This window comes from Sycon ciliatum, chromosome 2 (assembly GCF_964019385.1).
Source record: "Sycon ciliatum chromosome 2, ocSycCili1.1, whole genome shotgun sequence".
Classification (NCBI taxonomy): domain Eukaryota; kingdom Metazoa; phylum Porifera; class Calcarea; order Leucosolenida; family Sycettidae; genus Sycon; species Sycon ciliatum.
In genome coordinates, this window is record NC_088644.1 from 39,520,475 (window position 1) to 39,590,529 (window position 70,055).

At 47.6% G+C, this 70,055-nt stretch overlaps 6 protein-coding genes and 2 non-coding genes across 9 annotated transcripts; 2 read left to right on the forward strand and 6 right to left on the reverse strand.

Annotated features, from left to right (window-relative positions):
• Positions 1-565: 565 nt before the first annotated feature.
• Positions 566-22,332, reverse strand: LOC135810045 (putative uncharacterized protein MYH16). Its single transcript, XM_065323510.1, has 16 exons — positions 22,135-22,332; positions 18,757-19,419; positions 17,935-18,123; positions 17,308-17,391; positions 16,657-16,748; positions 16,071-16,224; positions 15,762-15,856; positions 14,905-15,070; positions 14,171-14,422; positions 12,621-13,448; positions 11,703-12,005; positions 10,625-10,716; positions 6,341-8,042; positions 5,067-5,212; positions 1,856-1,976; positions 566-1,125 (listed from the first exon to the last, which is right to left on the reverse strand). The coding sequence occupies exons 1-16, from the start codon at positions 22,210-22,212 to the stop codon at positions 700-702; spliced, it is 5,391 nt and encodes a 1,796-aa protein (XP_065179582.1). The 5' UTR covers positions 22,213-22,332; the 3' UTR covers positions 566-699.
• Positions 22,333-22,582: 250 nt separating this feature from the next.
• Positions 22,583-25,188, forward strand: LOC135810879 (uncharacterized). The gene has a single exon (XM_065324288.1). It carries the CDS (start codon positions 22,776-22,778, stop codon positions 23,682-23,684), a length of 909 nt encoding a protein of 302 aa, XP_065180360.1. The 5' UTR covers positions 22,583-22,775; the 3' UTR covers positions 23,685-25,188.
• Positions 25,189-26,248: 1,060 nt separating this feature from the next.
• LOC135810046 (acyl-protein thioesterase 1-like) lies at positions 26,249-27,853 on the forward strand. Its single transcript, XM_065323511.1, has one exon. It carries the CDS (start codon positions 26,498-26,500, stop codon positions 27,350-27,352), a length of 855 nt encoding a protein of 284 aa, XP_065179583.1. The 5' UTR covers positions 26,249-26,497; the 3' UTR covers positions 27,353-27,853.
• Positions 27,854-28,572: 719 nt separating this feature from the next.
• LOC135810047 (transmembrane protein 192-like) lies at positions 28,573-31,312 on the reverse strand. Its single transcript, XM_065323512.1, has 2 exons — positions 30,369-31,312; positions 28,573-29,580 (listed from the first exon to the last, which is right to left on the reverse strand). The coding sequence occupies exons 1-2, from the start codon at positions 30,888-30,890 to the stop codon at positions 29,290-29,292; spliced, it is 813 nt and encodes a 270-aa protein (XP_065179584.1). The 5' UTR covers positions 30,891-31,312; the 3' UTR covers positions 28,573-29,289.
• Positions 31,313-32,774: 1,462 nt separating this feature from the next.
• Positions 32,775-55,919, reverse strand: LOC135810048 (protein maelstrom-like). 2 transcript variants are annotated; one of them, XM_065323514.1, is made up of 10 exons: positions 55,515-55,919; positions 53,803-53,943; positions 51,113-51,197; positions 50,628-50,771; positions 44,220-44,261; positions 41,107-41,252; positions 39,496-39,550; positions 39,113-39,281; positions 36,720-36,785; positions 32,775-34,717 (listed from the first exon to the last, which is right to left on the reverse strand). In XM_065323514.1, the coding sequence occupies exons 1-10, from the start codon at positions 55,683-55,685 to the stop codon at positions 33,724-33,726; spliced, it is 2,013 nt and encodes a 670-aa protein (XP_065179586.1). In that variant the 5' UTR covers positions 55,686-55,919; the 3' UTR covers positions 32,775-33,723. The 2 variants fall into 2 exon arrangements, with proteins under 2 accessions (XP_065179586.1, XP_065179587.1); XM_065323515.1 differs by lacking the exons at positions 53,803-53,943; positions 55,515-55,919 and adding an exon at positions 51,314-51,582.
• Trnak-cuu (transfer RNA lysine (anticodon CUU)) lies at positions 46,480-46,552 on the reverse strand. Its single transcript has one exon. It is a non-coding gene; the product is annotated as a tRNA-Lys (tRNA).
• Positions 47,034-47,106, reverse strand: Trnak-cuu (transfer RNA lysine (anticodon CUU)). Its single transcript has one exon. It is a non-coding gene; the product is annotated as a tRNA-Lys (tRNA).
• A 7,783-nt stretch (positions 55,920-63,702) lies between the features above and the next one.
• LOC135810049 (14-3-3 protein zeta/delta-like) lies at positions 63,703-65,125 on the reverse strand. Its single transcript, XM_065323516.1, has 2 exons — positions 64,757-65,125; positions 63,703-64,560 (listed from the first exon to the last, which is right to left on the reverse strand). The coding sequence occupies exons 1-2, from the start codon at positions 65,051-65,053 to the stop codon at positions 64,126-64,128; spliced, it is 732 nt and encodes a 243-aa protein (XP_065179588.1). The 5' UTR covers positions 65,054-65,125; the 3' UTR covers positions 63,703-64,125.
• Positions 65,126-70,055: the final 4,930 nt, after the last annotated feature.

The window sequence follows — 70,055 nt, forward strand, 5'->3', positions numbered from 1 at the left end:
CCACTAGATTCAATGCTCAGAAGACTACAGGTTCTGACATGCTGATCACGGCGGTGACTGTACTTCACAAATAAGTACAGTACTGGCCAGAGTAAATCAACCTCATAAAATTAAATAGTGCCGCATGCGGGAGCTGCAGGAGACGAGGGCGCTACGAACACAGTGCACTCGCACACGGCATGTAGTTCATTGATCTATACCACTGCGGCACCGCAATCTAGTATAGTGAGGCCAAGCTAAAACATGGCTAAGACAGATAGACAGTAGGTAACGATACTGAGCCAAATACTTATCATAATAGAGCTGCAGTTCCATGGTGGACCTGAACATCCAGAAGTGCTGCAGTCCGACTGACATCTATACTGATGTCTAAACTGGCTCTGTACATACTGGAGTGGTTGACTGCAATCAACTCTCTCTCTCTTCTCTCTCTCTCTCTCTCTCTCTCTCTCTCTCTCTCTCTCTCTCTCTCTTCTCTCTCTCTCTCTCTCTCTCTCTCTCTCTCTCTCTCTCTCTCTCTCTCTCTCTCTCTCTCTCTCTCTCTCTCTCTCTCTCTCTCTCTCTTCACTGCAGTTCACTACCATACCATACTAGCTTCACTGCAAGTTGGCAGGAGCGCCACCAGCTCAAACCAAATCGGCACACCGTTGCCAACCAAGACAACCACAGCCTCGCTCGAGGCTTCCTTCCTGAAGGTGATCAAACTGGCGAATGGCCACGTCGTTGATTAGCTGCACTCCGCAGCAACAGATCACTGCTTGCCGTGCGTGGAGTACTGGCACTCCGAGGCATGAAGCCACCACTTCTGTTGGACGCGCGGAGTGTTGAGACATTTCCAGCGGAATTGGCCGGGGCGTTTCTAAGTGAAGAGTATGCCGGTCGTCTTGACCGTGGCAGGGACAATGCCGAAGCAGTGCGGTTCAGGTCATCGGACTCGCTAACCAAAAGGTCAGATGGTGAGACAATACTGCCGCGGCTGTCCATGTCCGAGGACGTCACCTGTTGCAGAGACTGGCGGAGTGCCAAGTGGATCTGCCTCGTCTCGCCGGTGTTGCGTGACAGGCCGTCAGCAGTCTGGCGCATCTTCTGCCGCTGAGATGCCACTTTCGCTGTGAGTGTCTGATTCTGCAATGCAGCCGGCACAGCAGACACAGTGCATACAGCAAAAACGCACGGCAGTCAGGACAAGGAAACTGGACAGAACAGCTTCTTTTCTTAATGGATGCCGCAAGCTCTGGCAAATATAGTTGTATTGCCTTGGTGATGAGTCATGCCTGGAATTTGGCAAAATTGCAGAAAATCATTATTCAGAGCAAACACACCTGTGACCATGCATGCTGGCGTATGAGAGAAAATCAAACTGTCGGAACCTGTAGTCTTCTGAGCATTGAATCGAATGGCCTCGGTCCAAGGAGGTTGAGATACAGCGCTTGCGAGATAGACACAATTGTGTGTTCCCCATGTTCGGACTTCATTCTTTTGAGCCTGTTCTATCATCATTCGTGAACTTTTGAAGTCTTTTATGTATTTTCAATTGCATGTTGGTGCATACAGGGTCAGGTAATACTGGCACCGAGTACCCGATTCCAGTTCCTATAAATAACTGGTTTGACAGGCTAAGAGATACAGCACCGCAAACCCTCACCAGTACAGAGGAGACGATACGATAGTGCACTTCAACCTTCTACACTAAAAAATTCACGGTTCGCGCGAGACTGGGTACTAGGCCAAGTTTTCTGCATCTGTAGGACCTCCACAACCCTCTATGGTTCAGCACTAACATTGCAGTCAAGTACAGTGATAGGGCCAGTAGAACAGCTGTGGATGATTAGTTAGCATTCGTGCATGTGCTTACATCATTCTCCAGCTGAAAGACCCTGGCCTGCAACTCGGCCGCTTTTAGCTCTGTCCTGGAGAGCTTCAGCTCAGCTGAGGATCCTGGATAGTCAGAAACAGTGTCGCTATCGCTTGATGTCCTGCATGGGGCACACATCGCAATACAGACAGCAGGGGATGGTTTGTTATGTCTTGCATTACATCATGTACAATGTCATGCACATAGTAATATTATGACTCCATGGCTTGCAGCCCTTTCTCTCTGTCGCGCTTTTCATATTCTTCTTCTTAGTCTTCTTCTTTCAACGCCCATCGCCGGAGGCGGTGATAGCAATGCTACAGCAGAAGCCATAGCAACATGTGCTGGGATGGCACCTTCCAACAGCTTGAAATGCTGAAAAATTGACCTCCACTATTCAGCCCTGGTCTACCGGCACCACACAGCTATGAAGTGGGTTTTTTCTGGCCAGTGAACATAATTACAGTAAGTTGCACACGGCCAGTGCAGGGCAGGGAAAAGACCATAGTCATCTCTCAAACTTGTGCATATGTGAAAAGCATACTCCACACAGCTGTTCCGATCATACAGTCATAGGTCTAGTAGTATTTGTGTAACCATAACAGTTGGTAAGAAGAGATAAATCTGCTGGTTAAAGGGGAAGTTAAGCCTAAAATCAAATTTTCACCAGTTGTAGTCTTCGGGATGTTGAGTCGAATGGTCTTGGTCCGAGGAAGCTGAGACGCTCCCTTCCTCCTTTATTCCCAATCGAACTCGCGCACTTCCACCGAAACTGGGTGACTGCGCCCTACTAGACAGGGATTTGTATGTAAAATGTCACTAAAAGCGCCATTTCGTTCTTATAAAAGCCAGGATGACCGCAATTGGCACATATGTTGTAGTCTTTTGGACGCTGAGTCCACTGGTTTTGGTCCAAAAAGGCTGCGATGCAGCGTTCGGCCCATATTCCCAATCGAACATGGTTAAACAAGCGGTCACGTGCTCATGCGTACACCAGTCACCTAGTCACCGCGCCAGCACAGGCCCAGCAGGCGACAACTTTCACATCAAGTTTCAACTCAAAGGTTCAACGGTTTGACTCAAGTGACAGAAACTCGCCCAAGCATGCTGTAAGTTGTAGCCTGCACTGGCCCTGCAGGCACGGTGACCAGGTGACTGGTGTACGCACGAGCACGTGACCGCTTGTTCAGCCATGTTCGATTGGGAATAAGGGCCGAACGCTACATCGCAGCCTTTTCGGACCAAAACCAGTGGACTCAGCGTCCAAAAGACTACAACATATGGGCAAATTGCGGTCATCCGGGCTTTTATAAGAACGAAATGGCGCTTTTGGTGACATTTTGCATACAAATCCCCATCTAGTAGGGCGCAGTCACCCAGTTTCGGTGGAAGTGCGTGAGTTCGATTGGGAATAAAGGAGGAAGGGAGCGTCTCAGCTTCCTCGGACCAAGACCATTCGACTCAGCATCCCGAAGACTACAACTGGTGAAGATTTGATTTTAGGCTTAACTTCCCCTTTAAGTACTAGGCGATGTATCATTCACCAGCAACCGAATGCACTCCATGTGATGCAGTCAGCGATTAAAGTTCTGTACATGTATGTTCTGCAACGATGATCTGGTCTCATTCACTGGTCTCATTCACTGGTCTCATTCACTGGTCTCATTCACTGGTCTCATTCACTGGTCTCATTCACTGGTCTCATTCACTGGTCTCATTCACTGGTCTCATTCACTGGTCTCATTCACTGGTCTCATTCACTGGTCTCATTCACTGGTCTCATTCACTGGTCTCATTCACTGGTCTCATTCACTGGTCTCATTCACTGGTCTCATTCACTGGTCTCATTCACTGGTCTCATTCACTGGTCTCATTCACTGGTCTCATTCACTGGTCTCATTCACTGGTCTCATTCACTGTTCAGACAGACATAGGTACAGTAAGTTGCACTCGGCCACACTGATCGCAATGCAGACAACAGGCGGACGGTTTGTTATGTCGTGCATTACGTCATGCATATCCCTTTCCATCTAAAAGACCAGAGAGGATAGAGTGTACCTCGGAAAACAAAGAACAGCCACATATGTCCCCTGGAGGTGTGTTCCACTGAGGGTTAACTGTACATGTACTACTGGTGTGGACATGGAAATCCGGCCGCACGTCTAGCGGCCCCAGGGCGCTGGCCATGCAGCCGTGAGTACGCACATTGATCATAATCATGTAAGTTATGCGCTGCAGCGCGCTGGTCGCATCGGATCAGCATGTGCACTGCCTGCAACGACATTCTGTACGCACTGAGGGCGCCGGCCCCGGTCAATCGACTGGATTTCCATGTCCACGACAGCAAATCCACGTACAACAGTGCTGCTCAATGAAATCCAGTAGCGAGAGTCAAGTTTGCGCCTTGCACCATTTCGCAGCCCAGCGTTCGCAAGTCTAGGGCTGCGCAGGCACCCTACTTGAGAAGTTGAGCAGTGATGTGACTGGATTTCATTGAGCGGCACTGTGCTTCTAAATGAATTGGCGTATTGTAGTGCATACTGTCTACTGCGGGCATATACTCAGTACTGGAGTCTCCATATACTGTAAATCATGAATATGTAACGAACAAGTAAATCTAACGAGTTAACGAGCAAAGATTTGTCGTTATTTTAAAATTCGTTAGCAAAAGTCGTATGATTTGGGCCTCGCACGCTTGAAATCGATCATTTCACATTATGGCATGCAGCGCGTGTTCAACGGATCGTAACTCGGTCAATTCTCAACGGAATTCAACAATTGAAAGATCTAGATGATAGCAGAGACGCTCAGCAGTCGGCTCGAACAAGTTCGAAGTCTCTCAGATGAATTTTGCCGAAGCGGCGGGAGATCGAAAAATTTGAATTTTTGCGCTCTTACACTGGATAAATTTCATTTTCTTTATTCTCCTGACATCGAGGTATACTGTGCATGTGATGGACAACAATCATGAATGAATGTCCTTGACGAGCAGTCCTAGTATTATTGAATCTGTCTGAGAAAATCGTTAACTTTTCAAACCGTTAACCTTTAAAAATCAGAAAATCGTTAACTTTGCGGGTCGTTAAAATAATATGATTTACAGTACTCAGTACTAAGTACTGGACTCTCCATGTAACTCAGTTCTGGACTCTCCAGATGCATGCATGTATCCCTTGGAAAAGGTTAAATGAAGATAAAAAGAGCACCTGACCTTGCGCCGTGTCTTCGGCGTGACGCTGAGGCTTCTCCGCGGCCATCCGTGAATGCTTGGCTAGCCCACTGCTCCGGGCCGTCGCTGAGACCAGAGCCGGCAAGCAAGTCTGATGACGACTCAATGAGACTGGTATTGTGCGGAGACTGTATGCGGTGGCACCAGAGGGTTGCGCGTGCAGGCAAAGAGGAGCAATAACACGCATAGCGGCATTATCATGAGTCGGCCACAAACCACACAGCACAGTCATGCATATCCCTTTCTACATGAAAATTAATAGTCTCCTTATGAAATACCAAAGGTACAGTCCTGCTCAATAAAATCCAGTCGCGGCACTCAAGTTTGCGCCTTGCACCTTTTCACAGCCCAGCGTTTGTAGGTCTAGGGCTGCGCAACGCCTGGCGCGTTCTTGAGTGACGCGACTGGATTTCTTTGAGCAGGACTGTACATGTGTGGCAACAAGAAATAATTAATTTTCTTTCTACGAGCCACAAATTTACAATCCACCCAATGATCACATGACCTCGCTGTCAGGTAGGTACCTGGATATCTGGTGGACAGTAACCATGGTGATGCATAACTCTTAGCTAGCTTTGTTTCCTCCTCTGTTTGATCCATGGAATACTTTTCATCAAACCAGGGAAAACTTCACCTGCAGCGAAGAGGCCACTCCTTTACCACACACTGTCCAAAATTGGAGAAAGCAAAATAGCAGCACCCCGCAACTTGTGACGGACACTCCTCCCATTCATTGCCGCGGGAGTGTCAACAACATTGCTAGTTCTTTTCGACTCTCTCGTACACACCACAACAACAACAATAGAACTGCAGGGTCGCAGCACCAGCTGCTCCAAGAACAAAAAGAACACTGTCTTCAGACCAGCATGCACCTTCATGTGCATGCTGCAACTCCGCACTGTGCAGCCAGTGCGTACCGCACTCCCAGCACAGTCCGTGAACTCTGGACTGTGCACTCGCGTTTCGAAAAGAACAGCATTTCTTGTTTAATATTTAACTCGGATGGTGAGCCAATTAAATTATTGTGAAAAGAAGAAAGACAAAATGTTGCGAGTTATGGCTAACTGTCCACCAACGTCCACTCGCTGACTCTTTAAGATCTGGTTACGTTGGTGGACAGTTAGTCATAACTCGTAACATTTTGTCTTTCTTCTTTTCACAATAATTTCTTGTTTACTTCGTTGCTCTCATCCAACAAGAAATGAGGCATTTCTCTTTAAAAGATACAAAAGACACCAGTGTAAGAGGGACCATACCTTTTTTCTGTCTGGCCGACCGTCATCTCTTCTCCGATCAGTAACATTGCGATGCAGGTGATCACGGTTGCTACCAGCACCAGCACCAGCACCAGCAGATGTTGTGTTAGCTGATAGATGTAGACAATGGCGTTCCTGTACATACTCGGCAACTTGCTCTCGCAGCATATCCAGAGTGTGTTCCTTGCTGTCGGCAGCCTTCAGCCTTGCCGCAAGGCTCCTCTCCCGACCCATTAGCTCTTCTATAGCCAGAGATAGGCCGTCCTTGTCACTGTCTGTCTTGCGAAGTTTTGCTTCCACCTCGTTACATTGTTCCGTTTTACTGTTGAGCTGCACTTCGATACTATCCAGTTGCACACGGAGCTCCTTGTGCTTCTCTTTCAGGTTATTGTGCCTCTCGTGTACGTGGCTGAACTCTTGTCTCATATTAGCCAGCGCATCTTCACTTGTCTGAAGCTGAGCCCGCAGGTCAAATATCTGATTAGTAAGTGCTGCAACATGCCGGGCACTGTCCACGTTCTCCAAGTCAGCCTCTTGTCGCTGCGACAGGGCCGCGTGCAGCTCTCGCCTGTGGGATTCGGACATTTGCTCCAAGGCATGATGCGCTCTTGCCAGTTGTGCCTCTGCTTCGCTGCGACGTGTCTCCGCTTCATCCCTGGCCGTCTTCTGGTCACTGCAATCTAGACGTACTGTCAACAGCTCCTCGGTTTTCAGTTGCAGTTGTCTTGTCACTTCTGCAAGCGTGGCGTCTTTCTCATTCTGAACAGTCTCGATGGCGTTGGCATTGTCCCTGGCGTCCGACTCTTGACTGTTCCTGAGCCGAGTGACTTCGGTCTGGTACTGCTTCAGCTCACTGGACAAACCACTCACCTGTACCTGCAGTTCCAGCTTTCTGGCGTTGACCTCCTTCAGCTGCTGCTCTGAGGTGCTCAGGGCCTGCTCAAGAGACTCCTTCACGGCTTGTATCGAGCTAAGCTTCTGCTTGGTACCGGAGAGCTCGGAGCGTAAGTTCCCAACCTCCTGTGATATGTGAGCTGACGTTGCCTCGTGTCGATCGTAGAAGCCGGTGAGGTCTCTGATGGATCGGTTCTTCTTGTCCACTTCTGATCGGAGGTGAGTGATCTCAGCTGCAAGCTCTCGCTCCGCATCTCTCCGCCTGGTGGCCTCCAGCCGTAGCTGCTGCTGTGAGTACTCCGTGGCACTGAGCTGAGTAGACAGCCTTTCTACAGCAGCTGCTTGACTTTCCACATGCTTGACCAGCCTAGCGACGGCAGCATCCACTGGCATGCCACCTCCGCTCGCCGCCTCACTGGGTATATGCAGCTGAGTTGATCCGTCTGACATGATGCGCTGCAGTCCAGCTTCAAATTGTCTCAACGAGGACACAAGCAGAGCGCGATCTTCGACTAAACTGTTATTCGTAGACACTCTGTCCTCCATTTCCTCCTCCATTTGGTCCAGCCTACTTGTAGCCTCCGCCAGACTGTTATTCAACAGCTTGACCTCCGCTTCACGCTTCATTAGAGCTGAGTTGAATTCATCCGAAGCCTTGGAGACCTGGCTGGCCAGGTGGGCGTTTGCTGCCCGGAGACTGGAAACCTCCTGGTCGAGCAGGCTGTGCTCCTGCTGTTGCTGCTTGAGATCTAGCTGATGTCTGCGCTGCGCTTCCTCCATGTTGCTCTCCATTTCCTTCAGAAGGAGTCTGGAAGTACAGAAAAAGAGGAACATTAAAAATAAAATCGGTTGCTCTCCACACTGGAGCTCGCGCTTTTCGAGCCAACCAACTTCCTTAATTTAACCCTTTAGAGCCTAAATTATTTCAGCTGAAGCATGATATTCACAAACTCACATTCTCATCTGGCTGTAATTTTGATAGCCTTCGGAGGATTCTAACAATCTTGGACTCCATGGAAAGCTCTCAGCAAGACGAACGCAGCCATACCCAGTTTGCCATTGACAGAGCCGAAGGCGTAAAGCCGCAGCGCGATGCGAGTGTTCAAATGCCAGACCTACATAGTACATGTACGAGCGTGGCACTAAATTCTCAGGCATTTCAACTATTTCGATCCCAGAACGGTCAAAGCTTTCGCAGGAGAGAGCTGAGAAATGCAGCTACAAGTGTGAATACGTGGGCAGCGAGTCAGGGAAAACCCCTTGCACGTGTTTAAATTTACGCTGGCGCGAGCTGACTTGTGCCAGCAAATTTTGTTCGAGTGTCATAACTCTACTCCAGGACCTCAGATCGTCTTCGGGTTTTTTCCAGCCGACAGCTGAGGCATTCCTGATACGAATAGACCGTTTGATCGTTGAATTCAGACAAGGATTGACTGAATGCCGAGGTTTGCTACCACTTCTTTTGTAATAGCAGCATTTAAATACAGTAAAAATATGACTCAATGCAATGGGGGGGGATTAGTAATACATAATTTTACTGGTTTGAGTCGACCTTAGGTTGAACCCGGAAAGATCGTTTACATAGCGTTCCTATCTTTCATATCTTTCATTGCACACAAGTACTCACAACGGCAACATTGAATCTACCACAGAATCGTATGCAGGTACTCACGACGGCCGATTCTCGTACGCAAACAAATCACAAGGTTTGCAAAATGTCCGTATCTAAGCTGACTGTATGAGGCTATGGAGATAGACGTAGCACAAGGAACATTGCAATCAGTGCAGTCATGGTTCACTATTTTAAACAAGAGGCCAACTCAAAACTAGCCCTACTGGCCCTACTAGCCCTACTAGCCCTACTAGCCCTACTGGCCCTACTGGCCCTACTGGCCCTACTGGCGCTACTAGCCCTACTGGCGCTACTGGCGCTACTGGCCCTACTAGCCCTACTGGCCCTACTGGCCCTACTGGCCCTACTGGCGCTACTGGCCCTACTGGCGCTACTAGCCCTACTGGCGCTACTGACTGATGGGCTGCAGGTGAATTGGCTGAGGATGGAATTGGCCATTGTCGTCGATATTGGGAAGATCTTCGTCGAGAAGACCTATCTGCTGGAAAGCGATGGGGAAGTGTGCGTCGATGTGTATGCCCATTAGCAGGAGATTGCCACAGCCATACATGTTCACCACTGTCCTAATGCCAGGGCTGCCGCAGCTGACATTGCCAACGGTGATGAGAATGAGGTGCGAAGATTGATGGATGAAGCAAAGGCAAGCATTCAGCCGGCTGTGACCTACTTCCAGCGCCGTTTCAACCATGTCAACAGCACTGTGCACCAACCCGTGTCACTCTTCAAGGCCGTCAGAATATTCTGTCCGCTGAATGTGAACACTGCCTTGGTCAATGACCTGCGCCGGTTACTCATCTTGGATGACGACGAGATCATCGCCGGACTGTGCGAGGAATTGCCTGCTTACCTGGTAGCAGCCCAGGACCACCAGAGAGGATCGTCACGGCTGGTGTGGTGGCAAACACAGGATGGTCTACCAACGTGTCAGTTTGAGGCGAAGCTCGTATTCACAGTAGCACCATCATCTGCTGTTGCAGAGCGAGTATTCTCTCTTTGGAGTGCTGCATGCTCTTCATCACAGAGGGGGGTGCTAGAGGATAGCCTACAAGCCACCGTCATGCTCCAGTACAACCGCGGAAGGCTCGCACTGGAGTGGCTAACAAAGAGTTGGACACTGAGAAATGTCAACCTGTTCAGTAAGCTTTCACATCATGTAACATTCCGCATCTTTGGGCTAATGTAGGGCTGACACGGGCTGCATCCGACCTGCCCGTTTCTTCCATTTTTTACGTGATTATTCTGTCCTTTCCTATCAGTCCTGTGCAAGCTACATGTTACTGTAAATACAAAATTTCGGCGCTGCAAAATTTCGGCACTTCACGATTTTTGACATTTCGGTGGCGATTTTTTTCGGCGTGGGGTAGAGGGCATGGTATAGTGCGACAGATGCTGTGAAAAATTTCATCGGCGTTTTAATTTAGGCGTTTTGGGTCGGTGCCGAATATAGCCGAAATTAAATAGCTGCCGAAAATTTGTATATTTACAGTATCTTAGTTTGGATGTCTTATGGACATGCATTGATCCCACCTACGCATTACATTGCCGCACTTCCACCCATTTCGATCGCATACCCACTGTTCGTACTGAGTTCACCTTACCATTACATTGGACCACAGCATAGTATAGCACCATCATTGGCATAATTCCAGCATAATGTAGCATAATCACTGGCATGATTTGGACATAATGCAGAAATTTACCATGCATAATCCGCCAAAGGCTACTCCAAACACACTCTTTAAAAGCTCCATACATACTTGAGTCTCCCGATTTCTTCGCCGGAGGCAACAAGCTCGTTTATACGTGTGACTAGTTCAGTTTGTGCCGCTGCTGATTCCGCCTGCAGAACCTATAAGAAGAAGGAGATTGGACAGGGGTAAAACAAAACACGGAGCTGACTTTCACACTAACTGTTAGCTGTCTAACAAAGTTAAACCAAACCCTTTGCCACAAGTTCCTTTCTAGACCGCAGCAACGTACCGCTCTCATAACATGCCCGCTGCACACAACCTAGATGGACATCTCAACATACACGGGGCAAGTCTAAAGTCCCGCTTGACTATCTATAGTCTATCATGATATGCCCAGTGAGTGCCCTGGAGCAATGCACTGCACCGGTAACCCCATTACAACATGCAGCCTGTCTTATTGCTGTTGATAGCGGTGGATGCAGGGTAGGAGACCAGTGTCACGACTCGCAAGCACAGACTGATCACCGATTCAGTAAACAGCCATGGTTACAAAGTGATTTCTAAAAACAGATATCACATACATGTACAGCGCCATTCAGCTGTCTTCCCTGGCACACTGTGATTGGCTACAGTGCTGTACTCCCTAGCACATAGCTACCGTATTTTCCGGGGTATAAGCCGCACTGGGGTATAAGCCGCACCCCCTTTTTGAGGCAAAATATTGACTAAAAGTTGGTATTCAGAGTATAAGCCGCACCCACAAACCAAGATTTGTCACACTCATTGACAAATGGCCTTTCTACAAATTTATTATGGTTATGGAGCTAAATACCATGTTAGATCAGATTATGAAGTGTTAGTGCACCACAGGTTGCTGCAGAGATGTTGGTGCTGTGTTGACTACACTCTACAGATCACTCCATGTCATCTGCACTATCTTCAATCTCGCTGCCACTGATGTTGATCAGCAACACAGGCGCGAAGCTGAGTCGAATGACATGTCACATGACGTCAGCATGCATACTGATGTATGCTAAGCATTCATTCGCGCAAGCATATTCGGTGTATAAGCCACAGGGGCGATTTTGGTCCGATTTTTAGCGAAAAAAAGTGCGGCTTATACCCCGGAAAATACGGTAGTTACCTCGTTTTGATCCGACAGCTGCTGCAGGTGCTCTTCAAGGTTGGAGATAACAGCCATGGAACGCTGCTCGCCAGTTCCAACCTCGTCTTCCGACGACACCGCCGAGCCAGTGCTCTCCTGACGTTGGTAGAGTGATTGGCGGAATGGCGCAGTTGTCACTCGGCCAGCAGCACTGGTAGTGGTGGCGGTGGTGACGGCCATGGAAGTCTTATGCACGGCCTGCAGTTGCACCTGCAAGCTAGCGATTCTTTCAGACAGACGCCTATTCTCTGCTGTGAGCCGCTGTATCGTACTCAAGTGACCCTGCACACCACACACAGTACAGTGAAACCTGTATAAGACGACCGCTCAAGGGACCTTCAAAATCTGGTCTCTGTTACCAGGTGGTCTCCTTATCCGCAGGGTCGTTTGACTGGAAATAGCCTCCCTTGGCCCTGGTTCCAGTGATCTTCTGGGACAGGTGGTCTTCTGGGACAGGTGGTCTTCTGGGACAGGTGGTCTTCTGGGACAGGTGGTCTTCTGGGACAGGTGGTCTTCTGGGACAGGTGGTGGCCTTGACAGGTTTTACTGTATGCTGTTAATACATACGTGATGGCATGTAGGCATGGATGGAGGATGCTGCAACCTGTCAAAAGCCGCCTGTCCATGCCCCCCCCCCCCCCCCCCCCACACACACATATACACAAACACACAGATACTCAATCTGCGGACAGCAAACACACACATACATTTACAAACACTTCAAGATGCACTACAAGAGCATAGGCAATCACAGACAGATAAGAAACTGTTCCATCTAACCCAACTCAAGCCCTTGGTCAGCTGCCCTCAAACACAAAATACATGGACCGGACATAACAATGACAGAACATTGGCATTGTAGCTCCTAAAAATAACACTACTACACTAAGAACCAACCTGATTCTCGTCAGTTTGCAGAGCAAGAGATTGAGTAAGGTTCTTCTCCTGAGACACAAGATCCAGTGCTTGCCGTTCAAGGTCACTACATCTCTCTTGTAAAGCCTGGCATTTCTTGTCATCCTGAGTGAGTAGGCTGTTCTTGGAGGTGAGCTCCTCTCTTTGGCTGCGCAAGCGTGAGATAGTCGTCTGAAGCAGATTGATCTCTTCCAGGCGTGTTTCAGACAATTGCTTCAGGCTGTCGACCGATGTGGTGCCCGCGTGGAGCTCGGCATTTTCAGCCTGCAAGCGGCGCACATCCGCATGCAACGCTGTCATCTGCTCCTGCAATTCTTTTACCGTCTCGCCATGCCGCTCGTTCTGATATAGACTCTGCTGCTGCTTCTGGTCCAGGACAGACCTCAGCGCACCTGCATCACCACGTACAGTCTCCATATCTGCCACCAGTTTCTTGTTGGTCGCATCCAGTTCATGAAGCTGTGACCCAACAGAGGATAGCTTGGATTTCAGGTCGCCAATGGCATGCGCAGCTTCGTCCAACTCCCTCTCCTTTTCTTTCAGGTCATCTGTTCTGCACTTCAGTTGGCGCTGGATCTGAAGCAACCCCTGAGTTTGCTGTTGGTTACCGTCTTTTAGCTGGGTATTTTGATCGCGCATTTCCAGCAGTTCTCTATCAAGTCTGGATACTTCCACTGTGTGCTTCTCCTGCTCAAGTCGAAGCCTTGCCTCCACGGTCGACGACTCAGCGGCCGTCTGTTTCATCGAGCCCTCAAGCGACTGACAGCGGTCGTTGCTTGTCTTCAGCGCCTGGCGCACGGCGGCAGACGTCTGGATAGGAGCAGATGTCCACGTGCAAATAATTCACCCGCGGGTCAGCTATAAATCTAGGCCATTGCACTGTAATGAAACATGACATGCCTTTGCATGTACATATACTAGTATGCTCTATTCACTGCTCAAGTTGCACCTGGCGATTGCAGACAGGCATGCATGGCAGACAGGCATGCATGGCAGACAGGCACTGCATGGCAGACAGGGACTGCATGGCAGACAGGCACTGCATGTCATACTGGCTTACAATCAAGAAGGTATATACCATATAATGAGTTGACCTTTGTTGTTATTTTGTCTGTGCGTGTTTTAGCTGCTGTTGCTGGTGCAAATTCATCTTTCTTCTCGTAAAAAAAAGAAGAAGAAAAAAGTAAATTATCGTATCCGTTCCCGAAGGGAACTCACGACGGCCACTAACACCCAATAAACCCTAGCGGCAGATGCAGCGCCTAACAGTTTCTTCTCGTGATGCCAATAAAGATCAAAGTGTGCGAGGGAGAGATAGCAAGGCAAGATTGAGTAGGTGGGGACTAAGTACATACGGGTGGGGGTGGGCTGTAGTTGTAGTTGTTGTTGTTGTTGTTGTTGTTGTTGTTGTTGTTGTTGTTGTTGTTGTTGTTGTTGTTGTTGTTGTTGTTGTTGTTGTTGTTGTTGTTGTTGTTGTTGTTGTTGTTGTTGTGCAGTGAATACAGTTCAGTTCAGCACACTTCCAACCCTACCTGGAGTTCTACATTCACCGAAGCCAGTACATCCAGGATTGCTTGGAACACGGTGCTTCCGTCTGCAAGCCGATGACGACCACCAGTTCGCCCTGTCGGAGACGCTTGGCGCTGGGAACGCGCAGCAGTGCTGGGCAGATGCTCTTGCAGCCGCTGGACAACTTCATGCGTTTCCTGTAGCTCCAATGATAGTTCTGTGTTGAGCTGCTCAGCGTCATGAAGCCTGGCCGAGAGCGCTGTGTTGTGTGACGCCTGAAGAATTTGTTAACACACACAGCCTAGTTGATGACGGAGAGCATTGCAAAACACGCCATGCAAAAATTAAGGGGTTTGTTCATCCTCAAACTCCTCAAACTGAGGCTAGAGTTTCAGCACAGAATGACGAGGGAAATCAATCATTGGCCACTGGGAGCACATCAGAGTTGTAACAGAGGATAATACATAGTAAAAGTTTGCATCTTCACATAACCTTGGGAACAATCAGTTGAGACTCGATAATTCCGAGGCTCGGTATTCCTCAGCTATGTATAGTTTTGTTGAGCTACCTTCGAGAAAAGTTTCAGTTTTCTCCTTCTCGTGCATTGGCCGAAATTTAAAAGCCGGCGGTTAGCCTCCATTTGCCTCCGGAGAATCCTTGAAAATATAATATCAACCTCATCCTACTCGGATATTGGTTGTCATGGAGATGGTAAGTGAAATGATGTATACACGAACGAACGAAGCTAGTTGCCTACCTGCTCGCTTATCCTGGCTTCAAGGTTTCTGTTTTCTTTGGCGAGCTGGTCTCTTCGACCAGCGACTGCATTCAAGTGGAGAGCAGCAAGCTTCTGTGACGTGGACGTGGTCGACTTTAGGCTGTTCAGTTGCGATGTGATCATGTCTCCGGCTTGGGAAAGATCTCTGAAAACAGACACACACACACACCATTGGACCATTGGACGCCCATCGCCGGAGGCGATGATAGCGATGCTACAGCAGAAGCCATAGCAACTTGTGCTGGGATTGCACCATTCAACAGCTTGCAAGGCTGAAGAATTGGCCGCCACTATTCAGCCTGGTCTACACCACACAGCTATGAAACGGCTTTTTCTAGCCAGTGAATCCCTACTTTTTGGTCTTTTTTTATTTATTTTTCCCGCACATGCATCACACCACATACTCCGGCATGCACTGGCTGTTGGTAACCACCCAGGAGAATGAAAGAAAAGTGAGGAGGAGTCTGAGAAAGAGAAGAAAGATGTGTGTGACCATAATCATCGGGAATCGAACCCGCAACCTATCGATTAGAAATGGCTGCACATACCACTGCACCATATGGGACACACACACACACACACACACACACACACACACACACACACACACACACACACGCACATACTGTTGTTGCATGTTTTGCTGTAAATCACAGATTGCAAGATCCGACCATTACAACATACATGTATGCTGGACTCAGTAGGCAGTCCGGCCCCTATAATATATATGAGGAAGGGAGCGTCTCGGCTTCCACGGACCAAGACCATTCGACTCAGTACCCCGAACACTACAACTAGTGAAAATTTGATTTAGGTAGACCAGACCTCTGTCTTACCTGCATACAGAGGCTTTCATCTGGTGTAGGTCATTCTGTGTGGCCTGCACTGCCGCCGACAGCTTCCTCACACAAGACTTCAGTTGATCGTTCTCCTGCACAATGATAGCCGTTGCAAATAGTGACACAATAACCAAACAAAGTTGCGCATGTATTTTTAACTTTTAGGTTAGAACGCAAGAAGCACACAGGAAACTGATACATGCGGAAGCCATCATGAATGGCTAGATCAGCTTTTGGTGAGCAGCACAAGCGTAACTTTTCATTGGGCAGCAGGTATGGGTAGCTGCATGCAGCGTTGAAACTCACAAATTCACAGGCCTGCAGCCGTTGAACCTGCTGCTGTAACCGACAATTCTCCTCCAGCAATGTACCGTGTGACGCCGAGGCTTTGACACTTTCGTGCGACCGTGTTTCAACGTCTTGCTCCAGTCGGCGGCATTTCTCCTCCACCTGCCTATTGCTAAGAAGCAGACCATACAAATGAACAGCAGAACAAGTCGGACAGTTTGATCGAACTGAGTCTGTTGCCAGAGGCTACTCACAACACACATAGGCAATAACGTTCTTACAATAATGTCATTCACTGGTTTGAGGAAAAGACACAAACGGGAAATGTCCAAAGAAAAAAATGACTGCCACCACCAGGATTCGAACCAGGGACCATGTCATAATACATGTATGAAAACTGAGACCCCTGCACTACATGTATAGCATGCAGTATACAAGGTTATGCAGAACAATATTCAGTGTTCACTGATGTCACATGATGCCATCTAGTACAGTAGATTCTACAAGGTGCACCGTTGATCAATGATTATCCAACATAACGTATTGGTTACAAAGCAGCACTCCGAGCCTCCTTACATGATGAGTATCGGCCAAACTAACTTACCGCACTTCCTGGTCCTGTAGAGTTTTCAATGCGATAGTCAACTCTGTGGACTGTTCACTGAATGCTTCCAGTTGGTACTGTGAAGTTTCCAGCTGAGGTAACAACATATTCACATCCATTCATAAGAAGGTGAGGAAAGGTTGAACCAAAAGACTCCCCCACATTGAACTTTCATCCCTCATCCATGAAACCTCACCAGCCCCTCCTCCCCTCATCCTCAATGCACCCCACCCCCTCCTCCCCTCATCCATCCATTCCCCCCCCCCCCCCCCGCACTCATTCTCATTCATGCATCCCTCCCCCCTTCCTCCTCTCATCAATGTACCCCCTCCTCTCATCATCCATTAACCTCTCCTCCTCCTCCCATTATCCACACCCTCTTGCACTCATCTATGCACGCACCCCTCCCCCCCCCCTTCCACACTCATCCATGCACCCCTTCTTCCGCTAATCCATGCACCCCCTCCTCCTCCTCCCCTCATCAATGTGGCCCCCGTCTGCACTGATCCATGCACCCCCCCCCCCCCCCCCTCTCTCCTCCCCTCGGCCATGCGGCTCCCACACCTCCCCTCCCCACACTCATCCATACCCCCCCCCCCCCCCTCACACACACACATTCAAAAAGACATGTTACTAGTATATACAGCATACCCGTTTCTGAAGCTGCTCTCGATCTGCAGTCCGCTCCTTTACAAGAGAGTGAAGCTGAGTTGAACGGGACTTGTAGGTCAAACACTGCAGCACAGCGGCACAGCACACACGACATACACATACATGTACATGTACACCATACTACCAATACTGAATAGGCACTAGTGCAAGAAAGCAAGAGGGCCAAGCTAGTGTATCAGGTCTGCGTGTCGCAGCTAAATTTCCTGGATCACAGCAAAGCTGATACAGATGTATGGTGCCAAGGGATGTCGTGGACATCACAAAGCCACAGTTATGTAGCAGGAGACCTACATGCTTGAACCTCACATGCACACAGCACTTCACAATAATGATAAAGTCCAGGAATTTCTCCGTGATGGCCATCCATCCCAGGCCAGCTGCATCCTCTCGGGCTCTGGCTTTCGAAGTACAAGACAATTGGGCAGTGAAGAATGTGCAGGTCAGGAACAATAGGAACACCTGTGTCGTAAAGACACGAATACAGCTCGGTGCTTAACCCACCGTGTTCGTTTGTTTTCGCTACCTTAATCTGGGCCTTAGCATCCTCAGCCCCGAAGTCAAACACAATAACCTTGGTACACATCCTGTTCACAACCTTGTCCGTACCTTCTCCTTCAACAGGTTAACCAGTTTTGCGTGCTTGACTTGGGTTGAGCGATAGGCCTCCACTTGGCGCTGGTATGTCTCGTCGCGTTTCTGCAGTTCTGAGCTGACAGTGAGCAGCTGAGTCTGCACAGATTTCAGCTGTTCTGACATTGCCCTCTCGCGATCTTGAGCCACCATGGACTTCTCGATCTGCGGTGGAAATAATAATAATAATAAGCAGCCCCACAACTGCTGACTAACATACTCATGCTAGTACAGTGTCTGGTGTTTAAAGGCGTGCTCCGCTAGTCATACTATTCGCTGTCTGTCTCCACTATGGCAAAGGTGAAAACGGGTCACAGTCTATGAAGGCTACACGCTACAAATGGGCTGGTGATTCATATGTAGGCTCAGGTATTGAGCAAGGAGCAGCTGCATATTATACCATTCACCGGCGTCGTGACGTGACCAATTCGGCAAGGGTTAACTGTCTACACCACAGTCACATGTGGTGCTCTTTTTTTTCTTTTCTTTTTACAAAATCCACATATCTCCAGACACTGGGGTGAATAATGGAGTGTGGTGGTGGGGCCTATTAAGCTCAGTCGACCGGTGTAAACACATACAGCTGTGAACCCGCTTCAGAGACCATGGCACACGTACATTTTATCTGCGTTACGGCTAAGCAGGTTTATGCTTCACTCCGCTACAGTCAGTGTTTCTCCTTCATGCCACTGTGCAAACCCAGTAAACGACTTTGAGAACCATAACGACCAGGGGGGGGGGGGGGGGGGGACTTGCAATATTCTACAGTAAACAAGAGGGAATCTTTGCAACGCTAACCTCTTCACTGACTGCGACATACTTCTCGCCCAGGCTCTGTCGTTCCCGTGTCATCTTGGACAGCAGCTGACTAGCTTTGGCCAGCTCTTGCTGCAGCAAAGACTTCTCCTCTGTCAGCGACGCAATACTGACACTGTCATCGAAATCCACCAGCAGCGGCAGTGGCTGCGTTTGGAGCTGGGACAGTGACATGAAATCATCGCCGTCGCCGTCGTCCGACAGTCCCAGGCTCGATTCTGCCTTCTCCAAATCCGTGAGCGGTGGCGGAACAAGGCCAACAGCAGTCGCACTGACCTGAGCGGTGTACGCCGCAGTCGATGCAGCAGCACCTGTGCTGATACCGGCAAAGGCCGACGATTGCTTTGCTCTGGCGTTCGGAGTGGCCAGATTTGTAGTCAGGAATCCAGGAGCGGCGCCCCCGTGCGCGGCCAAGGGTCTGGTACAGTGATGCTGTGCTATTGGCTGCGCGCTAGTGGTGGAGCCATTCCAGCCCGCACTTACAGTGGTCCCGGTGGTGGTGGTGGTGGATGTGCTGGTATTGTTCAGGTGTTGTGCTATGATCTCCAGTACCCTGTCAGGGACCCGATGGTGACTAGCTGGACTGCGGCGTAGCACTTGAAGGGCTGGGTCTGAGCTGATAGCACGGCAACTTTCCTCCAATGTCTGTGAAGACACAATAGGAAGAGGCGGAAAAGTAGTTTTGCCAAAAACTGGCCTCAAATAAAAGCGGAAAGTAAATGGAGAGTGCCAAATCGATGCTACTGACACTGCAATGCACACACACGCACAAGCGCACACACGCACAAGCGCACACGCACAAGCGCACAAGCGCGCACGCACAAGCGCGCACGCACAAGCGCGCACGCGCACACGCACAAGCGCACATGCACATATACACACACGCACGCACACACACGCGCGTGCACTCTCTCTCTCTCTCTCTCCTTCTCCATCCCGTGGCCCTGTTCTGTCGAATCCGACCCATGTAGTTATATCTGTGTAGCGCATAGAGCATTTAAAAAGCGTGGTGAGTATGTGCATCATGGATGTAATCTGAAACAAGGCTAGGTCTTCATGCATGGAGAAAGATTACAAGGAACTCCTCGACTTGGCCATATTCAGGGTTCAGGGATGGACAACATTACTTGAGAATGCGTCAAATAATATTACCGTAAAATCCCGCCAGAGCGCCCCTACCTCCTCGACGCTTCAGGTGGGGAGGGGCGGATGGGCGAGTCCTACTTGCCGCATTCAGTGCTACATGAAAAAGTACTCACCCTACGAAAACTGGTCGTGCATCTCGTACACCGACCAAAGGTCAAGAGCCAGGAGTCGTACAGACCCGACAAAACGCAGGGTTTGTGCGATCCCTGGTCAAGAGGGTGGGCACTGTTGCGTACATTTCCAACGGGGTTGAGCACGCGTCTGCAGTACAGTACGGCATCACAGACTGCGACAGAGTCATACGAGGATACAATCAATCACGTCCCTGACAAGAAGTCAGGGAGGGGCGGATGGGAGAGACGGGGCGCTCTGGCGGGATTTTACGGTATTTTTATATTTCAAAATTTTGAAGGACGCTTCACGCAGCTTCATTATACTTGAATTGTTTGCAGGCAACCTGCCTACACTCAAGAGAGCACTGCATTTCACACAAATGCATTGGTATCCTTACAACGTTTCGGTCTTTATGACCATCATCAGGAATGAAGTGGACATGGAAAGAACAGCAGTATAAAAGAAGGAGGCAAGCAAGCAAAGCGCGGTACATAGTGACAGCGCGCGTAGAGAAGTGCAAAGCACGTCATGGCGGGTGTGCATTACTACATGTACATGACAACACAAGCACAAACGGCGAGGAAAGTAGATACTGCGCTACAGCAGTGATAACAGCCCAGTTCCAGTCTCACACCACCAATGAGGTGTGTAGAGCCCCGCTTCCACATTCTACCATGGTCTGCAATCATCTTTCTTGCTCAGCTACATTTAGCATCATGCATGGGATGTTGTACTGACCTGTGCGCTTTGCCGGCGCTGAATACAGCTGTTATTTACTGCGAGTGGCGCGGGGCTCTACACACCTCACTGGTGGTGTGAGACTGGAACTGGGCTGTTATCAATGCTGTAGCGCAGTATCTACTTTCCTCGCCGTTTGTGCTTGTGTTGTCATGTATATGTAGTAATGCACACCCGCCATGACGTGCTTTGCACTTCTCTACGCGCGCTGTCACTATGTACCGCGCTTTGCCTGCCTGCCTCCTTCTTTTATACTGCTGTTCTCTCCATGTCCACTTCATTCTTGATGATGGTCATAAAGACCGAAACGTTGTAACGATACCAATGGATTTGTGTGAAATGCAGTGCTCTCTTGAGTGTAGGCAGGTTGCCTGCAAACAATTCAAGTATTTTTATATTATTACTAGCAGCACCCCCGGCCAGCGTTGCCTGGCCGAATGTGGCGGCATGCGGGTGAAGCAAGTACATGAACAGCACACGTGCTCAGCACGTGGTGGTGGCCAGACCGCTGAAGTCCTGGTGCACCGTACCGGTGAGGGAGGTTCTTCATCGTTGGAAGGAGAAGGAGGGACGTCTGTTACCATGGTTACGCCTTCGGGAGGCTGGTCAGAGTTGTCCATCACCTGGTGGCGGATGAAGCGGCTCAAAAAATTCATAAAATTACGAACAAAAGTGCGATGCGCGCTCTTCACTGCAGATCAGATGCAGAGTGCAGTCAGTGCAGATCTTTTGAATCCTTTTGTTGCAGATGCATGTTTCTATTTGCAGAGAACGGTTCACGTGGTCCGCAGCGCTTGTGCGGCTGCTAGTGCTACCTATGCCATGATGGCCTGGGCTAGGTGGCTACATGATTCGCACGCTTCGCGTGCTCAGTGCTTCTGCGCGCGCGGCTGCTAATACCGCTACACGTACTGATCGTGTCTGCATGCTACCACCTACACTGTTCGCACGCTTCGCGTGCTCAGCACGTGGTGGTGGCTACACGATTCGCACGCTTCGCGTGCTCAGTGCTTCTGTGGCTGCTTCCGCTAGCTACACTGTGCTACACTGTTCGCACGCTTCGCGTGCTCAGGGCAGCGCTGCTCCGCAGCGCTTCAGCATGACACAAAAACACACGTCACAGGTGCCTCTTCTCTATAAGGAGCGTGACACACACACACACACACACAGACACACGTCACAGGTGCCTCTCTTTTATAAGTAAAGATATTACGGATGAAACTTGGGTACGAGTGTACAGAGAGCCGGCGTGGAAACCTCAGCCCCATTGGCATCGGTACCACATCTCTGCATGTATTGTAGTGATGTAGAAGAACGGTATTCTGATTCCTGAAATCATTAATTTTTAGACCGCTAGCTTACCCTCAAGATTTGTGAGAACTTGGGCGCAAACGACCCACTAGCCGCTAGTACTTGATCGGGCCGCAGAGATTCTGTCATCTTGGTTTAGAAGTAGCGAACTCGCGTATCGAATGGCCATGTATGTAGGAATCAACAAGAACGAGAGCTCAGCAACAAAAGACGTAGATCTACCATTCATTCACGATTGCCACGAAATGATAGCAATTATTAAATTTTGATTTTTGATCTGAGCATTTTTCTCAAAAACTTGAAAAGGGTGCACAATGGATATGATGTCTCCTTGGTAACACTAACAGTCTAGTCTGTGCAGCCTGCAGACCATGGCAGACGACTGCATGCAGTGCAGGTGTGAGAAGACGAGCAGTGCCAGTACAGTACTAGTCAGTAGCCAGGTTTGGTTCTTGCCAATCTTGGTGCCGATCTACACTGCGTGCCAGGTTCAGCATGCAGGACGTCGTTGATCATTGTCAATGATCGCGCGTCGGGCTTTCAGGAAATGCACTGGTACAAATTAAATCGCTGCTCCCTTCATGAGGCCGCTAAGATCAAGACTCGGCCGGACACACTGGTAAAGCACTCGGCGGTTAGCACAACATCACTGAATCAGGGAAGAAAATCACCGGCAGCAAAAGACTATAAGTATGCGGCCCAGGAGGAGACCTGTCACCCGTCCGAAGCAGCGCACCGCTCAGGCCAAAAAGTCGCAGCAAACCGGCGATGACGGCGACGGCGTGGTGAATTTGGACGATCCAGAAGCTGTGGCAGCGGCCTATGAAGAATATAGAAAGGCGCTCATCTCGCAGCAATTGTATCCAGGCGGTGCGCCTATCGTGGTGGAGGCAACACGCAGGAAACATTCGGCCACGCTGATCTTCCTGCACGGCATCTTCAACGCCGTCGAGGAATGGAAGAGGCTGCTGACGGTCACCCGCGCTCGGCCTGGGCATATACGCATTGTGATTCTGCAGGCCCCGAAGATCACAGCGCGCTGGTACATGGGCCCCAAGGATCCATCTTGGTTCAAAGTAAAGGACTACGGGAAGGGAAAGACCCCTGTGGAGGACGAGGCAAGCCTGAAGGAGGCCGCTACACTGATGCACGGCGTGATCGGAGAAGAGTCAGCACGGGTACCACTCAGCCGTATTGTCCTTGCAGGCTTTGGCCAGGGCGCGGCCCTTGCCCTGTATGCAGGACTATCCTATACAAACACACTGGCCGGTATCCTAGCTCTCAGTGGCTGGCTGCCGTTTGCAGACAAAATCGGCAGTTGGTGTTCGGCCGAGAGCCACGGAACGCCTATTCTGCAGTGCCACGGAGGCAAGGATGATGTCATCCCGCCGGACAAAGGTAAGCTATCCTACGATGCTCTAATCGCCAATTGTCCCGGCTCAGCTAATCACCTGGAACTCAGGATATACCCCGACGTGGGCCACCACCTGTCACTCTTTGAGTTGCACGACATCCGCCAGTGGCTAGAGAAGCGTATCCCGGTGGCCCTTCCTCACACCCGTACCAGAAAGGCTACGCATACGCGCGCTTCGCGCCCGTGAGCGGTTTCAACATGCGGCGATCATGTGACGAGGTTATCTGGGAGCATTTTTCTGCCCATCCGGACATGCCGCATGACTCAGTAGATTCGGCTGGTAACGCAGCGAGGTGTAGTGTTTGTCATTGACAAGCAGATAGTCGATGATTCAGTGTGCCCTCAGTGACCTGAACAGAGGCATTCGGTAACTCTTTCGAAAGCCGCTTACTTGTGGAGCTGTCGTAGTTAGTGGGTTGGCTGTTACTAGCCTTCATTGTACTGTCCAACGGGTCACGGTTCAGGGTGTTCAGGGTGCCACGGTTCAGGGCCGAGTACGAAAACATGTCTAGACCCGTTTTGGCGCCGTGGCTCTCCCAAGTCATCACCATGACATTATAGTTATCGTTCTGCGCTCATACCCGGGTACCAGGACTTTGCATGCCTATTATAAATGTTAGCCTACGGTGCCGCAGGCCAGCCGGAACCGGTCCGCTTGGTCAGGTTAATACCCGCCTAACTTTGTGGCCACCAACGCATGCTTACTGCTGAGGAGGGCCTACGTCCCCGCCATATTACACACAACGTATGAAAGACTATGGTAAGACCGGACCAATTGAAAACTGCTTCCGGCGGTCCTGATCGGCAAGGGACGGGATCAGCCTCGGCATCCCGCGTGATATCAGTCATTGGTCACTACTGGCACTACTGTTGCAACTAGAGTTGTTCGCTGCCGCCGCGTTTCACTGAGCTTACCGTGACAGGCAGTTGGCCCCTGTTTTGGTGGAATTTCTGAGAAACGGCAGCATTTCATCAGCTGGTCATCCTTAATGGAACTTCACACCGTCAAGTCACTCCGCAGTACAGTTCTGTTGAACTCGGCAGGAACTGGTAGAGCTTTGAAAGTTTTACTCAGTCACCGTGTGCCTCCGAGGTGGTTCAGTGTTGTCACGTGGAGCCCACTAATTTTCGTCAGGAAGTCACATGATTCAAACGAATGGAACATCATTCTGGCAACAACTGAACTGTGCAAAGTGGGGCTGGTATGAACCGTGAGACCGTATCATCATATGCAGGGAGTCGTCAAACACCTACCGTAATGTCGCGTATAAAAGTAGGTGCTTACGGTCGTATAAGCCGATATCCGTGCTAGGCTTCTATTCAAGTCAGGCTTCTATTCAAACCATGTCTCTCTATGTACAAGTATGTCAACACTAAACCAGGCTTATGTGCTGACAGTGTATCTTGAAAATCAGGCTTCTATACAAGACAGGCTTCTATACAAGACACTACAGTATTTGACGACTCCCTGCTCGAATACATGTACATGTATGCGAATATCAAGAGTAGGCATGTTGCGATGGATAGCGCTAACGCCGAGACCCTAGGTCGGCGTTGCTAGTCCCGCCTCACCGGCACAGGCTCCCTGAGAGCCCCTACTAGTACATTGTCTGTCTTCCTCCTTTGTTGTCTCGATCACTATTGTCTTTTGTCTTCTTCTTCTCCTCTCTTTGTTATGGTCTATCAGCAGGAGGTGCATTCTGTAAATTAAAAAAAATAATGTAGTCCTTCAAGGGGGTTATCATGTTACCGTGAAAGTCCGTAAATAAGTACCTGCCCGAAAGAAATACCCCCTTCATTCTTTTGGCTCTGTCTGTTGAAGTCAAGTCAAGCCCGATAAACATACTGCCCGAAATAAGTACCGGTACGGTGCGCACATGCAGCACGTAGCATGTACATCTACATGAAAATGACCTCTCCACTACACACAAGTCAGGTCCGAAAGTTAGTTCGCGCCCGAAAGTCAGTACCCGCCCGAAAGTCAGTACCCGCCCGAAAGTCAGTACCCGCCCGAAAGTTAGTACGGGTGTGGTCACTAAATTCGAAAGTAAATACGTACTTATTTACGGACTTTTACGGTATTATGACTGGCCCCAGAGTACGCTGGCTCCATCCCTTATCTCCTAAGCTACCACCCCCGTGCGCCTGCCCAGTGTTGACTCCGAGACCCACGGTCGCCGGGATGAGCTGCCCAGGCCTCACCACCACTGCTGTTTCTGTGCTGCCTTCTCGATACATACGTATGTACACTGTATATCATGTGCACATTCACATGTCTGAAGGTTTGTGGTTTTTCAATTAAAAAAACCCGAAACAAAACAAAAAACATAACTTCATAAGACTAGTACATGTAATAGTTACCCCACTGATCTTGCTGATTGGATGATTCGTTTTGTAGACCACAAATGGCACTAGCCACTATTACATTATACACACAGTACTGTGAACGTGATGACTGATGTCCTGGCACGCTAGCAGGCCAGGCCTGGGCGTGGGACAACTCACTGCCTGAACCTGCTACCGGTAGCTGCTGGGATAAAAAGAAAAGAAAAAGGGGAATCTGGCACGGTAGGTACTTGTATTTGTAGGCAGTAGATCTACCGGTACGCGGTAGTCATGGCCCTTGCCTGAGCTGATGACGTAGATAGACTGGCATTGGGTGTCATCATTGTTTTTCAAAAAATTAATGTACGAGTCTCGTATGCACTGGATCGTTTTTCACCAGCCAGCAGCTGCATTTGACTTGTTGCTTTTATTTTGCTTGAAAAGCAGAAGTCAGAGATTGCAGTGACCGAGCGACAAATTGTAGTGCTTGTGACAAGAGGTAGCCATCGCGATCGGTTACTATACTTGTAGCGGAAGAAAAACATAAATCTAACCTAAGTTATAGTAGATCTATCCAGGACGCTGCCGATTCTCATCAGTTCTGCACAGTCACGTCACTCAGGAAAATAATTGTTTCATTCCACGAGGACTTCTGTCCTATTTTTCGACGATCTTATGCTAAGACAAGTACTGCCACGGCCCGGCAAGTCCTACGGATTGGGACGGACTGCTGCTGTCCGCTGGTTTGTTTGTGGCAGTATCTGGTGGAGCTGCTCGCACACGTCAGCGCAGAGTCAAACTGCAGCAAGTTCAAGCTGCCCCACTCGCTCCAGACACACTAGTAGCAGTAGTGCAAACACGCACAGCAGAATGCCCAGTAAACCAGTAATCGTGGAGCCGAAAGGCAAGCACTCGGCCACGCTGATCTTCTTGCATGGCCTAGGCGACACTGGCCATGGCTGGAGTGAAAGCTTCAGAACTATTCAACCAGACTATCTTCGCATTGTGTGCCCCAATGCCCCTACTCAATCGGTCACGCTGAACATGGGAATGAGTATGCCATCTTGGTTTGATATCTTCGGTCTCGGTGCCAATGCCAAACAGGACGAGGAGGGTATCAAGAAGGCAGCAGGCGATCTGAAGGCGTTAATTGAAGAGGAGGAGAAGCGCGTACCAGCCGAGCGTATTGTCATCGGTGGCTTCTCTCAAGGCGGTGCCGTTGCCCTACTGGCAGGCCTAAGCTCTGCAAAGAAACTAGCCGGTATTGCCGCCTTCAGCACCTGGCTGCCGATTCATGAGAAGGTTGAGCCGCTGGCCACCGACGCTGGCCGTTCTATCCCGATCCTTCAGTGCCACGGCGGCATTGATCCCATGGTATCCATCACAGTGGGCCAGATGACTGCGCAGGGCCTGTCAGCCATGTGCAAGACGCACGAGCTGAAAGTGTACCCGAACATGCAGCATAGCTCATCGCTGGAAGAGCTGCAGGACCTGAGAGGATGGCTTGGTAAACGTGTGCCCCCTATGTAGGCTGGAAGAGACTGTGTGCACTTTCAGAACTACGTCCAATATGAAACACTTCTGGGTTGTTGCTTTTTTTTAATATCTTCATGCCCAAAGTCCATAACTATTGTATGGTACACCAAGCAGGTATCCGGCATTTACAAATTCAAGACAATATGCGATCTTCATCAGTTTTTCATAGCACTACAAGATTTTTACCGTTTTAACTTGTGATTCTATTATTAGCACCCTGATGGTATTTCGGGTGATATCGAATGCTGTCATCCGTTATATCCGGCTCGAAATGCTGAAGCAAGTTTGGTCATTTCAAGACTGAAATTATTCAGCACAGAGGCCCATTGTTGGGCTTTTAGCTCTATGATTATTTAGCTCATCAGGTGGCGCCCATGGCAGGCATCTGTTATTGAGTTGTGAAATGAGCATGGTACGGCACCACTGTCCAGCTGCATGAGTTGTTTGTATCTTCTACACAAGTCACTCCTTAGTAATGAATACTTGGTACTAGTATATCATGGCCGGTCTATTGTACTGTCGGCTGCCGAAGAACCGAGGGGTCAGCCTCATCGCCTAGGCTGTTCTTATAATATTTACATGTACAGCAGCCTATGCACAGTTCAATACATCGGTATGCTGGTGAAATCGTAGCCCATGACGTGTGCATTTGCTGCTCCGAGCATTTGCCAGTAGAGCAGTGTACAGCATACAGCAGGGAGTACTCTCTGACATACAGTACTGTAAAAGCCATATATATAACGAAGTGCTAACTCTAACGACTTAACGAGCAGAAATCTGTCGTTATTATAAAAATAGAAATCGTTATACAGAAATCTATACATTTACTGTCCTATTGAGCGTTGAGAATAGGTGAGAGTCGTTACCTCTGGTACACGTAAACCAGTCGATTTTGGGAAATTGTTATATATGCGCCTCGTTAGAATAATGGCTTTTACAGTATCTGCCCAACTCCAAGTACAAGCGAAGCGAACGGTAACCGAAAGGATTCCCGTCCTGCACTCTGCCATGCACCTCTGCATTATGCATTTTATTCACACTTTTTTTTACGAACCCCTGCCCAACGGAGGGGGGAGTACAAGCAAGACCGGACGTCTACTCTACTGCATGCCCAGAGTCGCTGGTTCCTGCCCCATGCGGAGTGAGAGCTGACTTGACAGCTAAACCACATGAAGGTGAAAACGCATGCTCAATCGCCTCCACAACTGCTAAACTTCTCCGCTGCACAGTATTGCACTGCTAACTGTTCATCATATCAAAGTAACTGCACGTCGTACAAGTACATGTAGAAGAAATTAGATCAACCGTGGTATATTGAACACGCTTAAAAAATAAATAAACTGTGCACAGCCTAGATACTAAACAATGTCGTTTCAGATAAGTATACGGCCAGCGCGTGATTGGGTGACAGCAACACTGAAACGGCTCAATATCTTCCATCGTCAACCTAGACCATGCGGATTTTTCACGGCACAATTCAAAATGAAAATGCTCGGCAAACACGACAAGAAAGACATCAAGACAGGAACACAATCAGAGTCGTTGGAACAAAAAAAGCCTTGCCCAGCAAGGAGTCGGTTCTAGTTCATAAAAAAATCTCATATCTCGTGAAGGATTAGAAGAATGCCCTGAGAGCAGCATCAAATCAAGAATGCTGCCAGCAGCACACTGCACCAGAACTGGCGTAAGTGTAAGAACAGAGAGCATGCCACAGCTATGGTCCGCAGCTACTGCTACCTACTGGTACGCTACGTTACGGAAACGTGGTCAAAGAGGTCGTCGCCAATATTCCATGGAGAAAACTTCCGTGACGCCGGCTAAGAACTGTTCATGGTTGCGTCAGATGACTTACGTATTCAGTCGCGAACAGGGACTAAAACATGGAGATGGGTTTCGAAAACACTCAGAATGAATGGTGTCAGCGAGGTGCATTACCGTGGGTTGGCAGTCGTCGATGAAGCTATCCGACGCGCTAGATTGGCGTTGTGCTGCTGCAAATATCGGATCATGTCGGCCTGCTTCTCGAGCACTTCGTCCAGGTAGTCGCCTTCCCGCAGGCCAATGTCACCCTCGGTGCCGCCGTCCACCCAGGGCGTTGAGTACGGCAAGGATAGGTCCTCTTCCACGTCCGGCGCGGGCCGTGAATAATTGAACTTGAACACTCTGACCAGGTAATAGACCTGACATGGCAGTGCTATGAGCATTTCCGACGAGACCAAGATCTGTAAAGCAGAGCGACGACATAGAGCACACCACCACCAACACATGCACGCACGTAAAACCAGTTAGTACATGTACGCAGAGACAGTCAGCTCACTGAGAACTACGGTTACGATTCATTGCAGGCAATATCCGCCCTTTAGTAGTGCATATTGGATAGCCAGGACCTGTGCGAGCCTTCATGGCCTGGAAGTAGAATGTAGGAAATGAAATGTGATAATTCGAACATCGAACTGGGCATGTCCGGTTAATCAGGAGTCCCATAGAATCCAGTTCCATTATCAGGATTCCACCTGTAGTTGACAATCATGTGCTTAGGTCTAAATTAGCCGTAGCCATGGCCTTGTCGCCCAAGTCCTGGGTCCTACACAATCTCAATGAACTGATCTCATATCTTTTATCATGTTCCATTCCAGCTGAATGCGGAATGCTTTCTACAATCTGAAATAATGACACTTTGAGCAACGCAAACGTGTGGCGGTCTATATCTGCACTGTTGTTATCGGAACACAGCAAAATCGCTTGCCCCGAATATCGGAGTCTTTTGGCTCATGACAAAAAAGATCAGCCCTGGCCGAAAGTTACCATGACCCCGAGTACCCGAACATGCCAACGTCTTGGCGGTCTTGCTGATCCCAATACATGCTCACGCAGGATCATCGGCGGAAGCACTCGAACAACAACGTTGCAAGATGAACTACAGTGTGCTAGTGCACGTCATTATCATGACGATGACCCCCCTCCCCCCCCCCCCCCCCGTACTAGTATTCACAACACGGCTCCTACTAACCAAAAGCACTTCCATCCACTTCATCCCGGAGAAGGAGCAGTCGGTCGTGGTGCAGTTCTTGAACTGGGTCAGCACAAGCAGCACGGCATTTCCAGCAGACAGAACGACAAAAGGCATGCGCCGTAGCAGCCGATTGCGCCGATAGAAATCCAAGTAGCCACGCCGCCGCACTTGCTGGTGAAATATTTGAACAACTCGATCGCTGGCGGCAACGACTAGCCATAGAACGGCGTGCATTACAACATAGAAGGGGAATGGTAACTGGTCTGCTAGAGTAGTGGATTTGGGCCACGTCGGGCTTTCCATAGGAATAGCTACTGCCACAATCAACGCAGCCAAGTAGCCTGTGATGAGCAGTGTCTCCACAAGGGCAACCCAAAAACTCTTCAACGGCTTGAATGTGGACGTGCTCGACGTGAGCAAGCTGTGATCAGCAGCAACACTCTCTGCGTCGGTCTGGCTCTCATCACCGAGGAAAAATCCCCCTTGAAAGTTGCGATCGTTTGCATTCAGACTGACCATGGTTGTCGAATAAAGAAAGTGCAGGCTAAGTCTTGACCAGAGGTTTCGTCTTTGCTATGTACACGGCATCCAAAAGTTGCCAGAATATGCCACTTATGCCTGCTCCATTATCCCTAGAGGTTCTCTGCCATTACTAGTCTAGTCGAGCGTGGGTGAGACTTGGCCTTGATAGATAAAGGTCGACAAGCACCGTCCAGCGAATTCAAAAACAATCCAATCCAAATTCACTCTCTGATATTGACACGGGTGGTAGTCCAGGGCCACGGTAAGTGTCACAGCAATCGTAGAGCTAGATCTACTGAAGCTGTAGTAATTTCTCGTGAGGAACAAATGTGAGGTACTGGGTGGGCGAGGATAGCCTATCAAAAGAAATTTCAACACTTCAAATCAAAGAATGGAAGAGATGAAGGACGATTACGCGTATCCGTAGCAAGACTGACAATCATAAAATTAAAACCGTAGGCGTAGAATGCATGACAGATACGAAAAAGCCGTTGCACTGATTTTACCGTACTAGTACATAAAATTCGTGATCAGGGATCTAGGGAGTCGTATTTATACGACTCCTGTGTCAGACTCAGTGTACCGGTACTCGTCTTGGCGACTCCCCGAGCAGGCGAGCACACCGCGCGGTACCGGTACACCATCAACATGACTGATGATTGTATCAATTTCAAATAAATTTGCTTTCACTCACTCATTACCATGATTACTGCACGTTTCCAATTCCATGCAGCACAGCACTTTTCCCTAAAAAGGAGCATTTACTTACTTCATCTATGTCATGCTCAGTGTAGTGTGCCTACGTCTAAGTGGTATTATAAAAACATGTACTCCTTTTTAGGGAAAGTGCAGGTCAACATAATAATTTCTTCAAGCAATTGCAGGTGTTGGAAGCTGTGTATATTCGTACTCGTGACCCTGTGCTATGTAAACAGAAAGAAAACGTTGTATCACTCACACTCTTCAAGTAATACACACGCACCATTACATTCATTCACACAGTATCACATTCATCTGCCACTACCTTCCTCACATACACTATATTCACACATTGCAAAGGTGCAAACTTCGCTTTTTGTACTTGTTAGCTGCTGTATTTCTACCTGAAACCATATTAGCTACATGTATATAAGTGTGTGTTTTAGTTATTACATTTTTATGTGACGGCGTTCCACTGATGACAGTCACAAGAAAACGTTATGGAACTTGACTTTCTTCATTTTTGCTGTTGTTATGAGTGCACAATTTATCTTATTTATTGCCATTTTACGACTATTGTCTCCTCGTCGATTGTTTAAACATAATAATTATGTATAATAAAATTTAATGTGCAAGTAGTAGCCTCACTGCTCAGGCCAGGATTTATTGCAATTACAGACCAGTTATAAACCAGTTATATAGCAGCATTGCCAGCAATAAATCCTTCGGCTCAACATTAATTTTATTATTATGTACATATTGAAAACAGTCAGAACAGAACAACAAGGACAATCAAGGCTTGTTTGCTGCGACTTCAAGTTTCAGGCTCTCGCAATCATCAGGTAACAATATTGAAAACAGTCATTCACACAAGTACAAGCAAAGAAGTACAAGACTTGTACGAGTACTCTTGAAACAGCAGTGTAGACATCCCAACCAACACTCAACAGCTAGTTACACATGCACTATTGACAGATGTTCCGAATATTGACATTTGATTGATTTTTATTTTGGATTGACCGAAGGCTACGGGAGGCTACCAAGGGGCTCTCCTGTGTAGTGGAAGGAAAGATGAGGAAGAGAGGAAAGTAGTGATGAATGTCATGTACTCCTGCACTGCAGATTTTCTGGGGAAGAACCAATGCACGAGTCGAAGCACAGACACACCAGCACAGCAAGGAGCTCTGTCGCAACGTTTATTCTGTACTCGTGTTACCAGACTTTCGAGGATCGTAACCAGGCCAGAAAGCCATGGAACATACACAAGCACACGAGCGGGTGGAACTCAATCAATCCAGCACCGCTGAAAGTAGGACAAATGCCTATTAAAGCAACTAAAATAGTTGAAAGCACGGGACAACAGATTGAAAAGTAAGAGACTAGTGGAAATTAAATCGCAGGATCATAATCACCTTTCAACAGCACACGCTCAGCAGACAGACAAGACGAGGAAGATCACCAGCCTAGTGACGTCGGGCCCAGGACACAAGGAAATACGAATTGCAAACAGTGGTGGACACATGATGACTTGCACACAATTGTCACACCAGTGCAGTCGGCAGTGTCCACAGTTCAGAACTAGACAACGTGGCAGCTACTGCATGCCCGGACAGTTCAGCGCGTTCACACTATGCAGCAGCAGCGGCATGCCACACACGCGCGCGCGCGCGCGCACACACACGCACAAGTGTTACCACTGCCACTGTGCCAGCTCGCACTACTCACCACTGTCCTCTAACCTAGGCACACACAGTTGATAAAACAAACATTGACAGGATGGTACAAATGATCAAAACAGCAGCAGTGCAGCTGTAACGGTGGTATTGACTATTCAGACAGCGCTTGACGCACGCACACAAAATAAAACGGGCCGTAGAGAAGTTATTAGCAATGGCAAGGCATTGAACCAGATTTAAAAAAAACTCTCTAAAAGCAGCACTCAGTGCTGTGGGAGGTACTAGCACTAACTGTTAGCTGCACGCCTGGCAGCAATTTGTGCATGTTGAGAGCCGGGTTGTGCTGGCTGCATGGATTGTAGGCAGCGGTCAGCATAGTGCGTAGGCATGTGAACAGACATGCCAGGTGGCTGGACAGATGGGTCACTCGCAAAGCCGTCACAACGGTACAGAGATTAGACTTGTGGGGTTTTGATGCCGTGTGGCCTGCGCAGAGGCTGAGCTGGACCTGCTCGGACTCCACGACCGCGGCCGATGTCCCGCTTCGGTCGGCGAGTATCCACAACTTCCCAGCCGCCGGCGTCAGCAGGAGGAACTCCAGTATCAGACATATCCTGGCCAACAGCAGAATGCTCTGCAGGGGACGTCATTGCACTAGAACCCCATGTGGCGCCTGTGTCGGGTGGCCGCACGGCACCACGGGGAGGTCGCACTGATGTTGCTGTTGCTCCTGATCCTGCTGGTGCCCTGGAAGAAGCCGGAGCAACGCTGGGAGTGCTAGACCAGCCGCTGGAGCCATTAGCTGGGGTCTGCTCAAGGCCTCCAACGTCCACTGCAGAGAACTGTTTCTCCAGCTCTCTTACATCCAGAGCAGCAAACTGTGCATTAGACGCATTGACACGTGCATTGGCAGCAGCAGCAACACTATGTGTACTTGCACTGGGTCCAGCGTGGTAAGCAGAGGATGAGGCAGCGGCGCTAGGACCGGCTGGCGGAGCAGCCCACGCGGCTGTACCCGGGGGCCGTGTCGTACCGGGTGGTCTGGTCTGTGCTGGCGCCCCTGAAAGTGAAGGTGATGATGCCATACCTCCAGGAGGAGGACCTGAAGAGGAAGCAGCTGGCCAAGAACGAGTGCCAGGAGCAGCTGTGCTGGGCACGGCTCCACGACCGCCACCTCTTCCAGCGGGAGGCGTGGGCCGAACGCTATCAACAAGCTGCTGCTGGCCAGCTAGTTGTTGGGAGCGTGACGGGGCAAACGTAGACGGTGCACGCTGCTGTGATGTATTGTGATGTCGCTGCTGCTGCTGATGATGTGGAGATGAATGGAAGGGCGACACCGGCAATAAGGGAAAGGAGGACGTGGTAAAACCACCCTGACCCAGGTTGGGAAGATGACTCTCCGTGAGATCGACGCCGAAAGCTGGGCAGAGCCTCTCAGCCAGCATGTACCTACACACGGTCAACATCAAAAAATAGAGCGGAGCAGTGAGGACACACACACACACACACACACACACACACACACACACACACACACACACACACACACACACACACACACACACACACACACACACACACACACAGGGTCAACATCAAAGTGGAACAGAGTAGTGAGGACACGTACATAGAGTTAACATCAGAAAGAGATGGAGGAGTGGGGATACCCAAAGGCGAAAAGTAGCTAAAAAAGCTAAGGCTGGGATCGTTTTGTTGGATCCGGATCAAGATGCCCGTGGAGAATCCATAGATACAAAATACAAATACAAATCCAGACCCCAGATCCACTGGATCCCTCAGAATCAACCGATCACATTCGGAACACACTGCTATCGTGACCATGCTGAGGTACAAACCCACGCTCGAAAAGTTACTCCAGGTTCGTACTTGTTGTACTCATCTGCACGGTGTGACGCGTTTCCATGTGTATATGTACCAAATGCGTATAACAATGATTGTTATCCGCCAAACACGTACAAACGTCATGCTCGGCAAAAATGAATCCGTTGGATCCAGTCAACCCTGCTCCCAGGACAGGGTTGCTCGGATCCAAATCCGAAGGATCGGGATTCGACCAATCGATCACTGCGGATCCAGTGGATCCTATGGATCTGGATCCGACCAAACGATCACGGCCTTGGTAAGAGGCGAGTTAGAGAGCAAGATCTGCCAGTACAGCTTTTGAATTCTTTATTCTCACAATGGCACCATCGCCAATAAAAGATGGCTTATTTGGCTCGTTGATTAGGACTGCACGTGCGTGTTCTAGATCGGCCAGAACATGTTCTGCCTGCTCTGGTTTGCAGGTCAGAACAGCCGGAGCGGTTTACACATTTCTCAGTGAGCCTGGCAGGAGAGTATCGATCTTGTCAGAAAGGATCACAACGCACACGCCCTCCACGTGTGCGTTGCAGTTGCATGCTCTCTTGCCGTCGTGTACACCGAGGCTGTGTGTTGCAGTTGCATGCTCTCTTGCCGTAGTGTGCGCCGAGGCTGTGTGTTGCAGTTGCATGCTCTCTTGCCGTCGTGTACACCGAGGCTATGCGTTGCAGTTGCATGCTCTCTTGCCGTCGTGTACACCGAGGCTGTGCGTTGCAGTTGCATGCTCTCTTGCCGTAGTGTACACCGAGGCTGTGCGTTGCAGTTGCATGCTCTCTTGCCGTCGTGTACACCGAGGCTGTGCGTTGCAGTTGCATGCTCTCTTGCTGTCGTGTACACCGAGGCTGTGTGTTCACATGAGAATTTTCAACACTGGTTGAAAGTCTGGACGGTGGAAAAAAATTCACCCTAGAATAGCCTACTAGTAGATTACTGCTGACCCCTACACCAGCTGTTCGATCCTGTTCTGGATTACACTAACCAAACGTACCCTAGCATACTGCAGAGTACAGGCTCTGCGCCAGCTGTTCGATCCTGTTCTGGATTGCACCAACCAAACGTACCCTAGCATACTGCAGAGTACAGGCTCTGCGCCAGCTGTTCGATCCTGTTCTGGATTGCACCAACCAAACGTACCCTAGCATACTGCAGAGTACAGGCTCTGCGCCAGCCGTTCGATCCTTTTCCAGATCGCACCAACCGAATACACCCTAGCTTATTGCCGACACTACTGTAATACACAGTGCTGGCCGACAAATGCCGAGTTTTCAGCAGCCCAGAGGCAAGCTGCCGCTGACAGCCTGAAGGCATGCGGCCCTGATCATGTTCTCACTTGACAAAATCGCGACACAGTTCTCTAGATCTACTGGGATTGCAGCATTCACCAGCCTGCAGCCTGCAGGGCTGAACATTGACGAAGCCCTAGACAGTAAATCCATTAGTTGGAGGGAGGTGAAATTCAGGAAAGGAAAGCAAAAGTCAGCACACGAAGCACACGAAACACACAAGTAGCCGTGGTGAGACCACACGCACGCACGCGCGCGCGCACACACGCACAGAAAACAGCACCTACCCAAATTTCTTAGCTCCAATCATAGCACAGTCGCACACGCCGTCAATCTCTCTGTGAAAGGAACACCTGACAAGGACACAGAAACAAACAACAGAAGTTGTAAGAAGTGCAGAGTGACTTCATTGTACTTGTTTTGCCGTGGCAAATGAGTGCATACAGTGGCACACACTCACATTCTGTCCTTGGCCACACGGGAATGTTCAATTTTTCCTAATAATTGTCACCCAGAAGGGCATCATCAGGGAACAATAGCTGGCCATAAAAAAGCTAAAGGTTACGGTATTCTATGAGAGCAATCAAGAATCACTATTGCAGATATCACCGCACTAGGTGTTACAGTTTGAAGAGTTTTAATGTGTTGTCGAAATTCAAGAATCGATTTTCACGTTCGTTGTGCGGTCTGCAACGTTGGTAGTCTTCATTGCTATCATGAAATGATTGTCTCCACTCCAATTGTAAATGTACTCCATATACATGTGATGAGTTTCGAAGACCGACATGTATGTCATGCTCAGTTTGAGGCGAGTGGCATAATTGAGAACGGCTGCCACTACTTTCTTCGCCACCCAGTTGGCCACAGAACATGGAAATTCCCAGCGTGCGTTGCATACATAACGACCCAAAGTGTCCAACTGCGTAGGGTAGCATTTCATCCAAACTCCCATGCCATGTAATTCGGCTGTGTCGACCCGTCCAAGCTGAGGATATCCTCAGTTCACAAGTACACAAGACCCTCCACTAGTGAGTGCAGTGCTCCAGTGCAGTCTGTGTGATCCCATGCTATACACAGCCTGTGATCCCTTGATATACACAGCCTGTGATCCCATGCTATGCACAGCCTGTAATCCCATGCTATGCACAGCCTGTGATCCCATGCTATGCACAGCCTGCGATCCCATGCTATGCACAGCCTGCGATCCCATGCTATGCACAGCCTGTGATCCCTTGCTATGCACAGCCTGTGATCCCATGCTATGCACAGCCTGTGATCCCATGCTATGCACAGCCTGTGATCCCATGCTATGCACAGCCTGTGATCCCATGCTATGCACAGCCTGTGATCCCATGCTATGCACAGCCTGTGATCCCATGCTATGCACAGCCTGTGATCCCATGCTATGCACAGCCTGTGATCCCATGCTATGCACAGCCTGTGATCCCATGATATACACAGCCTGCGATCCCTTGATACACACAGCCTGCAATCCCTTGCTATGCACAGCCTGTGATCCCATGCTATACAGCCTGTGATCCCATGCTATGCACAGCCTGCGATCCCTTGATATACACAGCCTGCGATCCCTTGATATACACAGCCTGCGATCCCTTGATATACGCAGCCTGCGATCCCATGCTATGCACAGCCTGTGATCCCTTGATATACACAGCATGTGAACCCTTGATATACACAGCCTGCGATCCCTTGCTATACACAGCCTGTGATCCCTTGCTATACACAGGTAGAAAAGCAATGATGTGGAACACGTATTTCGAAGACACCGAGCATGCATCAATGTTGCACACTCTAGGAGGAAACCCTCTAGGTTTTAGTGAAGTGAACATTACTAAAAGAAGGTGGATGGAATCGCATTCGAAAGCCAATCCAGTTTACATGTACCGTAATTTCACAAATTTTCAGTGTACTTTTATTTTCGGTACTTTCGGTGCATCTGTTTCATGCCTAAAATTTCAATACACCGAACAAACACTAGCACACATAATCCAATAGGGAACTGCTTCTCTGTACCTAAAATTTCTGTTCACCTAACCTGGCCGTTTGCCCTCATACCGAAAATATTGAGCACCGAAAATTTCTGAAATTAGAGTATTGCGTCGGGATGTACAAGTAGGAGGACTGAATAGCATGCCAATCAACTACATTGTAACTTGTAAGCATAGAACATACATGTACTTCAAGTACATTTGATTCGTTATGCCAGCAAGAAAAGGGCGGGGAGGGAGACAGGCAGACAGGCAGAAACAGACAGAGAGAGGGACAGAGCGAGAGAGAGAGAGAGAGCGAGAGCGAGAGAGAGAGAGAGAGAGAGAGAGAGAGAGAGAGAGAGAGAGAGAGAGAGAGAGAGAGAGAGAGAGAGAGAGAGAGAGAGAGAGAGAGAGAGAGAGAGAGAGAGGGAGGGAGAGAGACAGAGAGAGAGACAGAGGGAGAGAGAGAGATAGGGAGGGAGGGAGAGAGAGAGAGAGAGGGAGAGACAGAGGGAGAGACAGAGAGAGAGAGAGAGAGAGAGAGAGAGAGAGAGAGAGAGAGAGAGAGAGAGAGAGAGAGAGAGAGAGAGAGAGAGAGAGAGAGAGAGAGGGAGGGAGAGAGAGAGGGAGAGAGAGAGGGAGAGAGAGGGAGAGAGAGACAGGGGACAGGTAAATCGTTTTTGGATTACCTAAAAATTGAAGAGTCGTATGCTGTGCTGGCATGATCAATGCACTTCTCAGTCACCTGCAGCGGCATGCGGTACTTTTCGCCACCAGAGATGTCTGCGGCATGGTCACCTAATACCGAGCATAGTGATTCCACTTCGAAGATTTTCTCCTTTAAACGATTCGGAACGCCTACAGGAAATATTTGTGTACACACCACACCACACCGCAACACAACAATCACCATCAACAGCAGTCACCTGCGACTTCAGCTATAAACATGCTACACACAGGAGTTGGCAGCATCAAATGCATGCTCAGTAGCACTTAGAAGTAGTGTGGGGAGCACAGCGCTCGCAACAATGGCCTGCCATTCTAAAACAATGTGCGACGACCAAGATCTTACCAGCGTTCTGTGCGACGTAGCCAACGAGCTGCTCCACACACTGAGCAGACAAGGCCTGGTGAAGCATAAGAGAATTCACGCAAAGACACAGCGCTAAACAATGTCATCTAGATGCATGTGAATGGTAAGAATTCACTCACACGTAAGTTATGACCAAAAGTTGACACATTTGTGTGAAAATGTCTTTTGCTAAATAGCGGAGTTATCGCGGAGCCAAAGGGTTCAGAAGGGAGAAGTATGGTGCTCCGTAACCACATGGATCGACAACATCAAGAATGACGTAAAGACATAGATTTCCATTGCCGAAGCGGAAGCAAAAGCTACAGTCCCAACGGAACAAAGAATGTCGATTGTTACTGGACGATGACGAGACCAGTACGATATTTGACAAAGCGGTCTAACTACAATTCGAAGCAGCAAAGCAGCACACCACCCAACTTGGGTGGGTCATAAATATCAAAGATAAGTAAAGAAATGGGAAGCTTTGCGAAAACGAATTGTACAAGCCAAAAGCCAAACTCCTACAGCACTCCTCATGCATGACATTGTGATGGACTAGTTGACTATAAAACAAGTTGTTTCACACGACGTACGTTTCGCCGTATGGTTCGTGACGGCTCATCAGGTGTGCAATTTGAAACTCGGATGTTGAGCCATAAATAAATGTAGAAAGGAAAAGGACATATGGATACGAGTTAAGAGTAACTCTTCATCACTGTAACATGATACTATATACAGTCAGAAAGTGCAATAACTAGGCACAAAACTGACAGAGTACTGAGACATTCGACGTCCTGACACCTAGCTTCAACACATCTCCGTAGCGCTAATCGACGGCCTTCCAACTTGGAAGGTTCAAGGTTATGGAAAGACCATGCCCTTTTCCTTTCTACATTTATTTATGGCTCAACATGGCTGGTTATCGCCCTCATCTCTGGGGTTGCTCCCCACATTAGCAATGCGTGCACATGCTACGAGATTGAGTTTAATAATAATAATAATAGTAGAAAGGAAAAGGACATATGGAAACGAGTTAAGAGTAACTCTCCACCACTGTAACTAGATACTATATACAGTCAGAAAGTGCAACAACTAGGCACAAAACTGACAGACTCTTTTCCTTTCTACTTTTATTATTGGCTCAATACCCGAGTTTCAAATAATAATAATAATAATAATAATAACATCCGAGTTTCAAATTATTATTATTATGGTGCTCTTATGGGAAGTACTGTGCTTTATGGGGAACAGATGGTGCTCTTATGTGGAAACATGGTGCTCTTAGGGAGGGGGTGCATACGGAGGGGACAGCAGGGTGCCCTGATCATGTCACTCAGCAGTACGCGATCTACAGCAGTAGCAGCAGTAGCAACAACAGGAACAGCAGCCACAACAACAACAGGAACAGCAGCCACAACAACAACAGGAACAGCAGCCACAACAACAACAGGAACAGCAGCCACAACAACAACAGGAACAGCAGCCACAACAACAACAGGAACAGCAGCCACAACAACAACAGGAACAGCAGCCACAACAACAACAGGAACAGCAGCCACAACAACAACAACAGGAACAGCAGCCACAACAACAACAACATCAATCTCTTACCCCACTGTAAAGGGGCCGCAGGTAGGTGTTGTCGGGCTGGTCAAACTTAGACACCGAGGAAAGCTGCACAATCCTATCCCAGATCTTCTGATAGTTCTCTTCATACCTGTCAAAACCAAAAGTAGGAACTTTATGACTCTCCTCGCCTGCAAGCAGGGAATCAGAAAACAAACATGCAAGAAAACGCAATGAATCAGTACATCGTAGTTCAACAGTACACATGTACATTGTGACAGTTTGTCAAGTCTGAAAACAGTCTGGCTCCTGCAGGCCTTGGCTGCGCCGCTTGAAAACCTTCGATGGAACCTCATACACTCGGACGTCTCTTATCCGGGCGCCTTGGGACCAGGCACTGCCCGTATCTCAGATTTGCCCGTATCTCAGGATAACTCATCTATCACGTACCATATCAGTTTTTGATGAAGTTTATTTGGCACGTATTGCACATGCTCAAGATAAAAAAAAAAAAATCCACTGATGATACTGTGTGGATTACACAAGTTGGCAGTGACAAGTATGCAATTGTGCATACGAAAAAAGGGTCAAAATCCCCAAATTCGAAGCATTTTGCAATAGGAACTCGAGCTGAAGGTGCCCGGTAAAGAGACGTGTCCGTATCTGAGGCGTCCGGATAAGAGACGTTTGAGTGCACACGCAGCACTTAAGTAGGTGCATGCCTACTCCCAACCCGGCACGAGGTGGGGGCAATGGGTCAATGATGCATACATCCGCACGTCCGCACGTACAGCATACTGAATCGCTCAAACCACTTTGGAGGTGAAAAAAACGTTTACAGAAATGCTTTCTCTGTTCGAAATTGTTCTCTAGCATGCATGGACTGCGGAAATGCTATTCCTATGGGGGATACCTATGCATTTTGTTGTACTTATGGGGCCTCGAAGTTACGAAAATAGCGTTTTTCGTACTTTCAAGTAACCATAAGTACAACAAAATGCATAAGTATCCCCCATGGGAATAGCATTTCCGCAGTCCATGCATGCTAGAGAACAACTTTACTTAGAGCAGAGAAAACAGCACTTCTTCTGTAAAAGTTGTTTCACGGCCAAAGTGGTTTGAGCTACCTTAAGTTCTAGGGGTGAAACAATTATACCGAATATTCGAGTACTCGCTCAGTTTTTTCAAAAATAATCGTGCTTGGAATAAATCAGAGTACTCATTCATACATCGTACATGCATTTACCACAGGAATCTGCAGTTTCAGAGCAGCAGTCAGTAGATATTGATGTGCAGACTGTGCGGTGAACATGCGTACACGAGTAGAGAGAGAGAGAGAGAGAGAGAGAGAGAGAGAGAGAGAGAGAGAGAGAGAGAGCCGGAGAGAGAGAGAGAGAGAGAGAGAGAGAGAGAGAGAGAGAAAGAGAGAGAGAGAGAGAGAAAGAGAAAGAGAGAGCCCAAATGATCCCCCAATCAACATGTATACCCCAGCAAATTGACTGCCAAGCGGTTCGACCCGGGTTGTATCACGTGATTTTTAAAGCCCGTGGTGTACAATTTTTAGGTGATGAAGAATACTCGAATACTCGAATACTCGTAGAAAGGAAAAGGACATATGGATACGAGTTAAGAGTAACTGTCCACCACTGTAACTAGATACTAGATACAGTCAGACAGTGCAACAACTAGGCACCAAACTGACAGAGTACTGAGATATCTCTCGTTGGTCTCTCCTTAACCTTGAACCTTCCGAGTCGGAAGGCTGCTGGATAGCGCTACGGAGATGTGTTGAAGCTAGGTGCCAGGACGTCGAATGTCTCAGTACTCTGTCAGTTCTGTGCCTAGTCATTTCACTTTCTGACTGTATATAGTCTCTAGATACAGTGATGGACAGTTACTCGTATCCATATTTCCTTTTCCTTTCCACATTTATTATTGGTTCAAGATCCGAGTTTCAAACTCGAATATTCGATCGGAGAAAAATCAGAGTACTCGAGCTCAGGATCTCAGTGCCAACGTTCATCCTAACTCTTAACGCCATACGGCAACAAGTCAGTCAACGCCTTTTCTGAGTCTGTTTGGAAATGCAGACATGCAACTGCATATAACCGGGTCATGCTGAGCCAGGCTGAAAAGGAAACTTCCTCGTGGTTTGATCAAACAGATCCCAGAGCAGGCGGGGTGCAGTCCCGCATCCCGGTACAGAGTAGGCCATGCACGGGGCAGTTTGAGTACACACTAACGCTACAAGCACAAGTGGAGGGTTGTGCGGCTGCCCAGTCACAGTGGCCAAGTGGGCAAACTGCACAAACTACTCCTCTCCGATACACAGCTACACGCGTATGGTACGTGCACGTGTCACAGGGCTCTTATTCTTTAACCCTTAGCGGTGCATCAGTCATTAACGACTGATATTGTGTACGTACCGTAAAACTGTCGTAACTCCATCGATTTTTGTCCTGTTGCAAATATCGAAATATGTAGATCAAAGAGGAAGCTCCAAGCTTTCCAATGGTGTAATCGCTTTTGCGATAGGAGAAACGATGATAAAGATATGACGCTCGAAAGTTTGATCGCGGCACTAAATTGTTCAAACGTCTCAAAATCATTTTTTTGCCTCGTGCTTCGGGGATTTCCCGTGGATCACGTGGTGTGCAGCCAGCTGATGACGTGCGGGTGTAATGACGTCGAAACTACTGATTGAGATGCAAAAAAATCCAGAGCTGTGCAAGAAACGACAGCGAAATGGCATTGGGATGAAATTTAGAAGTATTTCTTTCAACACGAGGCCCGACCTATGGCGATTCCCTGCGCTCTGGAGCAGGCTTTGTGGCACCCACGGAGTTGAGCGTGGCGTCATTCTCTTGGCAGCGGAAAGAGCGTTTCAAAGAGCCCTAGACTGTCAAAATCAAGCAAACAGAACGTAAGTTATGATGGAAATGGTGGAGTGAACTGCAATTGCGCATTTTCACGCGTTCAGTGGCACCTCAAAGGGTTAAACAAAAAATGTTTACGCAATGCAGCAGCGCCAAACCTGCACCAGCTGCACTTCAGGGGGTGAGGGCAAGGTCAATCTGGTAATAAGTAAACAAAAAAGCACATGACTAGACTAGTTCGTTGAACTGCAGTCCGTCCAAGAGAAATAATATGTGGCTTACTTGCATCCTTCACTTTTGCCTTTGAACCCACTGGAAGCCTCCCTGCAGCACAACAGCAAGTAGAACATCCAGCATTCCAGTAACTGAGTTCGAACGTGTTACCGAGATAGAATCACACTGCGGACAACACAACAGTGGTCATTAAACTGTTACTAACTTAGCATCCCGTAGTGCTGTGGTGCACTAAACCAGGGCTTCCAAGAACATAAGTCATAACCTCTCAGATGACAGTTTTCAACCTGGCTCGTTTTAAGATCGCAGGCAGCGTCTCCATATAACTCCAGTGCGTAGCTCAGGTGTGCTCTATGCAGCTCTTAGCTTCAGCCGCCAAGGGTTTTCTCTCAGGGTCTCTCAGGCCGGACATTCTGGGATCCACATTCTTGGCACCTTGAGCCTAGAGGAAAATGAGCCTCCCGACCCCGAAAGGCGGCAATGTAATTTTTAGGGGTGAAACGATTACACTTTATGACTACCGAATAACCTAAACCTTCATCGATCGGTTCTCGGTTATTTTTTGATTATTTCTTCCACAGATAAAAGAAGTATTAGAAGCTGAAAAATGCGAAAATTTAGAACTATAAAATTGATCCCGTGGAGAAGAGAATTTTTCCTCGCACATCGGTATTCACAGAGTTAGGACTGTTTGAACAGCAGTATTCACAGAGTTAGGACTGGTTGAACAGCTGTATTCACAGAGTTAGGACTGGTTGAACAGCTGTATTCACAGAGTTAGGACTGGTTGAACAGCAGTATTCACAGAGTTAGGACTGTTTGAACAGCTGTATTCACAGAGTTAGGACTGGTTGAACAAAAAAATTGATTTGAAATTTTGACGTTTTTTTGGTTTGGGTTTGAAATTCTTTATTTTAAACATGCATTTTTCTGATTTCTTCTCCAGTGTATGATTTATTGCATTATATATTGACCTTTGAAAAATACCCACACTCATTAGTGACTACACCATCAACAGTATCAAATTCAAATAAATTTGCTTGACTCAATAAATACCACTGTACTTTTACATGCAGCACTGCACTTTTCCCTAAAAAGGAGTATTTTATAAACAGTATTTATTGGCTCAAAAGCCAATAAATACTGTTTATAAAATACCACTAGGCCAATAAATACTGTTTCCTCTGAGACAAAAATGCGATAATACTTGTGTCATTATTGCAATTTTCGCTGTTTACTTTAGCTATCTTCTTTCTTTCTTTCTTTCTTTTTGCGCTGTTTTACCACCTTCTTACTGTATTTAATCCACTGTTCCTGTTCCTTTTCCCTTGCCTGTATTTCACCTGATGAGAAGGCTTGAAAGTATACTTGTGAAGACAAAAACTTTCAAGATGTTTGTAATGAGCCTGAAGTGTGTCCTTTTTATGAGTATTACCAATAAATACTGTTTATAAAATACTCCTTTTTAGGGAAAGTGAAGGTCAACATATGTATAATAAATGTAGTAGCCTCAGGATTTATTGCAATTACATACCAGTTGTAAAAACCTCGGGGGACCTCGGTTTTTATACTGGTATGTAATTGCAATAAATCCTTCGGCTCTACATTTATTATAATTATACTTAAACCATTGCGTAAATCTGCCCGTAAAAGAGGACTGGTTGAACAGCTGTATTCATAGAGTTAGGACTGGTTGAACAGCAGCATTCATAGAGTTAGGACTGTTTGAACAGCTGTATTCACAGAGTTACACCTGTGTTAGGTACCTCCTCCCGTACAATCTTACCTACAACCTTTCCTAAGCTGGCCGGCCTGCATGCACCCGTACTACGTCATACTCACCTTTCGTTCCGTTGGCCTGGGTAGCTACTTGCGTGCCCATGTTTGCCATAGCTACCCAGGCCCTTTACTGTATAAGCAGAAATATGCGTCTGGAATTTAATTTCGTCGTTTTCGTCCAAGGAGCTTTTAGACTAAAAAAAAAGTAGGACTAATGTCGATTTGCCCTGCTTTTCTATACACTTTTATGGTCCATGGACGAAATTTTCAACCGGACGAACTCCTTTTCTTTGGAGTTGGACGAAATTATTGACCGACGAAATTTTCTGCCTGTAAAGTATATTGCGTTGTTTCTCAGTCGAGCTCTCTCTCTTCAATAATCTCGCTCTTGTCAATAATCACAATGTAGTCGTAGTAGTTCGTCTTTGTCTCCGTCTCTTCGTCTACCCTAATAAATGTCGTTCCACCTACCTGTCCCGTTGTGAATTGTGTCTGGAGAATATTGGGTCTAATTCATACTCAACATTGGCGCCCAACGTGGGGCTCGAACCCACGACCCTGAGATTAAGAGTCTCATGCTCTACCGACTGAGCTAGCCGGGCTGACTAGAAAGGATTGGTCTCAGCGGCGCTAGCAAGCTGGCCCCGAAAGGTGGTGGTGACTGCCAGCATTGACGTCCTTGGTTGTCAAAGCAACCATGGCTACGGCAAAGGAGGACCCTACCATGGACAGTCCTTGGAAAAGAAAGGAGTTCTGTCACTGGATGCCCCACCTGCAAGGCGCGCTCAGCTGTGGGACAATTCGTACAGCATGCTTCGCGAAGCATCTGATTTCTGAAGGACAGTGGAAGGACCTGCAGGCCATAGAAGACCCAGCAAAACACAATGAGCTCTTGCTGGATAGGCTAAGATGTGGTACAGCTGAGTCCCTTCGCATTTTTCGCTCTCAATAATCACAATGTAGTCGTAGTAGTTCGTCTTTGTCTCCGTCTCTTCGTCTACCCTAATAAATGTCGTTCCACCTACCTGTCCCGTTGTGAATTGTATCTGGAGAATATTGGGTCTAATTCATACTCAACACTGGCGCCCAACGTGGGGCTCGAACCCACGACCCTGAGATTAAGAGTCTCATGCTCTACCGACTGAGCTAGCCGGGCTGACTAGAAAGGATTGGTCTCAGCGGCGCTAGCGAGCTGGCCCCGAAAGGTGGTGGTGACTGCCAGCATTGACGTCCTTGGTTGTCAAAGCAACCATGGCTACGGCAAAGGAGGACCCTACCATGGACAGTCCTTGGAAAAGAAAGGAGTTCTGTCACTGGATGCCCCACCTGCAAGGCGCGCTCAGCTGTAGGACAATTCGTACAGCATGCTTCGCGAAGCATCTGATTTCTGAAGGACAGTGGAAGGACCTGCAGGCCATAGAAGACCCAGCAAAACACAATGAGCTCTTGCTGGATAGGCTAAGATGTGGTACAGCTGAGTCCCTTCGCATTTTTCGCTCTCAATAATCACAATGTAGTCGTAGTAGTTCGTCTTTGTCTCCGTCTCTTCGTCTACCCTAATAAATGTCGTTCCACCTACCTGTCCCGTTGTGAATTGTGTCTGGAGAATATTGGGTCTAATTCATACTCAACACTGGCGCCCAACTTGGGGCTCGAACCCACGACCCTGAGATTAAGAGTCTCATGCTCTACCGACTGAGCTAGCCGGGCTGACTAGAAAGGATTGGTCTCAGCGGCGCTAGCGAGCTGGCCCCGAAAGGTGGTGGTGACTGCCAGCATTGACGTCCTTGGTTGTCAAAGCAACCATGGCTACGGCAAAGGAGGACCCTACCATGGACAGTCCTTGGAAAAGAAAGGAGTTCTGTCACTGGATGCCCCACCTGCAAGGCGCGCTCAGCTGTAGGACAATTCGTACAGCATGCTTCGCGAAGCATCTGATTTCTGAAGGACAGTGGAAGGACCTGCAGGCTATAGAAGACCCAGCAAAACACAATGAGCTCTTGCTGGATAGGCTAAGATGTGGTACAGCTGAGTCCCTTTGCATATTTTGCGACGTTGTCCGTGACAACGAACCTGCATCAAATTTTGCTAGTTTCCTGGGAGAGATGAAGACGTTGGAGAGTTTTATTGGGGTTTCTCCAGAATGCAAGAAGGACTGTGATCCAGTTGTAAGTCTGATGAAGGAATTCCCTTCAACAGAACGCCGAACTTGTCGAAGATGCTCAAGTCTCGCACTGTCCAAAACAAGAAAGTCATTCACTTGCCCAAGCCCACCTCAACAATATCGGTTGACTTGCTAAGCAAGCTGTCCACCGAGAAAGAACAGCGAAATGCTCTGATGACAGCCGAGATTGAACAGTTGTAATCCAGCGCTGCAATATTTGATGGCGATGGAGTTCAGCAATCTCGGTTCACAGGACAATCTCGCTTTCGTCAATAATCACAATGTAGTCGTAGTAATGGACTCGGATGGAGAGCCAAGGTTTAACTTATAGCGTAACTTGTAGTTCCTTGGTCTTTCTCTTTTGTAGTCGTAGTAGTTCGTCTTTGTCTCCGTCTCTTCGTCTACCCTAATAAATGTCGTTCCACCTACCTGTCCCGTTGTGAATTGTGTCTGGAGAATATTGGGTCTAATCCATACTCAACACCTGTTTGAACAGCAGTATTCACGAGTTAGGACTGTTTGAACAGCTGTATTCACAAAGTTAGGACTGGCTGGATAAGAAGAGCTCCCGATAAGACAAACAAACTTGTTTCACAGAGTTAGGACTGGTTGAACAGCAGTATTCAAGAGTTAGGACTGTTTGAACAGCTGTATTCACAGAGTTAGGACTGGTTGAACAGCTGTATTCACAGAGTTAGGACTGTTTGAACCGCGGTATTCACAGATTTAGGACTGGTTGAACAGCTGTATTCACAGAGTTAGGACTGGTTGAACGGCGGTATTCACAGAGTTAGGACTGTTTGAACAGCAGTATTCACATCTCTCAATACAGTACACTCAACTTTCCAATGCACTTTCCTCAACATTGCTCAACCTTGTGGTAGTTACTACAGTCAAACCTGGTTAGGACGAACTTCAAGGGACCGAACAAGTTTGTTTGTCTTATCGGGAGCTCTTCTTATCCAGATCTGACAAAAAAATTGATATGCATATCATATGGATTGTATTTATGTGCATGCTGTGGCAAATGTAAAACATTTTTTCGTAACAAAACCTAGCAACAGGCAAGTTCAATGTGTAAGGAATTCATGACAGCATTACATCCGACTTGTGACATGTTTTGCCACTACAAGAGGCCTCTACTATCGGGAAAAACTACAGCCAGCGTACCCACGGAGACCGAAAGTTCGTACTACACGCTGATTTTGTTCAAATGACGCTTGAAATTAGTTCGTCTTCACGAAAGTTCGCCGTACAGAGTAATTTTGACTTGATATGATGCCTGGCCAACCATAGAGTTGACCCTAGTTCGTACTAAAGGAAAGTTCGCCTTATCAGTGTTCGTCCTAACGAGGTTCGGTCTAAAAATTACAATTTCCTATGTCAAATATCAGTTGTTGTAGACAAAATGAAATCGGTGACCCCTTGTTTTTCTTTTTTGGAGGTTATTGCCCACACGTTTTGGTAATTGAAACATGAGAATTATCAGGCTGGGGCATCTGACCCTCTGTTTTGATCGCTTAGACCGTTGGTTGCGCATCGGCTAAATCAGCCCTAAAAGTTGGCTAAAACCCTTCATCGTGGCTTAATCACAAAAAATAAACTTACATTTTGAGAATAATCGACGCGGAGACAACAATTTTATAATAGCTATAAAGAGAACAAATTCTGCTGTCATCGCCACACTACAACAAAGTCATGAAGGTTTACCAAAATCGATTTTCTTGTCACAATCATCAGTGGAAAGCCGTGACTGAAGAGTACAGCGCTTCAAGAAGATAATATTATGTGAAATGTTTCAAGCTACGTAGCGTTTGCGCAGAACATCATCCGATGATTGTGACAAGAAAATCGATTTTGGTAAACCTTCATGACTTTGTTGTAGTGTGGCGATGACAGCAGAATTTGTTCTCTTTATAGCTATTATAAAATTGTTGTCTCCGCGTCGATTATTCACATATTTTAAACGGAGATACTCTAGGAGTCAGGTTGAAATCCTGAATGATGTTCTGCGCAAACGCTACGTAGCTAGAAACATTTCACATAATATTATCTTCTTGAAGCGCTGTACTCTTCAGTCACGGCTTTCCACTGATGATTGTGACAAGAAAATCGATTTTGGTAAACCTTCATGACTTTGTTGTAGTGTGGCGATGACAGCAGAATTTGTTCTCTTTATAGCTATTACATTTTGAGGTTGAGATTTTCAGAAAAATGAGTTCCGTGCTGCCCTTTTTTCTTTGAGATTGGCATTCCTCATACATGTTTTCCTTTGATTCAGCCTCTTTGGTCAGAAATTAACTAGACTATGACATAGATGCAAACCACCTTAGGGATTCTGGAGCCTCAAATTGTAGTTACACTCACCCTAACCACTTGGCATGGTGTATGCCAGCATGCGTACCCCTCACACTCTGATGATCCAACTCTACTTGCACAGACAGTGCAAACTCTGATCAGTGTTGTCAGACTTTACAAACAAAACATGGCCACTAGAATCTTGCAGCACTCACCGGGGTGAACAAACTCATGGTAGGTCTCGTGGATGCCACCTCCCAGAGAAAACTCAACGATGCACAGCTCACACGGGTACCATATTTCATCAATCTCCACCAGTGGAATGAAGGAAATGAACAGAAACTTCTGGTCACGCATATCTATGACACACGAATAGAAGCAGAATGTGGACGACAAGCATGCAGTGATCAATTTAGGAACAGCAATAATGAATTTATAAACATGAGGCCAGCACCCTCTCTGTTCCTCTGTCTCTCTGTGTGCCTGTCTGTCGGTCCGTTTCTCTGTCTCTGTCTGTCTGTATCTGTCTGTTTCTCTGTCTCTATCTGTCTCTATCCGTCTCTGACTGTCTGACTCTGTGTCTCTCTCTGTCTCTCTCACACGGCACACGCTGAAGGTGAGAAAGAAAGATTGGACACCACAATAACCTCGAGGATCAATGCAGTCAAAACACAAACCATACACTGCAATACACGCTCACCACAGCCTGGTTGCAGGTGCTTGCGGATGTGCGCCAGTTCTTTCACACGCCGTTTACTGAGTTCCTCAAGGGGATTGACACGATCCTAAAGCACACAAGGAAGAAACAAGTACAGAACCGTTCCGCTTTTTCAGACACTTTGGACAACCAGAGAGAACAGGCACACGCCATTCTGGCGAGCAGCCCTAGAAATGCCAATACCGTTGACAATATTCCATGCTGTTCCTTGAATTCGCGCTTTTTGAGCTTCGTTTTAGATATCCGTCCTTTCCTCATCACGCCAGAGTGGAGCCGTTAGGAGCAGAAGTGTATGACAACAAAATTAAATCCTTTTTTCTAGACTAAGAGCGGTACAAACTATAAAAGGACGAAAAAAGACTAAGAGCGGTAGACAGAGACACAGTTTGTGATTTTACAAGACTTTTCCAGACGTATCGTCGTCCAAAACAAAAATTGTCAGTGGACAAAAGAATGCAGGGCTCTGGGTGGTGGCATGAATTAATAGGCAGCAGATAGCGATGAGATGGGGCGAGAGGTGCAGGTGAGAAAATCTCTTGCCTAGTGGTGAAGGAGTGGTGTAAGGCAAGTGCTGTGGGATGATGCAAGTAGGAGAGAGTGAACTCTAAAGGTAGGAAAGAAGATTAGCAGCAGGTGCTCGTGTGAGTGGAAGGCTGACTGGTGCAATGGAAGTGTTGCGGGCCGATACAGGTGAGAGAGAGAGAGTCTAGGCGGAAGTGCAGACTAGCAATAGCCAATAGGTGTTGGTGTGCGTGGAAGGTAGCAGTGGCAAAAGGTGTTCGCGACAGGGATAGTGGGACGATACAAGTGGAAAAGTAAAGTAAATTATCGTGTCCGTTCCCAAAGGGAACTCATGACGGCCGCTAACACCCGGTAAACCCTAGCGGCAGATGCAGCGCCTAACGGTGGGGGTGAGTGGATACGTCTCACAACCACTGGCACAAGTGCCGAGAAACCCCGTTAGCTGCATCTATGTGTGGGTAAGAGTAAACCGTGCAGGCAGGAGTGTAGACTAGCAGTAGGTGTTGGTGTGCGTGGAAGGTTGAGTGGTGCAATGGAAGTGTAGCGGGTTGATAAATGTGTGTGTGTGTGTGTGTGTGTGTGTGTGTGTGTGTGTGTGTGTGTGTGTGTGTGTGTGTGTGTGTGTGTGTGAAATTAGTGGTGGCCAATTCATCAGCCTTGCAAGCTGTTGAATGGTGTAATCCCAGCACAAGTTGCTATGTCTAACATAGCTGTTCGCTATCATCGCTTCCGCGATAGGCAGGTGTGAGGTGAGGTGTGTGTGTGTGTGTGTGCGCGTGTGTGAGAGAGAGAGAGAGAGAGAGTCTAGGTACGAGTGTAGATTAGCAATAGGTGTTGGTGTGCGTGGAAGGTAGAAGTGGCAAAAGGTGCGCGCGATAGGGTTAGGATTGATGGTGTGGCGTCTTCTGCGATCAGGTGAACAAAGTGAGAGGTGATGGTCGGGACTAAAATAGAGAGGCTATGATTGAAAGAAAAATACTGTACCCGTACATGTAATAGAGATCAGTGTATACAAGGAGGGGTGTGCAGGCACTGTGGCTGAGTTCTGTTGGGTTTGGGGGCGGGTGACAGGGTGCTGGATGTTATGCCAGGAATAAGATTTGATAACATTGCATTCTCTATATTCATATGCTACTGGCTCTCAACGTCTGCTTAGCACAACTCCATGAGCGACTCTGATTCACACTGCTACCTGGGGCCTCACGAGGTGTTTGTCGCGCTGGAAAGGGAGGGTATCTGTAAGTTTGCATCCTGGTGATGGTTTGGCCCGGAGAGCACTATGTATCTGGTGCTTTTCAGGCACAATCTTCCTCAGCCCACTCAAGCTCAACTGATGAGGGGTGAAAAGGACTACACTATAGGAGTGGCAGTCAATGTGGCCCCGGAAGATTGGTGCACGATACTTGACTTCGGTAATACCGTAAAGTACCGCCAGAGCGCCCCGTCTCGCGAGAGCGCCCCACCTTGATTTTACAGCCAAGGGAAGAAAATCGTATGGCAGAATGCTACTAAGTTTGTACGATGTGAGAACTTTCGTGTACTAAGGTCACACTTGGTATGCTTTTATGTGGAGCTCGAAGGTAAACTGGGTACGGATTGACTGCACAATGTGCAATGTTTGTACAAGGTCCGTGTCGTATGACCTACAGACAGGAATCCACCTCCACAAGGCGGCCATGAAAGGACGAGATGGTGGGGCGCTCTGGCGGTACTTTACGGTACTACTGGACACCCTTTACGATTCTCCCTCTTTCAATGGCTCATTGTCTGATGCGCAGATAGTGAGGCTGCGGGTTCTGCTGAATGGAGCAGCCCGCACTGTCTACGGCGTACCCAAGCGACAATCAGCTGAGCCTCCGCTGACATGGCTGCGAGTTTTCCAGGTGTCAGGGCACTTCTACCAGATCACCCTAGCTCTTGTAGAGAAAAGCATGCATGGCAACGAAACACCGCATTCCATCATGTAACTATTGAGTCCTCTAAAAGAACAAACAGAGAAACTTGACTTCAGCAGCAGGGCGGACTTCATCTCCCACTTGCAGGAACGAATGCAGACAGGCCGACAGACAGGCCCGTTCGTACCCCATGCATACGCGCCACACACATGCCTGGGCTCATTCCACTGAGTACACTCAGGAACTCTAACTTACGACAAGCAGCTTGCCAGTGGAGTCCATACGGTGGTCGTTCTTTCCAATCTGTGTCGAGTCATCGCAAACAATCGGTACATAAGACACCGGTGCGCTCTTGGCTCTCTCTTTATACAGCTCTTTCTCTGATTCTGGTAAGGCCTGTTCATAAACAAACACAACGAGAAAGAGACGGTTGAAGACATGCAAGCTACACATGTCAACAGAAGAAAACAATGTACAGTAGTATGCAGTAGAACAAAAACGTTCAAGGAAATCTAACTTGTGCGAATGCAACAGTGAACATTCCAGTGTAGGGCTGCACAGCGACTGGCGCGTGCTGGGTTCACGCGATCGGATTTCATTGAGCAGCACTGCACAACCCTATTCTTTGCATGAAAAGTAGGCCCAGTGGATGGGAATATCCAGAAGAGGAATGTCCGGATAAAGATAGAAAAGTAGGCCCAATGGATGGGAACATCCAGAAGAGGAACGTCCGGATTAAGATAGTCAAAGAGTCTACAGGGTTTCGGCACCTTTCAAATAGTACACTACAGTATAGGAATAGCTTGCATCCCTGATGATTGCGTCTAGGCATGAAACTGTGCGTTGAGATTTATTTTTGTTCCACTGGATTTTCTTTTGTTAGGAGTATAGGGTGTGGGCGACAATTGCAGTCGATTGGAGATACAGCAGCTGCAGTCAACCTGGTGAATACCGAGCACGGGTATAACAACAGCTCACGAAGAACAACACAATCTTCAGACAAAGTTAGTTCTCCGGGGTCTTCCGAGGCATGCGGCGGAAGAGATTCTTTCTTGCTAATTCTATCCAAATCAAACTTTCCTTATTCGTTCTACAAAAAGCAAACAGCTGGCTACTCTCTATTCTATTCAAGACTCTGGCAGTTTCTCAAGACCCTTTCGCGAATGCACCTCCAAAGATTGATTTGGACTTCACTTTGGCAACGCGAACAAGGAACGACATGGGAAAGGACGGGATGTCTTACGAATACGACATCCATTCTTATTTGCTCTTAGTCAGTTTCAAAACTGCACTGGTTGTAATGTATGCATTACACTAGAGTCACGCGTCCAAGAACGTTGTTTCCAAGGGACGTTCTTATTTTGTTGGGCAATCTGGCTGCGTTCTTATAGCACGTTCTTAGAAACAATTCTTACTGGATCATGTCTATCCCAAACTGAGCTGCCGGAAAACCAAAACCGCCATTCTTAACTTTAGGCTGTGGCGTTCTTAGCATTTCAGGCTGGACGTTCTTCACCGCGCGAGTCTACTGTAGCTTCATCAGATTTCACACAATATCGTCTGCATGAGCACAAATGTCACATGTTTTCCAACTTGATAATGCGTAAGTTACGGAATATCAAGGCTTTCCCACCTGTACAAGGTCACGGACCGACATGTCACTAGTACGTGTGTCCATGAGCGCTGTGCTAAAGTAGCGTTAGGATACTTTGTCTACTTTTCGGGAGCCTTATCTTGTTCACGCCAGTCTATTTGATTTACTTGCAGCAATTTTCCTGAAGCGCTATACTCAGAATTCTTGAGATAGTTTTCTGAATCTGCTTTGAGCTCTGTGGTGTTGCTCTTGTCTGCTCTACTGCACAAATGAAATTTCTGTACGTGTTTCTGATTTTTTTAAATACAGAGAGTGCTTGCAACTGCCTAGTCTAATTCTGAAGTTCGTTTATTCAAAGAGAATCAACTTTTACCTTCCAGTCGTGTTGGCAAAGCTGAATAATATGTGGTTGCGTGCCATCCCAAAATCCATTCTTCTTGAACCGAGGCTTCTGGTCGTCACAAAACAGTGTGTACGCATTCTTTTTCTTCAGCTTCTTGAGTTTCGGAGCAGCATCAGCACCTTTTGTACCTGGAGCAGCCATAGCTCACAGTCTAAAGTAATCAAACAAGCCTGCGCGGACGAAACTGATCCAGCTAATATTATAAAGTAATTTTAGTTGCTTCTCCTGTGGCCCAGTGTGGGGACCTGGGCGGCTGGGGAACTGCAAGCCGCAAACACCAAACAATTACTATCAGCGACACCTGTCATGTACTAGACTGTAGACTGTTGACAAGTAACAGTGTTGTGTAGGCTAGGACCAAATTCTATCTTATCTTTGTCTCACGTTATGTTACTAGACTGCTGTATCAGTTTGTGAATTCAAACAACTCAACATCGGCGTAAAAAAAAGAGGCTTTGGAAAAAAAGAAGAAAAAAAGTTTGATAGGGCCTAGCGCCTAGCTCGCTAGGACCGCGGCCGGGGCCCGGGGCCCACGCGTGCACGCGCACGTGCACGCCCAGCGCTAGTGCCCAGCGACTGGTATTCATGGTGCATGGTGCGGTACATGGTACAGTAGTCATCATTTAGAAAAGCGATCCTGTCAGCTTTTCTATTATTGTGTTCACATGGCAGAAAAAACGACATCGCTATGCTACGTAAGTTTCTACGTAAGGTGCTCGGTATTTCACTTAGGCTACGTAAGTCTCTACGTAAGGTGCTCGGTATTAGATCTACCAACGCGTGGTAGCCGTGTGCTGTGCACACGTGCACGGCAGACATTGTGTTCAGTGCATGCAGTCCGCGGATCCGTGTTCGGATGTGCATGCGCGAGGAACTTTACTTCCTTCTTTGGAACTGCTTCTTGCATGAACTGTTTCGGATATTTCGTCTCCTGGCCTGGCTTATTTCGTTTCGGCGCTGCTGAGACCTCCTTTCGCGGAATATTACTCAATGACAGGTGAGTTGACCAGTTGCCTTTGATTCTGCTTGTGTTGACTCTTTCATTCAGGAAAAGTGTGCTGATTTTAGGGCGGAAATTAATAATGGAAAAGTTGACAGGATCTCTTTTCTAAATTTTGCTCTTCTGCTGCCGAGCTGCGAGGCCGCCTTTTACGGAATACTCGATGACAGGTGATCTCTAAGTTGACCGGTTTCCTTCGATTCATTTGCTTATGTTCACCTTTCATTTACGGAAACGTGTGCTGATTTTATTCGGATTTAGATCCATTTTTATCTCTTTGCCCTTGTCTACAGTGTGCGAAGAACGCGAGTTCACCTTCTTGACGGTAAGGCTTATGTTAGATGTGTTGTCGAAATACTCATATTCATTGCACATTGGTACGTTACAAGTAAGGCACTGGTCAGTGGCATACTATCGTTGGCAGTTCCCAATCTGGAGGGAAAGGTTCAAGTACCAATTGACCGAGTTTGCAAAATAAATTCGCATATCAGGGGAAATCTCTATTGTGGAGAGGTTCAGTAACTTGTTTGTTTCATACGAAACAAGCCAATGGGTGCAGTCTCGTGAAAATCTCGAACTTGTATGATTGGATTTGTTTACTCAAGTCTGGGCTGTTTGATTTGTGAGTACCGCCGAGATTGCACTGCCCCAAATAAAGTTTCGTGCCGCCAAAGCAAGAATTGCGATCTGCAATCTGTTTGTAGTACCTGTAAGAATGTGGAGTACATGGATCGTACTTTCTCTGTTGCTGTTTCAGTTGCCGTCATGTTGCTAAAGAAAGGTTCAGTAGAGAGGTTCTGCAAAACGAAAATTCGAACGAAGTTTCGCGACAGTCCTTGCGAAAGTGTGTGCGAATTTTTGCACGAACTTTGCGTTCTGCACATTTTCGTAGTTTGCGCGGGCCAAGTGCACGTACGCCATGACCCGATCTCACGAAATTTCCTACGACAGTTCATTTCGCGTTCCCTGCAAGTTTCGCACTTCATGATGTAGAGCGAAAGTTTGTACGCATTTCGTTTTGCAGAATCTCTCTAGTGACTCAATTGTTTCATACGAGACGAGTCAATGAGTCGGTGTGGCTAAGAATCTTTCGCTGTAGAAGAAATCTATTCGTATGTCTATTGGAGATATAATTGTGTTCTCTGGTTATAAAATAGGTTAAGCTCACAGAATAAATACCATCGTTCCCTTGGTGTTCGTCCTAAAGAGGTCCTAAAGAGGACTAGATATCATTCATACTCACCAAAAGATGTGTAAGACTTTATTATTGTGGAGTGCCTTGTTTATCTCTCAGTACCTCCAACCATAGCCTTGCCCCTTTTCTCCTCAGGATCAGTGTAGTTGTTGGAACGAGGTTTTGGACTCAGCAATGTATTCGTTTACATTTTAATACATGTTTATTGTTCCTCCTTTGCTGTGTTGTTTTAGACAATCGTGGACTAACAGTTTGAAGTCATTTAACTACTTCCAACAGTTGTATCGACAGGATTACGATTTCAGTTTCAATATGATGCTGGATGACCTCATCACGATAACCCATGACTATAAATCATTATAAACACAGAATCAACAAAAACATCTGCGACACGCACCTGGCGCGTGGCTACATTTCTCAAATAAATCTGATTGAGGGTGGAGAAATCTGAAAGGCAAGACAATTTCATGAAATTCTGCAACAGCAACATGCACAGAATGGCCTCCGTATAAAAAAGTATCACCACCACTGCTCACATGTTTCCCCGCAGAAGAACATGCATTATGCTAGTGCCATTTTCTGCAAGAAAAGGCTTGCACATCAATGCGTATAATATGGTATTGATATGATGTGAAGGCCATCATTTACATATTGATATAGGGCATTCCATTGATTGGTACATGGTGACAGAAAAAACAAAAGAAATTATAGCAATAAAAACTGCTTTATGGCAGTTTTCTAAAAAAGGTTATTGTGTTCTAGTCCATGGACCCCGTCTAAAAAGTAAGAAATTAACGAAATGTGATAGCTGAAAATTAAAATTTCACACAAAACCTCACAATAATCACACACAGAATGAAAAGCTACATGCAGAAGACATTTTCCCCTCGTGATCCTCTTTCCTATGCATGCATGTTGGCAATTGTTGGTGCAGTACAAGTTTAGTGTTGAAAGCAGCATTTCAAGTGTTGTGATTATTGTGAGGTTTTGTGTGAAATTTTAATTTTCAGCTATCACATTTCGTTAATTTCTTACTTTTTAGACGGGGTCCATGGACTAGAACACAATAACCTTTTTTAGAAAACTGCCATAAAGCAGTTTTTATTGCTATAATGGTCATGGTACCGGTAGTGGTAAAAAGAGAATAAAATATAAAAGACGGATATTTCACAGGAAGTTATGAAAATGGGGACATGGGATATGGTGCAAGTCAGGGAGTCGTCAAATACTTGTACTCCCTGGTGCAAGTAGTTACTGTAGCCAGGTCTCACAGCGCCAAGCCACACTGCACAACAGCCAAAGCTGCTGATCAACGGCAGATGAAGAGGCTGGACGTCGATGACCACGAATGGCAGCGGCAGCTGCTCGGACGAGGGCAAAGCCCAACCTCACGCGAAGAAAGGCAATCACCGACGAAAAAGACTCTCCTGTCTTCTCCGATACCATGGACGCAACCCTGCGGTAGAGAGCCTTCGCTGCTTTGCCTTGCCCGCCAGTGCAACTGAGGACGATGGGGACAAAATGACATGCATTTGGAATGCACTCCTTGTATACATGTACCGTATGAAGTGAATTGATAGTGAATTGATAGCAGGGAGTCGTAAAATAAGGTATTTTACGAAAATAAGGTATTTTACGACTCCCAGATTGATAGTGTATGACGAATTCAACCAAATTTGGCGCACTTTTCACGCATGTACATGACTGTACTCTGCTGAGTGCTGACACAACTGCAAGCGTAAGCAGCCTACGTGGTCTTCACCACTGTCCTGCGCCATAGATGGTCCTTCTTAGCAAGGACAATGCCGGGTGTCAACGAGTATTTTCACCCACTGGAGCGGACTATTGCAACGAAGCTCATCCCGGCTCTGACTGGTCGATCACCACTTGGAGCAGAGGAGCGGTCAATTCTCGCAATGCCTTGTCGCCACGGAGGTCTAGGGATAGTCTCCCCTCCCTCGCTGACCACCGAGTTTGGTGCTTCCGTGAAGATCACAGAGGCCCTCGTCATGAAGATCCGGAGACAAGACATGTCGCTAGAAGGTGTTCCTGAGCAAACTCGCATAGCCAAGCCTGCTGTCCGGGAGGCTCATAGACAACAAGAAGACCAGCACCGAAAGGATGTCTTCAACAGCGTCTCTCCCGACCTGCAGCGGTGCATGGAGCTTGCGGCGGAGAAGGGCGCATCCAACTGGCTAACCTGCCGCCCTTTGGCACGGTTTGGCTTTGCGCTCTCCGAGGCCGAGTTCCGGGATGCCCTCTGTCTGCGCTATGGCTGACAGCCTAACAATCTCCCCACCAAGTGTGTGTGCGGGCAGCAGTTCACAGTCACCCATGCTCTGTCTTGCCCCAATGGCGGCTTTCCCAGCATTCGGCACAATAGAGGATCAGGGATGTGTTTGCAGAGTGTTTGGTGAAAGTCGCTCATGCAGTGGAGATCGAGCCACATCTAGAGCCCGTTTTGGCCTTAGTGGAGAGCACCTTCAGCCATGCACCGCGGTGAGAGGCGACCAAGCTCGATTGGATGTGGTGGCAAATGGAGTGTACGGCGGTCGTTTTGAGCGTTCATTTTTGGATGTAAGGGTTTTCAACCCCTATGCTCGCTCCAATTCATCGTCGTCCATTGTCTCTGTCTACCGCAAACACGAGCAGGAGAAGCGCCACTTATATGAAGCACGTGTGCGAGAGGTGGAACATGCCTCCTTCATCCCTGTCGTCTACGCTACATCTGGTGGAACAGGTCGAAGTGCTAATGCTTTGGTGAAGAGGATCGCAAGTCTCATGGCAGAGAAGAAGTTGCAGCCCTACTCACAAGTGATGGCTTGGCTGAGGTCGAAGATCAGCATCTCTCTCGTCAGAGCCTCTATCCTATGCCTGCGCGGTTCAAGACGTCCTAGGGGACGCATCCATCTCACCCAGACAATCTTGGTCTGGAGGTGGTTGAGGCTCGGCTTTCCTCATAGACGGACTCATCATGGCTTCTTCTTTTGTGATCAGTGTGCAATTGAACTGTCTTTTTCGTCCTTTCTGATTGATTGTTACTGGCCATGGCATCACGGCAGGGCCGGCGCCACTGGTGCGGCCATGGCCGTACCAGCTTTCACCAACTCCAGCGTTCATATGATCATGGGCTGCTCAGTGCGCACTTGATTATCTGCGGGAAGTACCAGTAATAAGCTATCCTCATACACTCCTTCCTAGTCTAGAGTCTCTACCTCCTCAACTGTTCTTCCTGTCCAGTTGAGTCTACTGTGATAGCTGACATATCTGTTGCTAGAGGAAATGTGCAGCTGAAACAAACAGACAATGCATAGAGGTAGAGATGTATCCTCCCAGGATTTTGAAATTGGGCATGCGGAAATAGCCGGTATTGTAGCCGACCTGGGGCCGTACCACGCCCCAGGAGCTGGCTCCGGGCCTGCATGGTACGGATCGTATCATGCGTAGCACGACATGCACCGTTCTTTCTTTTCTAGGACTACTATTAGATCTGTGGTATTCGGTATTCGGTATAGTCTTTGATCTTGCGGTCTTGCTACACGTAGCTAGCTACGTAGATCTATGCTATAGGCAACAACAACAACAAAAAACTACAATTTTTGTAGTCGACTGCTGAAATACCTGTTTATTTCCTGGTTTCTGGAATACATACAGTACGAGTCAGGGAGTCGTAACAGAATTTTTACGACTCCCTGATTATGCCTACTTGTCATGTTGTATACATTGTATACTTCAATAATATTTACTCAATCTGCGGAAAATAATAATTTGGTATTAGGGAGGTTTCGCTCTACGTAATTACGTATGAAAATCCGTATGTCGTACGCGCCGGGGAGCGAGGGCAACTTTCATACGTAAATCTCTCTACGGATTTCCGTAGGAAAGCTCTTTCCTACGTTGGGTCCTCCGTAGGACTTTTTGAAATATATTTTCGCATTTTCCGCATTTGTCCATGGCAACATTCAAGCCGCGCGAAACACAAGGTACACACACCGTACACCACGTGCAAAATATCATGGAAAACGCGGTTTCGGTTCATGGTGCATACGGTGGGCGCATGCAGCCAACGCGTCTCCAAAGCAACAACGCATGTTGAGCAGTCGTGGAGAAATCACGTAGAGCGAAACCCAACAGCTCTGATTTTCACGTATGAAAATTCCGTGCAGTTCATACGTTATTTTCATACGTAATTCCGTAGAGCGAAACCTCCCTATTATCAAGAGTAGGAGGAGGGGGCGGGGGGTATGGGCTCTTGGTAGTACTGTACAAGTGCTTTAAAGCTAAGCTTAGCTTTGCACCTTTTGCTATTCCACCTTTGTGTTTCTTTCCAATACAGTAGAGTCGCGCACTGAAGACATGGAGCACAAGATCGTCCAGCCTGGAAAACTACGAACGCCACAGCCACATATGATTCAGTAGGGATTCTTTCTAAGAACGCGTTATATTATATGAACGCAGCCAGATTGCTGAAAAAGTAAGAACGTCCCAGGCTAGCCCCTTGGAAACAACGTTCTTGGGCTCGTGACTCTTCTGTGAAGGGTTTTGAGTACAGTAGAGTGGAGCGTCCAAGAAGGATGTTTCCAAGGGGTTAGCTTGGGGCGTTCTCGTTTTTCAGCAAACAGGCTGCGCGCGCGTTCTTAGAAGCAAGTCATACTGCACTGGATCATATGGATCTCAAAAGCTGCCGGAAAACCAATATCGCCATTTTTAAGGGGTGTGACGTTCAGAGTTAGCATTTCAGGCTGGGCTTTCTTGGGCTCAACGTTCTTCGGCGCGCGACTCTACTGTAGTAAGACAAAGTGTTGTATTGGTTCATCAAATAATAATTATATTATGTCATGTGGAAACCTATCGGCTTGTACATGCACATGGCTCCCCGTCGTCCCCGAAATAGCCCAGCTACAATCTTTTAAACTTTGCAGCATCTAAAAAACAATTTTACATGCAGCACTTCAGTCCAGTGTCACCAAATGTCATGATCGGGGAGTGGGCCAGACATACTCTCAGGATTCTACAATTCCAGGTTCTTTATGGAAATATACCAGGAGTCCAGATACCCATTCCTCACCCTCACCACACAAGAAGATCAAAGCTTCACTCTAGGACCAAGTAAGTTCCAAGCAACAAGGGAGTAGTACAATACCAGTATTGTACTACTCCCGGGAAGCAACAACCTATCGACGCAAAGCATCGAGCTATATACTACAAGTACGAGCAGCGTGCAAAGCCCACTCCCCGGTCATCTCTAGCAGCCTGTATGCTTTTACTTTAGCACCACAAGGTGCAGTATTCAACATTTCCATTAAAAATAATTGGCGTTTAATACTTGCCTGTATACAGTTCCACAGCTATCCCCACTTTTTATTGGAGAATACGAACCCAAAATCACTGCTTTTAATGGCATACATACACGTATACAATACATTAATTATGTTAGAATGCTACATAGTGCAACGTGTGGCAATTTGTCAAATGACACCACTTTCCCCCCGACCATGGAGCGAAAGAACTAGACCACCCAGGGTGAAATAAATCACAACCTAAAGGTAAGAACTACGGTGTTGTAGCAGCTACTGTCCCACATAACGTAGTAGTGTGTGCATACGATGCAGTGCAAAATGCAACCAAGTCGTTCAAAGATATGAGGGCCCCGGGTTGACCTGGAAATGACGTTCTAATATTGCAATCACCAGGGGAGAGAGCCAAATTCCAAAGAACTGGTTCCTTCACAAAAATGTGTAAGTAGTTGACTGATTTGCCCATCATACCTCAGGGCCCTGTGCTACATACTGGTCTTCCAGATAAAGATTTGCAAGAATTGGACTGCCCAACGACACATGCAATAAACAGGCATACCACCGGAAATTCCAGAAGGACTACCGCCAAGCGAGATGTGGGTGGCACTGAAGTTGAACCTGCCCCGAAACCCTTCACAGAAACATTCACCAGGGCATCAAGACAGATGATGCTAGAAGATCCTCAAGGTTTGCTGCTAGTTAATAATCCTAATGAGTACCTGAGAAGCAACTCATAGAAATTTTAAAACCCAAAGGCAATCACATGCAAGACCTATACAACAATAGACCTATAGAGTGGATCAGAAGGCAAACCCCCTGGGTACTGGTTACAAAACGACACAAACGCATAGTGTAGCTCTTATGAGGAGATCACTACTCTCAGCTAACGTGACTGCATGAACGTACAAGAAAACTCAGCGTGCCAGCTCAACGTAACATAGCACTTGAAGTACAGATGGAAAGCAAGATATGATGTCATTATAGTGTCACCAAGTCTAACAAAAGTCTTCGAATTAGAAGTAGGTGAGAATACGTCAGGAGTGCAATTTCTCTGTCTCTGCCTCCTTTCTTTATTTTGCTTCCTATAGTCTAGTTGTCGTTGTCTGCGTCCTCACCCTCGTGACTGTCAGATGTCCACAAAGTGAGATTGTCGCGGAGGAGCTGCATGATGAGAGTGCTGTCCTTGTACGACTCCTCGCTGAGGGTGTCGAGTTCGGCGATAGCATCATCGAAAGCCTGCTTGGCGAGCTTGCATGCCTTTTCGGGTGAGTTCAGGATCTCGTAGTAGAACACTGAGAAGTTGAGGGCAAGTCCCAGACGGATGGGGTGAGTGGGCTGCATGTTGGAGCGGGCAATCTCCACAGCTTCCTGGTAGGCATGCTCAGAGTCACCCATGATCGAGTCGCGGTCAGCACCAAGGGCAACCTCAGCGAGATAACGGTGGTAATCTCCCTTCATCTTCAAGTAGAAGACCTTGGAGTCGGGGGTGGTGGAGTTCTGGATGAGGTGTCCAGAAAGGAGTTTCTATTAGCACAAAAAGAAGACAACAGACAGGGTATTTTAGCACGACGATCAACAACATAATAAAATTGTCAAGCAAATACCGCATATCCATGCTCGAAAACGAAGCTACTTTGAGTGTTTAGGATAAAGGCGGGGTGATGCCCATCCAGTGTAGGAGAAGTTACAATATGGATGGACGAATCCCGGAAAAACTTACCAACACCTCGTCGCAGATGTTGCGGAGCTCCGTCTCGACCTTCTCACGGTACTCCTTGGCGAGAGCCTGCTTCTGCTCAGAGCCATCAGCCTTCTGCTCAATGCTGGAGATGACACGCCATGATGAACGGCGGGCACCAACCACGTTCTTGTAAGCTACGCTCAAGAGGTTTCTCTCCTCGGGAGAAAGCTCACCACCAGCTTCCGTCACAGACTTCATTGCTCCGGCCATGTCATCGTACCGTTCGGCCTGCTCGGCAATCTTAGCCTTCTGCACCAAAGTTTCCCTGTCTGCCATCGTGAACGAAAAGAGTATAGACTGGCAAGAACAAACCACCCTTGCAACAACAGGAGAGAGAAGTGACTGAAGGACGGCTCTGCGCCCGCGCACTCCTTCTCTATATTTTTTTCGTACAGATCGTACGCAGTCCCGTGTCTGTTTGGGTTTGCGGTTACCTAAACCTATCTGTTCCGGGGGGATTAATTTTCAAAAGCGAAACGATTTGGTTTTCAGGATTTAATTTGACCTAATGTTCACAAAGCTGTGCCCCAAACATGAATTGCTTGCGATTTTCCATTGGTATTTCGAAATGCAATCGCGAAGAAAACGCGGAAGACGACGTTTGAAAGCATCCAGCGCGCCTTTGACAGCGAGCTCACCTCTCCTTTCGCGCGCCCCCCGTTGTACTCCGTAATCCACGTAGGTCAAGACCAGGGAGCCCCGACCCCGGGAGAGAAACGACACTGATTTTCGATTTTCCGTGGATTGTGGATCAGGGATCCGGGATCAGGCCCCTACTATACTACCCGAGATTCCCGATCCCGGGTCTACCACGGCACTGGTCTACCAAATGCAAAGTCTGTGCACTCGTACTTCCTCCGCGATCCGGTCATGGTCATGGTCAACTTCCGGAGCTGGTGTGGCGCATGAACGAGCCCCGTATTCAATCCGTAGCGTAAAAGGATGAAGGATGGGGTGGAGGGCTGTTTTTGGAAGTCTGGTGAGAGCCGATCGAGTGCGTATATTTGGGGCGCCCTTCAACGAAACGGAAGTCCAGCTTCGCCATTTTTGCTACCTTGCAGTTTGTGCAGTTTGCAAGTTTCCTTCCCGTTGCACTCGCCACCTCCTCCTTTGAGATGAGCAAGGCCTCCTTTGAAAACCTTCTAAATTAGTTTCAGCTCCTCGCTCTTGGACAGTTGGGTGTTGTTGACAGTACAGCCATCATGCAGCACTGCTACTAGTGCTAGCTCGAAACCACAGTGAGAGTTTTTTGTTTCTTCGTGAGAAAATGACAAATCATTTGTCAACAGTGTTTTGTCCATAACGTTACATTGTGGATATAAATAATTTAATTATCCAGTTAAGAGTAGAGAGCCCACACGCTCTCTTCCACTAACACCGCAATAGTTCAACTCATTTCACAATAATTATTCCAACGTTTCGGCAAATTGCCTTCATCAGGTTCACCTCATTGTGAGAGCGTGTGGGCTCTACTCTTAACTGTCTATGAAACTGCAGGAAGCCTCCCTACTTTTACTTTGATATAAATTATGTTTTGTGTAAATACAGACCGTCCAAAGTCAAGTTAACATCTTCAAAAAATATTGCTCAGCTTTTTGACATCTAGATCTGTGCTCAATAACCGTGTTCAGAAGATGTGTTAGGCTAGTGTGAATTGCCGTGCTAATTTTTACTTGACTTTGGCTATTCAGTCAGCAATGAGCCATCCATACCTTTCCTACTGTATACTCATTGCAGTGTAATGACTAGCCGCCCCACTTTCTGGAAGCTTTTCGTCATGTTATCAAGACAAGAGTACATACAGTCCACAAAGGACGAAACAGTTCTGTCCGCAGATTGAACACTGTCCGCAGATTGTGTAGTACATGTATGTACTTTTCACATTATCCCTATACTGTCTTTCATCGCATTGGTTTCTACGGTAATCCGATAGATAGTGTTCACATTTCCAAGGAGACATAAATGATAGTGTGGCATCAGAAGCTCCACCGCACGCGGTTGCCTCGCACCCAGCGGAGATCCGCTTGCAGCAGACTACAGCACACGCTTTAATGCAATGCATTCATCTCATGCGAGAATGATGTAATCTTGTTAACGATTAACCAGCTCCCTCACCAGATCAAGACAAGAGCACATAACTGCAGTCACAAACGATGTTGTAGAGAGCCGAATCGTGTTAGCCAATGAGACTTCATCAGTGTGTGCCCAAGAACGTGGCTTCCGAGGGTGTCGCCCGGGATGTTCTTTTTTCTCACAAATCTCAGGCTGGCTGCGCCCTGCAGTACAGTCGTTCGCCAAAGAAAGTCGGTGTTGGATTTGAATTTTCTGTCATTGTTGAGATACCTAAACATAGGACATGACTGTGTTTATTGTACAGAGGCGAAAGGCTGTGTAGCTCTAACTAACATTAAGTTTCACGCATTTCAGCGATCGCTGAAATGCGTGAAACTTAAAGTTACAGCCACACAGCCTTTCGCCTATGTTGTGACAGTGTGTGTGTGTATACTGCTCTGCACATTTGTGCATTGAGCACTCTACTCGAGCCGCCTAGACCAGCCTTGTTTATGTTTATTGTATGACTATACTGTGTGTATGATCACGTGCGAATTGTTTCTACTTTGAAGTAAGAATGTGCTATAAGAACGCAGCAAGTTTGCTCAAAGATCAGAACGCAGCCAGCCTGCCACCTTGGTCATGAGACTCAACCGTAATATCATTTCCTTACTTCTGAGAAACAACTCGTTCTGCTTCATACGTTCACCTTATTACATTGTAACATACGCATGTACCTCATTCTGAGCCCCGTGTTCTTCAGCGCATGCCTCTACTGTGACTAGTCTGTAGGGTGTTATATTAATACTTCAAGAAGTAATCTATGTACTCTCGCCAAGATGCTATGTGCTCCGCCCATTTATCTAGCTCCCTCGCCTAGCCCCAAGGGCATACACTTACGTCGGCAGTTTCCTTCATACGGCTCACTACGCTCCCCGCACAACCGACACGGCAACAGAAGCAGCTGTTGCACAAGAAAGACCCATGGGCGTTAGTGACATACCGCTAAGGCTACCGGGGATCACACAGCCATGGTCCCTTCTTGCTGCTCTGTTCTCCGTCCCAAATGCATATGTTTGTACTGATAAGAAGAGCCTTTTGGACAAGGGTCACAAATTGTGACGATGTTGATCACAGCCGTTTGTTGAATTGTGCGAGCGATTTGATATGAAGAAAAAAAAGACTTGGACTATCCCATGTACTACCACCAGTCACCCTCGTCTGTGTGATGGCAATATCGAGCGAGCTAGCGGTGCCATCCAAGCCATGCTATGAGCTTTTGTTATAGATTCTGTCTTTTCACCTCTGCCTCTGGGGCGCATTGTATGGATTTCCAGCTGAGAGTGTGTTCTCGTTGTCGAGTGTTTACCTTGTATTGGTGTGATTGTGTCTTCTTCGTTTTCTTTTTCCTTTTAAATGTGGGGGGTTTCTTGGTCGTGGGGCTATGTTTCCCCATGGGGGAAGGCAGTGTTATAAAGCTTATTCCCTATAACGTTTATAATAATAATAATAATATTCGCGGGATCCGCGTTAGCATCACTTGAATGTTCAAAACACACAAGCTATGCCTTCACTTCCGCAGGCCACCACTATGCCTTTACACCTTAGTGGCGAATGCAGACCTCACAAGTGAGTCAGGGCTTATTCCTACTAGGAGTAAATTGAAATTAGTTCGAGGAAACATGTCTGATGCGTTCACACTCCGTACAAACATTGTAAATCAGTCTCGCGAGGAGCATTGCATCAACTAGAAATTCTGTCGGCACAGCAAGGTATGCGGGAGTTGCACACTCTGGGGGGGGGCTATGCACTCTTGGTATATCCTTATTTGAAGCCCATAGGCATAATAAATTCTGTTCCTTTGGAAAAAACGCAGCAAATTTCGCGGGGAAAAGATCGATACCGGTAGTTATTCTGCAGTGAAATCAAAATCTGCGGCACTTTCTGCCAGTTTTCACCCACCTTGTAGAGGATATGACAACTCGTTGCATGAAGGAGTACTTTTCACACTACCAGTATCCTTTGCTGTCACCATCTGAATGGGAGAGACCTGCACTCACCTTCACTGGCAACAGAATGTGCTCAAACAAATCCCAAATTAGCTTTTCCGCTGCTTTCTGAGTAGTAATTTTACTAATTTACCTGCAAAATTCAGATTCTGCGAGCAAAAGTGTGGATTCCGTAATTTCCGCGGATGATTGCAATTTCCGCGAAAATTGCCGCGGTCGCGGAATCGCGTTTTTTTTCAAGGGGACAGAATAATACAATAGAACTTGTACTATACAAATAACTGCACCCACGGCACACGATTGATTACATCGCACTGGAACCACGAGGATTGTCCCCGATGAAAGCCGGGCACAATCACAAAGATCTCTTCCCTCGTGCACGTGTCTCTAGCCCTGTTCGTTTGCCCCCCCCCCCCCCGGATTAGATATACCCCGCCCCGGACACTTTAGTACTGGCCGCTTATGTCGAAAGGCCACGTTGGTGGGTCCAGGCACATTGGCCGGGTTTCGGCGGCCAGAAGCGCAGCTAGCCGACGCCCCTACAAATACTATCACAAAATAATAATTGTACACATCACGTGATCATGCACATTATACTATGTACACTATGTACATGATTGTACTTCATTTACACCGTATTACCGAGGATGCACCCATGTGTGTGTACATACATGTACAGTGCGTATCGGTTATAGTGTGGTCGTATACAAGAATATACTGCTTACAAGAATGAACACTCATTTTTTCATAATCATAACACATATTTTATGTGCATATTTATTCTTACAAGCAGTATTATCGCATAGTAGAATATATCGGCCCTAAGAATGGATTTTGTGTAGCAAAATATGCCAGATTAGCGCAAAGTGTATCGCCTGTAGTAATAACATCTGTACTCTGTGCATACTCAATACAATAATTCAACACAAAAAGAGAGTTATGTCCAAGGGAGCATTGGAGAATCACTTTTTCTGTCCAATCGGACTCTTTCTTTCGACTTCTCTCGTATCCGCTGCTCCGCAGTCGCCTAGCACGACCGCGAGTCTGATTGATCCGTGTGTACATGTACGTGTCCACATGCCAAACGTGCGCGCATATGATATGTCACACGTGATTTATCGTGTGTAAGAAATATCGGCAATAAGAATCAAATGTCGTTTTTCAAACACCCACGCTCTAACCGATACCTACTGTACTAGTATTAGAAATGTCCATGG

Excerpts from the sequence above, each read along its gene's own strand:
- LOC135810045 (XM_065323510.1), bottom strand. The coding sequence starts at position 22,212 with ATGACAGAATCTCTGCGGCCCGATCAAGTACTAGCGGCTAGTGGGTCG. Across the intron at positions 19,420-22,134 it reads AGTTCTCACAAATCTTGAGG|ACATTGGAGGAAAGTTGCCG; the intron begins GTAAGCTAGCGG and ends GTGTCTTCACAG. Across the intron at positions 12,006-12,620 it reads TGCAAACTGACGAGAATCAG|GGTCACTTGAGTACGATACA; the intron begins GTTGGTTCTTAG and ends TGTGGTGTGCAG.
- LOC135810046 (XM_065323511.1), top strand. The coding sequence starts at position 26,498 with ATGCTAAGACAAGTACTGCCACGGCCCGGCAAGTCCTACGGATTGGGA.
- LOC135810879 (XM_065324288.1), top strand. The coding sequence starts at position 22,776 with ATGCGGCCCAGGAGGAGACCTGTCACCCGTCCGAAGCAGCGCACCGCT.
- LOC135810047 (XM_065323512.1), bottom strand. The coding sequence starts at position 30,890 with ATGGTCAGTCTGAATGCAAACGATCGCAACTTTCAAGGGGGATTTTTC. Across the intron at positions 29,581-30,368 it reads AGTGGATGGAAGTGCTTTTG|ATCTTGGTCTCGTCGGAAAT; the intron begins GTTAGTAGGAGC and ends TCTGCTTTACAG.
- LOC135810049 (XM_065323516.1), bottom strand. The coding sequence starts at position 65,053 with ATGGCAGACAGGGAAACTTTGGTGCAGAAGGCTAAGATTGCCGAGCAG. Across the intron at positions 64,561-64,756 it reads ACATCTGCGACGAGGTGTTG|AAACTCCTTTCTGGACACCT; the intron begins GTAAGTTTTTCC and ends TTGTGCTAATAG.
- LOC135810048 (XM_065323514.1), bottom strand. The coding sequence starts at position 55,685 with ATGGCTGCTCCAGGTACAAAAGGTGCTGATGCTGCTCCGAAACTCAAG. Across the intron at positions 51,198-53,802 it reads CCACTGGCAAGCTGCTTGTC|GATCGTGTCAATCCCCTTGA; the intron begins GTAAGTTAGAGT and ends TGTGTGCTTTAG. Across the intron at positions 39,282-39,495 it reads CTACGTCGCACAGAACGCTG|GCGTTCCGAATCGTTTAAAG; the intron begins GTAAGATCTTGG and ends TATTTCCTGTAG.